Genomic DNA, 72,089 nt, shown 5'->3' on the forward strand with positions numbered 1-72,089 from the left:
CTGGGGAGATGTTTAATTTTCTTTTGCTGTTTTGTATTGCAGGGTCTTACTCACTTGATTAATTTTTAATTGGAGAATCATGCTGAGCTATTTCCAGACTATGAGTTGAAGCAGCTCTGTACTGCTTTTCCAGTGGAATTCTGATTAATGCACTTTCTTTGTGGTCCCTGTAGACCACCAATTTCCTCGTCACCCAATTATGTTTATTCCCTTGAGAGGAAGGCAGGAAGTTGGGGAAAGGTAAACACAGTTGAGCAATGTTGAGATGTGCTGGGTGACAATGTTGAAACCTACTTTGGCATGCCCGTAGGTATGAATTTACCTGAATGTTTCCATGGAATCATTCAATGCAGTTCCGCCTCTTTGTTTTCACAATCACTCGCTTTTATTAGAAAGTCGTTTGCTCTAAAATTGAGCATTTAATCTCATCCAACAACTCTGTTAAAACTTCCTAATATGCATTCCAGTCTAGAAAATGGTTGTTAGAGTCATTTTAGTTAGCTGGTTCTGCTGATTCTTCTACTTAGACTTGTAATTGAAGCCAAGTGACTCCTTTTCCTACAATAGCTCATTGTAACTCAACCAATGATCATTCTTCAGAATGGTCAACAGACCTCTCTTGAAAGTCACCTGGTGGCCTTGCTGTCTCTCCTTGTAAGCCAAATTTTGAGTCTTTGTGTTAAGCTGCACTAAAATATTAGATACAAAAGAAGCATGGCATGTAAGGTCCCAGAAGGATAGAATATTAGTTATCTCTTGCAGTGTAACAAATTACCACAGTTAGTGGCTTAAACGACACCCATTTATTAGCAGAGTTGGGCAGGTCAGAAATATGACAGGGGCTCCTGTGAGTTCTCTGCTTGGGGTCTCACAGGCAGAAATCAAGGGATTTGCCTGTGGGAAAAGGAGATCTCTAATCTAGAGACTCTGGGGAAGAATATACTTCCAAATTCATTTAGGATGTTGACATAATTCAGTTTCTTTCAGCTATGAGACTCAGATTGCCATTTCTTTGCTGGCTGTTGGGTGGGTGTGGGGGGTCTCTCATACCTCTTAGAAGCTGCTCTCTTGTCCTTGTATGCAGCCCCTTCACCTGCAAAACCAGGAGCGGTGCATTAAATTATTTTTCACGCTCACATCTCTGGAACTTCACCCTTTACTACCAGCCAGAGAAGATGCTGCTTTTACAGGCTTGTGCAATGAGGTCAGGAGTGTCCATATAGCCTCTGCCTCTAAAGGTCAATTGATTTGGGGCTTTACATCTTAAAAATCTCTTTATAACAGTACCTAGATTAGCATCTGATTGAATAACTAGGGGACAGGAATCTTGGGAGTCTGAGAGTTCTGCTTAAAACATACAGGGACATTATCTAAAATAAGAAAATTATTATATTTATAAATACATGTAATCTATATTATATATGTAGTTTAGATTATTCAACTTTAATTGGCTAATAACATGGCTGCTATCTTCAGGAAAGTTACTAGTTATGGCAGTATATAACACCATTTGTATATTATATGAAAGCCAGAAATCAGACTATGAGGATGTATGATCTTTTACTGAATTTAAAGGTACATTTCCTCTTGAGTTTTGGATGAAATAGTTCATCTGTACAGGTAGGACTTTCAGGTCATCTAAATCCTCACTCTAATGCTGTAATATACTGAGCTTTTCCCAATAGTTACCTGTTAGGCCTGAGGGCTCCTTATTTCTTAAGTCTATTGCCCAATTTCAAGCATTTATTTATGGACCGTGATAGCTAATGCAAAACCCCTGTCATGATTGGTTTATGTTATGTCTAAACCACGAACATTTAGTGAAAAGTCCTTTTCCTGACCAAATCAACAGGCCACAGAGCACATTGTATCAAAAACTTAAAATTTTTATTAAATGGATACTTTTCTTTCCTTTCATAGTATCTGAGTGGTGAGTGAATGAAATCTGTTTAGGATAATGTACTTAAAATCAGTGAGAGAAAATAGTGTTTACAGTGAGTAGGATCATAAGAACTGGGTCAAAGATAAGCATGTATGGTTGAGCCATGAATTTGCATATCGACAATTGACATTAGGATCAAGAACAAAAGCTGTAGCAAAGTGTGCAAAGAAGAAAGTAGACTCAGGAGAAGTGGGAGGCTAGGAAGGTGCCCAGAGGGATGATGGATAAAGATAGACAATGACTGGAATGAGATGAGCTGTCCAAACAGGCCAGAGTGAGGTTGTGCTTCTATATCTGGGTACACCCTGAAGACTGAGTTTGAAGCAAGGCAGTGAGTCAAACTAGAAAGAATGTAGGAACTAGAAGAACACAGATAGTGGAGATCGTTGGTTCTTAATTTCTAATAAAACCTTTTGTTCTCCTTCCTAAAACACATACAGACACACACACAACCACACACATGCATAGTTCTGAATTATATTCTGGACCACATAGGATTGCCAATCTGTATAGATGTTTAGATCAACAGACACCCAACACGGGCTCTGGAATTTGGATACAGACCCAAAATTGAGACAACGTCTGAAACCTCCTGCAAAACCATAATGGGGCAGCATTCAGCAGGCTCCAAGGTTCTTGATTCTGAAGTTATCCTCTCCTTTCACCAAGAGTCTCCTTATACACTCTGGTCACTCAGAAACCAGTATTACTGTAGGACCCCTGCAAGGTCTAGATGGAGTGAGGCTAAAGAGGATGAACTTGGGATGAACTACGTAAGATAGAAAGAAGGGTGAGTCCTAATATCTAGATTATATTCTCAAGCAGTTCTAATGGATACTTAGACTGGAATTACCTTTTATTTTCCCCTTTGAAGACTTTTGTTCTCTTTACACATTTGTGGCACATTTATGGTGCAATTCTTCAAACTGCATATCTGAGAAAATTGCTAGAAGGCTTTTTAAGCTGGACATTCACACAAGTTTATTTAGTTTATATTCCTGAGTATTTAAATAATTAAGAAGGAGCCTCAAGAAATTGTCAAATGAAACAGGTGCCTAATAATTGATGAAATACGAATGACTTTCAACTGGAAAGACAGAGCAACAGTATATTGAGCCTCCAAGGTAAGATAGTCAAGAGAAAGCACTTAAAAATATATTGTTAAGTTTTGTCTAGGATTATTTGTCAAAAAGTCACTAAAGTTAGACTTTTAAGATGGCTCTTCTCTCTATTTTATCAAATCTGTAGCTGGAAAAACTATGTGGGAGGAGAAGTTTATTGATTATGAGCATCTACACAGCATCCAAAGAGACCTAAGAACTACATAGATACATAGATAACGTTCTATCAAAGGGGACTATTCTGGCCTATATGCATGTTGTGCCAACACTGGGGATTCGGCATGACTTATTCTCTCTGACTGGTCTCACCCTTGGTGGTTTATATTTAGTTTCAGCAAGGAATAATTTGGGGAATTTTAGGCCACTAAGTGTGTCACTGCAGTCATAACTGGACTATATTCTCAGTTTTTTCTCTTTAGGAAGAGACATTGCTCATAACTATGGGCATCCCAAATGCTGGAGACTTCTTCTTAGGTAGTGGATTCATGTACAAGGACAGGTGCAAGGAAGGGGCCCTGGAAATGAGGCTCTGTTGGGGAAATCTATTATAAACAAATGTGTTTGGAAAGATCTAACTACTTTTACTTCTCATGAGTAATAGTTTGTATTGAATGTGACTTAATTGAGTCTAAGTGGTAAATATAATTCATAAATTGTTTCATTGTTATCCTTTATGAACATATACATGTTTATAATCTTAAACCACATATGTCTTCAGAATGCAGTATTCTTACCTACAGTATTTCTTTGATTGTTAGCTCTATGAAGTAGGCAGGAAAGTTGTTGATATTCTTAGCTTTAAACGATGTATAACTGAGGCACAGAGGTATAAAGTTACATGCATTGAAAATGGCAGACCAAGGACTTGAACTTTGTCTCCTTACTGCTGCATATCTGTAGATGCACTTCTGCTTGACCATCCTAAGGAAAGACATTCTGTGATTTGTTTCTACAGAAGCAATGATAAGATTGTGCTTTTTAGTGGTGTCCTTGGCAGCCCAGTGGCAACATTCATGTCAGTAACCTATGCTACTCAAGTTGGGCTTTTATTCAAGTGGAACTTAACTGGTATATTATTATGATCAAAACCATGTTTTATTCAACTTTAGTAGATATGTGGAAGCCAGCTCCAACAAAACACCTAGAACAGTGCCTGGCACTTGTAGACACATAAAAATATTTGTTGAATTGATTGTTCTTAGCATTACATATACGATTGAAACTTTTATAAGGGGGGTTGAGTCAGAAGGGTTTATTCATTTATTCATTACTTCAGCAAATACGTATCAAATGTCATTCTGTCCTTGGCACTGCTCTGGGCTTTAGGAATTAAAGCATGAGGGAACAAGGTCCCTGCTTTCATGAAATTTCTAGTCTAGTATGGAGAGATAGAGATTTAATAAATAAGAAAACATCATGTATGGTGAGTGATCCAAAGAAAATTTAAACAAATAAGGTGATAAAATGACTGAGCTATGGCATGGGCAGGCATTTCAGAAAATTCTTCTCTGAGGAGGTAATGTGTATGCTGAGATTTGAATAATAAAAAGGTGCCTGCTGGGCAAAGATCCAGATGATGAGCTTTCTGGGAGAGGACTCTTGGAAGTTAATAAGCTAGCTATGTTTGAGGGACCCAAGAGAGGACCTGTGAAGTTGGTGTATCTGCACTGAGGGGACAAGGAGAACATGATGAGGATAAAGAGACAGAACCTTAGGAACTGTGATAGAATTTGAAATTTATTGTAATTATACTCAGAAGTTGCTGGAGAGTTTGAAACAGGGTAGTCATAAAATCTGACATATTTTAGATGAATCAGACTCTCAGTGATGAGTGGACTGTAGGGAGCAAGGGAAGAATCAGGATCCAGGTGAGAGATGTTGGCGCTGGGGTAGACAGGGGTGTTGAGAAGTGGTTGGGTTTATACGTATATGCATTGGAGGTAGGACGTGGCTGATCTGATGGGCTAAGGAGGGGGGCGGGAAAAGAGACCAGTCCAGGATGATTCTAGGACTTAGCCTTGAGCAACAGGTGAATGGTAGTGCCAGCTTCTGAGGAACAAGATTTGTGTTGTGTGGGTGACCATGGAGAACAAAAAATTGCTGCCCAAGACCACCTTTGCCACCAAGAAAACTGCCTACAAAGGGAAAAGATGAGAGAGAGGAATGAATGAAACTAGGGTGTAAAAAGATTTGGCTTTCTTTGATTTCTCCCTACTGTGGTATTAGGTCCAGGAGAGTATATTCATAACTCTTTCTTCCTATTTCCTCGCTTAATGAGTGGTAAGATTAAATACTTAAAAATGTGTGTGCCTAGTAACCTCCCCCAAGTGTTTTGAGTGCCTTGGGTTTCAGTGTTATACAAGTGTAAATGGTTCCCCCCAAAGGTCAGGCAGTTTATCTCCTTGAGCGTGATTTATGTTAGCTGCTCTGGTTGTTTATCTCTTCAGCAGCTCTGCGGCCAAGAATAGAAAGAAAATCCTGAGACATCTTATTCTTCATTAGGCGGCAGGGAAAGTGGTTTAAAGCTGCTGTCCAAGTTATTAATTAACCACTTAACTCAGTTCTGTAACAAAATATAAGGAATTCTTTCTTCTCATCTTAAAGGAATATTGAAGAAAACAACCATATGTAAACCAAACAGTATGAGTGGTATAGGTTACTGAAAAATAAGACTTGTCTCCACCTGGCATGGCTTCAGTCACCACAATAATAAATCAGGGCTTTGAGCATCCATTAATATTTGGCTATAACTTAATCAACCTTTTCATTCACTGGGTAAAATAAGCTGTCACCAGGAGACAATACTTGGGTGCCAGCAAATGACTTCTCTAATCTCACCAAGGACTCTAGATGGTCTTTAGATTGGCACTAATAATAGGAGTAATGAGTGAAGTTAGCCAGAATGATTATCTCCCATACACTGATGTGATTTTTTTTTTCCTCTCCACATATTTAACGCTTAAAGACTGCCAAGTACTTTTAAAACTCTAAACTTATGAGACTTTAAACATCTGAGAATCTGAGGCATTGAGGGGATAGAGGAGTTATCTAATGGTGCACCAGAATTAGATTCTGAAGAATGTTAAGTACATAGTGGATGAAAAGGTGGAAATTTATTTCCAAAGACTAATGCCTCCACTTTTCCTATCAGCTTTATTTCCCACCCAGACAGACCAGGGCCTTACTGCATATGCTTTCTAGACCCCTGGTTTCAGAAGAAAAGCCTATTTTTAAGGAATTCATGGTTGATTCAGATTGGTGACAATTTAAGTGTATTCCTCCAGAGGGGATTTGAATTTTTAAGAACACTCGGAGAAGTGCTTCACTTATGGGGGAAAAAGTTAGTCTCTGATAGTGGACTTTTAGTTATGTGGCCTCTGGTTGTACACGTGTTTGAGGCCAGGAGCATCTTCCTCAAGTCACAACCAATCAAAAATTGCCTGCTTTGTCACTGTGAAGACTGGTCCTGGTCCTTCCACTGATTCTCTGAAGCCTAAGAAGCAACAGAGACCAAAATAGGGCTGTTCTCTTTAAAATAAAAGGAGTATTTTCACTTATGTACTCCCTATTAAATATTATTTACATGAACATATTTGAGAAATAGCAAAAACTTTCTTAAGTTCTCCTTTCTGCCATGTTTCCCCCTTTCTGCTGGTACATAAACAAGAAATAGCTGGTTAAATTAAATCCATTAACTGGTTGCATGTGAATGACTGCTTGCCTTAGTATAATGGTTCTTAAACTTGACTGTGGACTGGGGGTCAGAGTCACATGAAGGGCTTGTTGAAACACAGTTGCTGGACCCCATCCGTGGACTTTCTGATTCAGTAGGTCTGGAGTGCGGGCTGAAAGTTTACTGCTAACAAGTTCCTACCTGATATTGATGCTGCTGATCTGAGGACCACATTTTGAGATCTACTGAGTTAACCTTTACTCTCATCTGACACCCCTCACTTGAGTCTCTGTTGGAATAATGGAGAGTGGACATAACAGTGACCAGTACTTTTCATTTAGCACCAAACGAACTTAAGCCTTAAAACTTAATCACCAAATTACTCCCCCCTCTTAATTTTATCAAGGATACCTATTTCACATGACTTAGATTTTTTAAAAAAATTTTTAAACATTTGTTCATTTTTGAGAAACAGAGACAGAGCATGAGTGGGTGAGGGACAGAGAGAGAAGGAGACATAGAATCTGGAGCAGGCTCCAAGCTCTGAGCTGTCCGCACAGAGCCCAACACGGGGCTTGAACTCGCAAGACACGAGGTCATGACCTGAGCTGAGACAAAGAGTTGGACACTTAACTGACTGAACCACCCGGATACCCATCACATGACTTAGTTTTTAAGCATTAAGAATTGTCTACACATAGATAATTCCTTCAACTGGAGGACCTCTCTCAGTTAAATCAGATGCATCTCTGTCTTCTCATGGAATAAGTTTCTCAAATATGCTGGAAATTTGTGTTACCAATCCATTTTTCTCATAAGGTTGGAATTTTTTATGATGTTTATTCCAACAGGTGTAATAGGTTTTGTTGCTAGTGTCAGTGAATATTTTTCTCTTTATTTTGCGGATTGGTTAATGCCAGCATTCAGGAAAGCCAGTCACTTCCATACGTTAATCTTATATTTGGCCATCTGATAAAATTCTCTTGTTCTCATAGTCTTAAAAATATTTCATGAAAACTATGCATTCATCATGACAACTGATAAGCCAAATCCAGAACATCACACATGGGTGTGTATATGCACACAAGTGTGTGTGCGTGTGCACATAAACCACATGAGAGTGCACAGTATGTTGCAGAGCACTTGGAACCCTCAGCAAACATCCAGGGTTTCAGTCCTGCTGGCTCAGCTTCTACAAGCCTTGACATCTATCCCTGCAACAACAGGATCCCTGCCAACTCGGAGCCAGAGTGACATTCCATTTGACTTAAGCCATTCCCCACCCTTCAAATCATCACCTCTTTAAAAACGGCAGTGTTTTCCCCATTTGAGTTTTCAGGAGAGCCGTTCATGCCTTTCAAATTCCACAAGTCAAAAGCCTTTTCTGTCTTCTCTTGTATAGTCTAGTTTAAATCCCTTGGTTAAACCAGATCTCCTTATCAGAGCCTGATTATCTCCAGGGTAGCCAGTACTTGAGAGCTAACTTCTCCGTTACTAGCTTGGAGACACAAAAGCTCCATCCCAGTTTGGGGTAAGGAAAACCTGGCCATGGCTTGGCTATCCTCTTGAAAAGGGGTAAAACTATCTTTTATTCCTATCTAATGTGTCTAGGGGAGTGAGAACAAGACACATTAATTTCTTACAAAGCACCCTAGTCTCATGTTATTTCTGGATTAGTGAGATTATTTCAGAAATAGGTTTGAGATTTTTTTTTTAACTCCTTTTCAACCTCCGTTGCAAGAATTATATAGATTTTGTTTTTCTATTTATAAAGAATTAATACATTTCCCATTGTTTAACAATTTAGCCACTTTTGAAGTTCTCCTTGGTCATGAGATATCATTCCTTAATACAGTTTTGATTTGTAATTTTTGAAAAATATTTTTAGGGGTGCCTGGGTGGCTTAGTTGGCTAAGCCTCTGACTTCAGCTCAGGTCATGATTTCGTGGTTTGTGAGTTTGAGCCCCGCGTCAGGCTCTGTGCTGACAGCTCAGAGCCTGGAGCCTGCTTCAGATTCTGTGTCTCCCTCTCTCTTCCTCTCTGCTCCTCCCCCCACCCCCACGCTGTCTCTCTCTCTCTCTCCCTCTTAAACATTAAAATTAAAAAAAAGAAAAGAAAAATATTTTTACTTTCATTATATGAGATTTAGAAAAGGGTATTTGGGGCAGTCTTTACTCAATTTGGTGTTATACCAGCCTTATAGAATAAGTAAGAATTTTATATCTATTCTACGTCCTGAAACAATTTAAATAAAGCATGCGAAAAAAATCTGCCCTTTAAAGGTTATGTAGAATTCACCCATAAAATGGTCTGGGACTGATACCTTTTTTAAAGAGTAGATTTTTTTTTTTAAAATTAGGTTTTCAGGTTTTTCTATGGCTGTTTATTCAGTTTTACATTGTCGTTAATATTATTGTGATAATTTATGTGTCCCAAACAATTCTTTTTTTCTAGAATTTTAAGTTTAATGGTATAAGTGTTAGATACAACTTTTTGGATTTTACAAATATTATCTGTATCTTTGGCTATTTAAAAAAATTTTTTTTTAAGTTTATTTATTTATTTTAAGAGAGAGAGAGTGCGCGCGTGAGCGTGAGCAGGTAAGGGGCAGAGAGAGAGAGAGGGAGAGAGAGAATCCCAAGCAGGCGCCCCGTTGTCAGTGCAGAGCGCGATGCAGGGCTTGATCTCACAATTGGGAGATCATGACCTGAGCCGAAATTAAGACTTGGACGCTTACCCGACTGAGCCACTCTGGAACCCCTTTGGCTATGTTTTAATTCTTATTTCTGGTGTTATCTCTCTCCCTCTCTATCATCAGAATTACCAGAGGCTTGTGTAGTTTATTGGGCTTTTCAAAGAACTAATTTTATTTTAATTAATCCAGTCTGCCTTTTGGGGTTATTTTCTATTCAGTCTATTTCTGTTTTTATCTTTTTAAATTTCCTCCTAATTTTTTGTTTGGTTTGGTTGTTTTTGTATTATCATGAGGTTGAAAGTTTAATGCATTTATTTTCTGTCTTTCTTGTTTTCTAATAAATGCACTTAGAATGTACATTCCTGCTGAGTATTGCTTTGGCTGCATGCCACAGATGTGAAGTGTAGGACTCTGCTGTTCATTTTATTCGTAATTTTGGATTTTTGCTTTAACCCAAGAATTATTTAGAAAAAAATGGTCTCAAAATGCCTTTATTTTACCCTCACATCTTTTTTTTTTTTCCTTAAGATAGATGAACTCAACTGTGCTCTTTGTCACAGATGGGTCTTAAGTATCATTCAGTATCTCATTGTTTCCATAGCTGGGCAGCTCCCAGATGTTATTAATCTGCCTACTGTATTGTTCCTTTATCAGAGACAGATAATGTCCCAAACCTTTCTGATATACTTGTTTTTAACTATTAGGGATTTTTGAATGGAAGCACCTGAATTCAGCACAAGCATAGAATTATTTCCCTCAAGAATTAACTCATCTTTCTCAGCTTGAAATACTGAACAAATAATGGTCTGCCTTACCCAAATCTTGTGGATATGTTTTCCACCCAAGCAATTTCTGATTTCAAGAAGAGACCCAGGGGTGCCCAGGTGGCTCAGTTGGTTAAGCATCGACTTTGTGTCAGATCATGATCTCGCAGTTTGTGAGTTCGAGCCCCATGTTGGGCTCTGTGCTGACAGCTTAGAGCCTGGAGCCTGCTTAGGATTCTGTCTGTCTCTCTCTCTCTCTCTCTCTGCCCCACCCCCACTTGCACTCCGTTTCTCTCTCTCTCTGTCAAAAATAAATAAAATGTTAACAAAGAAAGAGACCCATTCTCCTGAATCACAATGTTGTGGGAGAAGTAAGCATGCAGAGACCTCATCCTGTAAAGAAAGACCAGTGTTGCTGCCTTATGATGTTTTTACATGATGACGTAGTGGGAACTACATGTAGCAAGTTCCTTTTTGCCTCCCCACATTTGTCATCCAGGGCCTTATTCTTTCTCTTTCCAAGAAGACTGGGTTGTTGTTGTTGTTGTTGTTCTTCTTCTTCTTCTTCTTCTTCTTCTTCTTCTTCTTCTTCTTTTATGCATTTGAAACTTTTATTTATTGATTTTAAAATTTATTTATTTATTATGAGAGAGAAAGTGTGAGTGGGAGAGGGGCAGAGAGAGAGAGGGAGAGAGAGAGACTCTCAAGCAGGCTTCACACTGTAAGTGCAGAGCCCACTGTGGGGCTCGAACTCAGGAACTGGGAGATTCTTGATCTGAGCCAAAGTCAGACACTTAACCCACTGAGCCACCCAGGTGCCCCAGGAGACTGAGTTCTATACTGATGTGACTGAAGTCCCTCTGTGGCCCTTTGTAATAAATGTGCATCCCTTCAGGTTAACTAAGCTCTATGCTCTTGGAGTTAAAAAGAAAATACAATCCCTAAAAAGAAAACAAAATAGTAGCAAAGGGTGTCATTCTCCCATCTTTTAAGACAGGGAGACTTGGGCACCTGCCTGGCTCCTCTGTAACTTCCCAGTCGGCCAAAAGAGTAGGGGGGCAAGGATCTCCACAGGCCAAGATTTCTCTAGAACCCTCAGCTACTGGTTTGCCTCCTTCCTGCTGGCCCCAGGTAAGCCGTAGGTTCATCTCTCCATGTTTGGACTGATGAGAATCACAGCCTGCGCACACCCTCCAAGCCCAAGCCTGGGAGACATTTGGCTGGAAAGTGGTATGGCTTTTGGATAGGAGGTGGGGCCAGCCAACACGAGAGCAGAGACCAGTTAAAAAATTTTTTTTAATGTTTATTTATTTTTGAGAGAGACAGCGACACAGCACGAGCAGGGGAGGAGCAGAGAGAGAGGGAGACACAGAGTCTGGAGCAGGCTCCAGGCTCCATGCTGTTAGCACAGAGCCCATTGTAGGGCTTGAACTCATGAATAGTGAGATCATCACCTGAGCTGAAATCAGGAGTCAGACGCTTAACCGACTGAACCATCCGGACGCCCCTTTATGTGGCTATTCAAACTCTCTTTTGTAAATTGCTACTTTTATATTCTTTCCCATTGTCCTATTGGGTTGTTTATTTTTTCTAATAATTTGTAGAAATATGTATTTGCATATTATATATATATTTTATAATGTACTATTTTATATTGTATGTAAAATTGTGTATATGTATATATATATAATATACGTTATACAATATAAATTTATATATATTCTGGACACTAACCCTCTGCTGTTAAATGCACCCCAACACTCAGTGGTATCTTTTCTTCATTTTGTGGTGTCTTTTGTACAAAAGATTTTAGTGTTAATCTAAGAAGCTTATTTTTTTTTTCTTTTCAAAGAAGGAAATAAAATTGACTGAGGATGTCCTATCTTCCCCACTGCCTCCAATTCCTAAAAAAATGTTGAAAGGGAGAAATTGATGATTCACTTCTCTATGATAATAAATAATAGGTGATGTTAATAGGAAAAAAACCCAGGCTGTTTTAACATTTTTATACTAGAGCTTTAAAAAGCTGCTTAAATGTCAATTTGTGCTAAATGACAGGCTTTAAAGGAGGCCCACAAAATTAACTGTCAGAGTTATAAATCCTAAGAAAAAAACCCAAACCTTAGGTCACATGAATGTCTGCCAGGACTGTGTAATTTTCACTTTAACCGCTTTTTAGTTGACAGGAGTAATCTGTAAATGTCGAAACCTTATTATTTACAGGACAGGGTGGCTGAGTCATCTTGATATTCAAAGCAAAGGGTTTAAGTGTGTTGTGGGTCATCTTAATGCTGTAAAATTAATGGGAAAGACACATCTATAGAAGGAACAGAGTTGAAAACAATGGGTCTAAAACATTACTACTGACTTTTATCTTTTATGAAAGGAAGGTCTCTAGCTGCCATGGTAACTGCTTTTACTTGTGAACTCGTATCACATAAGGACACAGAGTAGACTAGAAAAAATAAAGATGGCAATTTTTGCATTTCAAAACCAAAAGTGAATCCTCTCATCCAAAAACAAAAGTGTCTTTGTGATTATATATCTAATGGCCCCAAATCCTCACCCAAACTGCATATTTAACTCTTGATAAGAGCATACACTGGTTTCTAGTTGACTTATTAATTCTGAGAACTTACTTATGACATTTTTAACAATTTAGTGGCTTTTGGCTATAAACGGCATTTAAAAGAATTTTTTTTCCACATTTATTTTTGAGAGAGAAAGAGAGAGTGAGCATGAGTGGGGCAGGGGTAGAGAGAGGGAGACAGAGGAAGCAGGCTCCATGCTGTGAACACAGAGTCCAATGTGGGGCTCCAACTCACGACCATGAGATCATGACCTGAGCTGAAATCAAGAGTCGGCTGCTTAACCGACTGAGCCACCCCAGTGCCCGCTAAATGGAATTTTTTATATCAATTCATGACATAGGAAAAAACCTCAAAATAATCAACTTGAGCTGGACCCCTCTCATAGGGTCAGTCTTTCATTGGCTCCATTGTTGGGGGAGCCAGCAGACCAGATGTACCTAGGGTTCGACAGCTGTCTCCTGTCTTGTTTTGGGTTGCTGATCTGGCACCTGATTCTGTATGACCTTGATCCTCCTTCCATCTTCTAACTTAATCCAGGCCTTCTTCATCTATGACATCCTTGACTTGTGACTTGGACCCTAGGTAGTGCCATGTAGCCTCACCTGTTTTCCAGATAGTTCTTGTTTCCAACCCTGTCATCACCTCTCAACCAGTTCTTCAACCTGTTTATAAAGATGTTCTTCTCTGACGATAGTTTGTTTAATTAGAAAAGTTGAAGTGCTGATGGGAATGGGGAACAAGCACCCCTTTCTGCTCCTTCATTGTTTCCCATCTCCCTCAGGTCAGCCGTTTCCTCCTCGCTCAAGGCTAGGAGCTCTTTTCCCTCAGACAATCCAGCTCTGGGGGCTTCAGCCTTTAAATCAAAAGCTTCACATTCTCTTCCCAGAGGGAGAGAAATCCAAACATTCTCCAACCCCAAGCTACCTTCTTGGAAGGGAAAAGAAAAATACTTTCTTTTAAGGAGGGACATGACTGAGTAGAATGGGGGTAGGACACCCTAAGCAGGGTCCCTAAATGATACAGAATATATAGTGAGGTTGTTCTCATGATTGTTGCAGTTATCATTGTTGGGTTTTCAGTTTATGCACAAACAACTCATGTTTCCTGTTCCAAATGTACCTGGACTTCCAGGGTAACAATGGTTAAAATGCGTTAAATTCTCTCCAAAGGCTTTATATGCATTACCTCCATTTATCCTCATGGCCACCCTATGATACATGGTCTGTGACACTTAGCATCCCCGTTTTACAGGTAAAGATACTGAAGTCTAGAGACACTAAGTAATTGCCAAGGTTACAAAGGAGGTGATGCTGGAGGCAGTTCAGAAGCCCCTATCAGAAGAGTCCAGAGGCCATGTTCTTACTCCCAGGACAATGCCTTGAAGCTGTACACTGGAACCTAGCTGCATCTGGAACCATTCTGCTCTTCTAGCTAAATCTGGCCTCATGCCAGACTCTTCCTTCTCTAAGGGGAGATTCTCTCAGCTCCCCTCATTCTTGCCTGGTTCATCAGATGAGTCTTTGGAATCTGAACATCTGAATTTGATTTATGGTTTAAGATTTTTTTTTCCCCAAGAGGTTCCCTAGTGCCTGTATAGGTCAGAGAATGGGAACCAGTATTTGCTTGCTAAGCGATTCCAAGTTCTGGCTATGGTCTAATCAGAACCTTTGCTACATGTAGGAATCATGATCCTGAAATGCAGAAGCTTCTCCCTCCCTCCTTCACTCCCTTCCCAGAAGCTATATATATTTCCTCTTGCTCCCTAGGTCTACAATGCAGGAAGGATACTGCCAGGTGAACAGTTACACATGGATTGCATTTTTAGGGTGCAAATATAGATTTGGTTTACTGAATTTATGAACAACCCACCTTTACACTCAAAACAGCTTACCCATGTTTTCATCTTTTTCCTTGTAGAGCTGATACGCAGGAGGCATGCACTGGCCTGGCCATATTGGTTGTTTGCATCCAGCCTCTGTCATGATTAGTTGATGCTGAACTGGTTGTGAAATATTTTGACTATCACTTTGTGTGTGCGTGTGTGCATGCATGTGTGTATCTATTCACAGAATCCATCTCCATTAAGAGAACAAATCCATAAACTCAGAGTCGTACAATTTTAGATTTTAGATTTGCACACTGAATCATGCATAGAGAAACAAATCATTAATGGCTGCATTGGAAACCAGAGAGCTTTTGTGGCTTAGCTGAGAAGAGAGAACTGGTAAGGGATAGAAACAAGCCTATAACCCAGATCTGCCAAGTCTCTGGTTTAAGTGCACTCTGCTGTGTGTTGACAACTTCCATCAGACATCAAAGATTAAATAAAGATAAACTTCTGGGTACATTTGGGAAAATTGTTCTTTACCTTTCAACAGAGTGAATCATTTTCAGTCTAGGCTTCGGTTCTCCTTACTGGCCTTGGTATCTTAACTATTGCTAAAACCAATGAATGTAAATATTTTTCCTTCTTGATTTTTCCTTCTTGATGCCACTTTCCTCATCTTCCAGCTCCTTCTGCCTGGCTTTCTCCCCTTTAACATTCCTAGAATTCCCATTCTGTGAGAGGTATCTTGCTAGGAAAAGGTTTTCCCAGACTTTTTGGGCCATCTTCCTCTACTTGAGTTCTTATGCCTAATTTGTTCCTATCAGAAGACAGTAATTCTTTCTTCTTTTTCCACATTGCCTTCAATCTTAGTTTCATTTGCTTTTTTCCATTATGTATTTGCTTAAGGTCAGCATATATGGTTAAATTTGCTCATTTAACATTTTTTTTTCATCAGTGTACCTTTCCCAAATTTTTGCAGTCTGTCTCTTGCCATTTATTGGTTTTGAAAAAAAATTTCAGGTCTAAAGTTGCAGTTTGTCCCAGATATAACATTAAGTAGTACATTTAAGGAAATATAATAAGATTTCAATACAAAAGTTTCCTCACATATATTTCCTAGTCTGATAATTAAACTGACTTTGTATTTAACAACGGATTCTGGAACGCTTACAGACATTTAATTCTGAATGGGAGATTTTCATCTTGATAAATCTTATGACTTAATTCAATTTTGGCACTTCTCCCATTGATTCTTTTATTTATTATTTTATTTATTATTTATTCTTTTTATTTATTATTTTAATAATGTTTACTTATTTATTTATTTTTGGTTTTCTTTTTTTTTTAATATGAAATTTATTGTCAAATTTGTTTCCATACAACACCCAGTGCTCATCCCGACAGGGGCCCTCCTCAATGCCCATCACCCACGTTCCCCTCCGTCACACTCCCTATCAACCCTCAGTTTATTCTGTTTTTTAAGAGTCTCTTATGGTTTGGCTCTCTCCCTCTCTCTCTTTTTTTTCTTCCCCTCCTACATGGTCTTCTGTTAAGTTTCTCAGGATCCACATAAGAGTGAAAACATATGGTATCTGTCTTTCTCTGTACGACTTGTTTCACTTAGCATAACACTCTCCAGTTCCATCCATGTTGCTACAAAAGGCCATATTTCATTCTTTCTCATTGCCAAGTAGTATTCCATCGGATATATAAATGTTTACTTATTTTTGAGAGACAGAGAGAGACAGAGCAGGAGTGGGGCAGGGTCAGAGAGAGAAGGAGACACAGAATCCGAAGCAGGCTTCAGGCTCTGAGCTGTCAGCACAGAGCCCAACGTGGGGCTTGAGCTCATGAACTGTGAAATTGTGACCTGAGCTGAAGTCAGATGCTTAACCGACTAAGCCACCCAGGTGCCCTTGATTTTTGTATTTTAAAATCACTATCAAAATGTTTACAAGGAATGGCGTTCTTCTTTTCATTTTGGGAAATGGAAAATGAGCACTACTGAGTATATAGCAACATGGGGAAGGGTAGCTTATGGAAGAATCTGTTAGGACTATAAAAAATTTACTAGAAGAATTAATAGAAAGATTGTCATTGAATAAGGTGAAGAAGCCTCTTCTTACCTCAAGGAAGGTGGGATTATGTCAGATTATTTTTTCAGATTTCTTTTTATTGTGAACATAAACAAGTTTTATAACATTGTATGTGCCTTTAAATTTTTAGAACTGTGCTTAAAAAGTATGCTATTTATTCTCTGGCATTTAAACTCTTATAAAATATCTTTGTAAACTCTGAACCACACAAGAGAAGTAGAGGACTACTTCTTGTACTTAAGGATACTTTTTCAGTTGGAGCGCCTGGGTGGCTCAGTAGGTTAAGCGTCGGACTTCGGCTCAGGTCACTATCTCATGGCTTGTGAGTTCAAGCCCTGCTTTGGGCTCTGTGCTGACAGCTCAGGGCCTGGAGATTGCTTCACATTCTGTGTCTCCCTCTCTCTCTGCTCCTCCCCCTCTTGTGGTCTCTCTTTCTCTCTCTCAAAAATAAACAAACATTAAAAAATTTACAAAAAAAGATACTTTCTGCTTATTTAAATTCCTAAAATAAAAATATAAATACATACAAAACCATCTCATCAACAACCTTTACCAAATGTCTGCCAAGTCTAAGATAATATAATGTCAGTTTATATCAAAATTGTTGCCTTCTTCGGCCTCCAAGACAGTAGCAAATGTTGATTATTTGTTGAGAGCAAAGGGATTTTCACATACCATTTCTTATGGGTTGAATTGTGCCTCCACAAAAATATGGTGAAATCCTAAGTGCCTAAAAATGTGACTTTCTTTGCAAGTAGGGTAGTTACAAATATAATTAGCCAAAATGAAGTCATACTGGAGTAGGTGGGCCTTAAGCCAGCATTAGGGATTCCACAGAAGGAGCAGAGGAACACAGGGAGAAGATGGCCATGTAATGATAGAGGCAGAAATTGGAGTGAGGCATCTGTGAACCGAGGATCACCAAGGATTACTAGCAAATATTAGAAGCTTGAAGAGTCAAGGAAGGATTCTCTCCTACAGGTTTCAGAGTAAGGCATGGTCTGACCAACATCTTAATTTTGGAATTCTAGCCTCCACAACTATGAGATGCTAAATCCCTGTTATTTTAAACTACCCAGTTTATGGTCTTTTGTTACGGTAGCCCCTGGAAACTAACATATCATCTCATTTAACCCTCTCAACAAACATATGACTTAGGTATTATTACTCCTATTATAGAGACTAGAAAATCAAACAACTTGCTTAAAATTACATAGCCAGTAAACGAACAAGAGTAGAGCCAAGATTTGAAGCAAGACTGTTTAATAACTATTGTCCTTAACTACCACCCTCAACGTCTCCCACAGATTTAAGAGTTGATATTCCTTCCCACTGCTAGTTACCAAAAGGTTATCAACTGGCCTGCACCTGCTAATTAGATGGAACTGTTCATGCAAATTAACCAAGTACATCATTGCAATGTACAACCCTAACCTTCTAGCTCAAGCAATGGGTTTTCAGTGCAACCAGTTTTTATCTAATTTTCCATGGAAATTCGTTTTTCCCATTAATAATAATCTAAAACATTTTAGAATAATTTATAGAAGTAAAAATCTCAAAGAAAAAACCCTCATGTGGAGATTTTGTTATTTCTAGACACAAATAACTTTATTATGAATAATATACCTAGTTAATTCTGTGTTTTAGAAAACCTTTCTGGCTTTCTGCTAAGTATCCAAACATAATTTGACACATCCTTAGTAAGCTAGTAGAGCCTCTAACTATCTCCCCAAGAAATACTACTTCCTGACACTGCCCTTCCTCCAGACCCAACATTTCTAACATTTTCCTCCTTCTCTAAAGTCCTGTGTTCTCCTCTTGAGTTCTCAAATTCTTGGACATACTTCAAGGCTCAGGTGCCATCTCATGCATTCAGGCTTCTCCAGTCTTCTTAGCCCAGGGATCTATCCTGCCTTGATGCCTGTAGTTGGGTTAAGCTATGTATCTTCAGAAGACATGTCTTTGTCCTAAGGTTGGCACCTGTGAATGTGACCTTATTTGGAAATAGGGTCTTATAGATGTAATTAAGTTAAGGATCTTGAGATGAGATCATCTTAAATTTGGGATAGACCTTAAGCCAATAATAAATATTCTTATAAAAGACAGAAAAAAAAAGATGTCCCAGAGACACACAGATACAGAGGAGAGAAAAGGATGAAAAGGCCATGTGAAAACAATGGCTGAGATTAGAGGGTATCCACATGCCAAAGAATACCAAGGATTTCCAGTAGCCATAAGAAGCTAGAAGAGAGTCATGGAACATGTCCTCCTCCAGAACCTCCAGAAGGAATCAACCCTGCCATCACCTTGATTGCAGATTCTGTCCTCCAGAACTGTGGGAAAATAGATTTCTGTTATTTCAAAACAAAGTGTGTGGGAATTTGTTTCCAAGATTGTCTTTGTGGTAAACAGTCATATTAATAAGAGACAATGCCACTAATTTATTCTGGTATCCTAAGTGTTTTTTTTTTATGATTTAGCACTGCTGTTTATAAGCTATTTATTAGAATTTGTGAATTATAGTTTAAGAATATTAAAGCAGCCCAAGTTGCAAATTGATCTTGACTGCAGGTAATGGTAATGTTATTTTACTTTGTTAATGCTTCAACAAAGAACAGACATATATACTGTGCAGTTTCCTCATTCTAATTAAGATTATTTTAAACTTAAATAATTGAGTAGATGGAATATTTTTATAGATTTTGAAGTCTCAAACTTGAGATATTTTAAAATAGAAAAGCTGAGATGGACAATCTTGGTGAAGAGTGATATATTTCCCACCTTAAAATTTCTTTTTAGCTTTTTGATTATGAAACAGTATATGAAAAATTTCTTGCTGGGAATGGAAACAGTATAGAAGTATATGGAATAATTGAAAAAGTGTAAGTTTCTTTTCATGAGTATGTGCTCTTTATGTATTATAGATACATATCCCCATCTGTTCTTTATTATTATTCTGTGATAGTCTGTCCTTGCTTCCCCCTTTTAAAACTTTCTTCATGGTACCTTTTACCATATGAAGTTTTAAGTTTCAGCGTAGTCCAAAATTTCAGCCTTTTTATTTGTAGTTTCTGGGTTTTGTGTCTTGCTTAAGAAGTCCCTTCCCTTCCTAAGATTTTAAAATTTTTCTCATTTTTTAAATCCCTTTTTGCTTAGATATTTACTATTGGTAGGAAAAGTGATTTAATTCTCCCCCACTTTAAAGTATAGTTAGCTGTCACACCATATTTAGAAGAGTTCATCATTTCTACACGGATTTTAGACATCAGTTTCATTGAGTATTCCATTTCATATATCTGAAGAGTAATTTCTGGACTCTTTAGTCTATTTCCTTGATTTGGTTTTGTATATCTCAGTGCCAGTTCAACTCTGTTTTTATTGTCAAGGATCCATAGTATATTTGAATAAGTGTTAGGATCATTCCTCTCTTATTCTTTTTCCTGTGCAAACATTTTCAATATTACTGGGTACTTTTTCTTCCAGATGAATTTTAGAATCAGCTTGTCAACCTATATACAAAACAAAATTCCTTTTGGGATTTTGAATGAAACTATATTAAATGAAAAGACCAATTTGAAGAAACAATTCAAGAAAAGTTGGAACTCTGTGTTTATTTGAGTATATTTTTATATCCTTTAAGGATATAAACATTGAAAATTTTTGGTAGGTGACATCCTATATATTTTACATTTCTTTTACTATTACAAATGGTAGTTTTTCTACCATATTAAAACAATTGGTTATTACTAGTATGTCACAGTGCCATAGAATTTTATACACCAATTTTATATCTGCCTGTGTTACTAAACCCCTTTAAAAAATCTAACAGTTTATCAATGGGTTTCTCTTGATTTTCTAAGTAAGCAATCATATTCCTTTGCAAAGAATGACAGTTTGACTACTTTTCTATTATTTATCTCATTTATTTAGTTGTCCAATTGTGTTGGACAGGATCTCACGTTCGTGGCTAAATACATAGCCCTGGTGAGGTTGGACATTTCTATCTTGTTAGAGACATCAGTGGAAGTACTTCCAATGTGTTTACATTGAGCATGATTCTTGTTCTCTGTTTTTGGTAAATATTCTGTATGAATTAAAAAAAATCCTATTTCTAGCTTGGTAAGATTTTGTGTTATATTGTTTTTAGTCAATAAGAGGTGTTGAACTTCATCAAATGGTCTTGGGTTGTATAATCTTTAGCTTTTCCTCTTTAATCTGTTCATATAGTGAATCACATCAATAGATTTATTAAGTTATCTTTGCATCCTTGAATAAATTATCCTTTGTCAACATATTAGTATATGGTTGTTACAAGCAACAAAACCAACTCATGCTAGTTAAGTAGAAAAGCAAGTTATTAAAAGCTATCAAGAAACTCCTGGAATCTCTGGAAAGTTAAAAGAATCAGTCTTGTAGGCTACATGGTCCAGAACAAAGTCTCACATTATTTTCAAGAACTGGTCCAGCAAAGACATACTGCAGAAACAACTGACCACTGACACCCTAACTTTTGTTACCTAAGGTGGACAGCAGACATGCCCTTTGGCCCCATCATTTTTGGATGTACTTGGATATAGATTCTACTGCCCAACAAACGGATTCTAAGCAGTCCCTACTTCTTCATGTCACTTGCGTCCAACCAAAAGTCTTCAGTGGTGGTATCTGATGGGCAAAGCTTAGGTCATGTACCTCCTACTTAAACTTAAGGAGAAACTGGGAAAGAAAATACATGGCATGGGCAGCCTCTTTGATGGGAGATTAGGAATTCCCTGAACAACAGAAAGTTTGTCAGATACTGAGTAAGCCAGAAAGATGACTAATGTCCCTGATAGTTCTGATATATTATTGAAAATATAAGTTGCTGGATTCAATTAGATAACATTTTATTTAAAATTTTATGATTATATTTAAAAATGAAATTATAATATTCTATTTTTGAGCTATCCTTATTTTTGATATGAAGCTAGGCTATTCTTATAGAATAATATGGAAAGATTTGCATGCCTTCTATGCTCTGAAAGAATTTGCATTACATAGTAATTACCTGCCCTTTATATCTTTAGTAAAACTTATAAAACCATCTGGGACCAGAGCCTATTTTTGGGCGAGAGCTTGGACAACACTTGCAATTATTTTTATAATTATTGTTATATTTATGCTTTTCTTCTCCTATTTGGTTCAGTCTGATAATGTATATTATATATAACATAATATATAATATAACTTATATAATTTCATCTGTATTTTCAAGTTAATCAGTATTAGAAAGTTTAGTATTCTTTTAGACTTTAAACAATGTCCTCTATAGATATATCTTTTCTCATTATGCATAGTGTTTATTTTTCTTCTTTTATTCTTAGAAAAAGATTCAAAGCTGTTACCTATTTTATGGGACTTTGTAGATTGTGATCATTTGATTTTATTGACCAATTTTAATCCTTTATATTTTTTATTCCATTCTTTTAAATTTAATCTTTTATAAATTCCTTTTTTTCTTTCTCTTGAGGTATTTTATTATTGTTTTTCTACCTTATTGATCTGAGCTATTAACTTATTTACTTTATTTTTTCTTAAAATTATAAACTATATCAAGCAAAGAGGGAAGTGTAGAGATGGATATGCTTATATTCTCCATACAACTTGGACAAATCCTAACATTTTGCCAAATTTGCTTCAGATAATTTAAGGGATACAATATTTCAGGTATTAAGTCTCTTATGAATCCCTCACCAGAAATAACTACTGCCCTAAATTGTAGTAGAAATGCTTTTCTATTTACTACATTTATATGTGCCCACAAGCAGCACAGACTTTATGCTGTTTTTAAAACTTATGTAATTGGATCACACTATATGTGTCCTTTTGGAAATTGCTTTTCCTTTTGCTGAGCAATTATGCTTAAGATTTATCTGTGAAAATACATATAGCCTCAGTTTATAAATTTTAACTACTCTAACTTCTTTTGATGAACGAGTCACAATTTATTTATATAGTATCCTGTTGATGAGTTGGAGGAAAAAAAGCTTTATCCAAGATAATGCTAAGAGGAACAGAAGACTGACTGTGGGAAGAGTTTTATATTGGACTTCAGACATCGCTGCAAGAGTGCAGCCAAAGCTTCAACTAGCATCATGTTTGGAAATTATCATCTTTCCCAATTTTTAAAAAAATGTTTACTTATTTTTGAGAGAGCACCATCAGAGGAGGGGCAAAGAGAGGGGGACAGAGGATCCAAAGCTGACTCTGCTGACAGGCTGACAGCAGTGAGTCCAGTGTGAGGCTGTAACTCACAAACTGCAAGATTTTGACCTAAGCCAAAGCTCAACTGACTGAGCCACCCAGGTGCCCCTCCCATTTCTTTATTAAAAGTTTCTGACTAGGGGTGCCTGGGTGATTCAGTCAGTTAAGCCTCTGACTCCTGATTTCGACTTGGGTCATGATCTGGTGGTGAGATCAAGCCCTGCATCAGGATCTGCACTGAGTGTGAAGCTGAGTGTGGAAACTGCTCTCTTTTCTCAATCTGTCACTCACTCTCTCCCTCTCTTTCTCCCTCTGCCCCTCCCACACTTGCATGCACTCTCATGCATGCTGTCTCTCTCTCAAAAAAAATTTTTTTTAAAGAAGTTTTTGATTATGTTTGTTCAGAAATTTTTTTTGTGGGACCCAAATGGAAACCACTTAGATAATGTGATTAATATATTAAAGTTCATTTTTCATACATTGGTCATAAATTTTTGTAAAGTCTGCTTTTCCCCCCAATTTAAAATTAGGAAAATAGAAATAATTGTAAAAAAAAAAAGTTGGATTTTCTGAGGTTAGAAATAGCATAAAATAATACTGATGAATCTCCTCAAGTTTTGTTCTTTAAGAATATGATGAATATTGGATTTTCATCTACCCTGTGTCTTAGATTTCTCCACCCCCATCTTTCACACTCAACCTTACCTCCTTAACTGAATATGGTACAGCAATAAAATATTGAATAGTTAGATGTTCCCCGTTCTAATTTTTAATGCAGAATATTTTTTACTCTTCTTTAATATAAGAATTGCCTTTTGATGGATTTTTATTCAGGTCAGAAGCCTCAATTAAAAAAAAAGTGCATGGAAGAGAGGTAGTCCTCATCTGTTTTAAGGCATTTGAAACTACAATAAAGCCCTTCAAATTGATGCTTTAGATATTGTTTCACAGAAGCTCCATTCTATAGGGTTGACCTAAGCTAGATGGTTTGTCTGTACCATGGCATCAAATCTCTCATTAAAAACAGCTGCCATGTCTCCAGATCAAAATTGTATCTACTTATCTATCTATCTATCTATCTATCTATCTATCTATCTATTTAAAAATCCCCAAACACCTCTTCATCCCTAAGCATTTTGAATTTGAGAGATATATATATGATTATTAAAAATAGATTATCTTTTTTTACTTTAGGCATGTTATTACAGGGGTAAAAAAAAAAGTGCCAAATATATGTTACTAAAGCTGTGTAAGACTCAGAAAAAATGGTTGACCCATACAGAGTAAGAATGAGCTGTAATATTTTAAGACATATTATTACATTATATTTTAAATTTGAAAACAAAACTTAAAAGAAAACTTTAGGCTCCGAGGAAGAGTATCAAAGAATTGAAAGCAAACCTCTGCCATTCATAAATGTTCCTCATTGGAGATGCCATTGGTGAGGAGTGTAGAGAAGGTGGGATTCTTTTTACTATCTTCCCTTTTGGGAGCAGGGCTAGCTCTGAGAAAATACAAGGAAACTGCCTGAAGTTTCTACTCACTTCTTTGTGACTTAAATCGTAGTATTGAAGTAAATTGCCAGAACATCTTAAGGTATTCACCATTTATTTATTTAGTCAAGAAAAATGTATTAAAATGTTTATGTTAAGCACTGTGCTACCTTCTGGTATATTGGTGAATTGAATAGATATAGTCCCTGACCACAAAGGGACTTCCTGTGTAAGCCTTTAATTTGTTTGGGTGCATCGGTTTTATTTTTTAACCTGTTCTTTCTAATTGAAGTTTTTACTTTCTACTTTACTGTTTTACCTGTTAAAGATCTGAAACATGTCATTTGTCTTCTTCTTAAAGGTCAAAAATGTCCTCTGTCTTTAGTGTCCTTTCAAAGAGGGACCCATCGAGTAGGACCTAGTTAATAGCAGTAAGACAGAGCCAGCTGGGAAGGCCCAGAATGTGAGCTATCCTTGCCCCCTGCCACCAGATTGACACCGGAGGGCGGATGCATGTTGGGGTGCTGAGACTCTCATCTAGTGGGTAAAATACAGCCCTAAGAACAATAGCAAACACTTTCATAGCACTTAAAATGTTCCATGTTGTATAACATCCTACTTGCATTAGCTTGTTTACGCCACACCCCCACGAGGTAGATACAAGTAGTATCTTAATTTCTGTTTTAATTCGGGAACCAACCAGATTCAAATAACATGGGATGTTCTCTTATTAACCTCATTTTAGAGAGAAGAAGCCTGAAGCATGCAGAGTTTAATAACTTGTTCAAGATCACGTGGTTGGAGATTTCATTGTTCAAATTCATGTAGTCTGGCTCTAGAATCTGTGCTTTTAGCCACTGCACTGTACAGACTCTACTTCCTTCCTTCTCCAAATGCATAATCAAAATAAGACTCCTAGTGCCAATGTAGATCTGAATATTTTTACTAGAAAATGTCAAGATCCAAGACAATCTTCTATTGGTTAAAGGAGGGCCTGATTATAGTGCCAGATGCAGAGGGAGAATCTGTGTAGGGATGAGAACCAGACAGGACTGACAAAGCACACTCTGTATATTTCTTTCACTACATTTGGCTATGTTCTATTAAAAGTATTTGCTCATGTATCCTTCTGTCCTGTCAGACCCTAACTTATGTAGTCTTGTGATACACATAAAGTCCCATGCTTCTGTCTCCTCATGGTCTTCTCCCATCTGATTTGGATGTGCTTCCTTGGGAATGACCCCTTCCTCCCTCCAGAAGCTTATATAAAATCCAATCTTATAAAGATAAAGCTTCTTAAAATCCCCAGACAAGCACTGTGTTTTTTCCCCATTTGTTTTCATGTTGACATGGTATCTCTATACTGTAGAGAGATGAAGAATATTGATAAGCATCTTATAGCATGGTAGAGACTGACATAGCTGACATTCACTTTTTTAAAAATATAATTTATTGTCAAGTTGGCTAACATACAGTGCATACAGTGTGATTTTGGTTTTGAGGGTAGATTCCTGTGATTCATTGCTTACATACGACACCCAGTGCTCATTCCAACAAGTGGCCTCCTCAATGCCCATCACCCATTTCCCCCTTCCCTCCCCCCCATCAGCCCTCAGTTTGTTCTCTGTATTTAATAGTCTCTTATGGTTTGCCTCCCTCTCTCTTGGTTTGTAACTATTTTCTCCCCTTCTCTTCCCCCATGGTCTTCTGTTAACTTTCTCAAGATCCACATATCAGTGAAAACATATGATATCTGTCTTTCTTTGACTTATTTCACTTAGCATAATACTCTCCAGTTCCACCCACATTGCTGCAAATGGCAGGATTTCATTCTTTCTTTCTCATTGCCAAGTAATATCTCATTGTATATATAAACCATATCTTCTTTATCCATTCATCAGTTGATGGATACTTAGGCTCTTTCCATAATTTGGCTATTGTTGAAATTGCTGCTATAAACATTGGGGTACAAGTGCCACTATGCATCAGCACTCCTGTATCCCTTGGGTAAATTCCTAGCAGTGCTATTGTTGGGTCATGGGGTAGATCTATTTTTAATTTTCTGAGGAACCTCCACACTGTTTTCCAGAGCGGCTGTACCAGTTTGCATTCCCACCAACAGTGCAAGAGGGTTCCCATTTCTCCACATCCTCGCCACTATCTATTGTTTCCCGAGTTGTTAATTTTAGCCACTCTGACCTGTGTGAGGTGGTATCTCAGTGTGGTTTTGATTTGTATTTCCCTGATGGTAAGTGATGTTGAGCATCGTTTCATGTCTGTTGGTCATCTGGATGTCTTCTTTGGAAAAGTGTCTATTCATGTCTTCTTCCCATTTCTTCACTGGATTATTTGTTTTTCGGGTGTGGAGTTTGGTAAGTTCTTAATAGATTTTGGATACTAACCCTTTATCCGATATATTATTTGCAGATATCTTTCCCATTCCATCAGCTGCCTTTTGGTTTTGTTGATTGTTTCCTTTGCTGTGCAGAAGCTTTTTATCTTGATGATGTCCCAATAGTTCATTTTTGCTTTTAATTCCCTTGCCTTTGGAGACATGTCAAGCAAGAAATTGCTGCGGCTGAGGTCAAAGAGGTTGTTGCCTGCTTTCTCCTCTAAGGTTTTGATGGTTTCCTATCTCATATTTAGGTCTTTCATCCATTTTGGGTTTATTTTTGTGTGTGGTGTAAGAAAGTGGTCTAGTTTCATTCTTCTGCATGTTGCTGTCCAGTTCTCCCAGCAACATTTGCTAAAGAGACTGTCTTTTTTCCATTGGATACTTTTTCTTGCTTTGTCAAAGATTAGTTGGCCATACTTTTGTGGGTTCAATTCCAGGTTGTCTATTCTATTCCATTGGTGTATGTGTCTGTTTTTGTGCCAATACCATACTGTCTTGATGATTACAGCTTTGTAGTGGAGGCTAAAGTCTGGGATTGTGATGCCTCCCACTTTGTTTTTGTTTTTCAATATTACTTTGGCTATTCAGGGTCTTTTGTGGTTCCATACAAATTGTAGGATTGTTTGTTCTAGTTTTGAGAAGAATGCTGGTGCAATTTTGATTGGGATTGTATTGAATGTGTAGATTGCTTTGGGTGGTATTGACATTTTAACAGTATTTATTCTTCCAATCCATGAGCATGGAATGTTTTTCCATTTCTTTGTGTCTTCTTCAATTTTATTCATACGTTTTCTATAGTTTACAGCATACAGATCTTTTACATCTTTGGCTATGTTTATTCCAGGTATTTTATGGTTCTTGGTGCAATTGTAAATGGGATCAATTTCTTGATTTCTCTTTCTCTTGTTTTATTATTGGTGTATAGAAATGCAACCAATTTATGTACATTGATTTTGTATCCTGTGACTTTGCTGAATTCATGTATCAGTTCTAGCAGCTTTTTTGGTGGAGTCTTTCTGGTTTTCCATGTAAAGTATCTGTAGTCTTAACTTAGCTACTTCAATATACATTATCCCCTTGCTGCTTAGTAGTAAAACTGCTAATTTATAGCTGAGCACATGACTGTCCAGAATCAAGACTAAATTGCCCAGCCTCTCTTGCAGTTAGGTATGGCTATATGACTATATTCTAGTCAATGAGATATAAGTGGAAGCATTATGTGCAACCTTCAGGAAGTATCCTCAAAGAGAAGGAGTATGTCCTTCCTTATACTTCTTCCTTCCTGTTAACTGGAATGCAGATAGTTGAAGCTTGAGTGGCCATCGTGGGTCCATGTCTTAAGTATGATAAACTAACAGGATGGGAGGAGATGGGCAATCATGAAAACACCATTTAGCCCTGAATAGTTGTTTGTTTTAACCTCCAGTCTTTATGAGAGAAAAAATAATTGGGATGCCTGGGTGACTCAGTCATTAGAGCTTCCCACTGTTGATATTAGTTCAGGTCATGATCTCGCTGTTATGAGATGGAGAGTTGCATGTGGCTCTGTGCACACTGAGCGCGGAGCCTGCTTAGGATTCTCTCTCTCCCTCTGCCCTTTCCCCACTCAGGTGCATGCGTGCATGCTCCCTCTCTCAAAATAAGTCAATAATAAACATATTAAATTCTAACAAGTTTAAGTCACTGTTATTTTAAATTTATATTTCTCATAGCTAAACCTAACTAATCCTAACTAATACAGTTGTAAGTTAAATCTAGTCTCTACCCCTTATCCTGGTGGCAGTACCTGCCCATGTATTTGCTTTCATTCCCCTTTGTCAACAACCACCATTATATCTTTTTATGAAACTTCTAATAGACTTTAACTACAGTCCATTTACCTACCCTCAAAGCCTCAGAATGGTCATGCCCTGGATTTGGCTGATGTCTTAGAAAGTATAAGGGGATTTTTGAATAGGATAGTAAGGTGCTCTGATTATTAAAGATTTGTTGTTGTTGTCTTGTGACTGGTGGATAGTCTATTTGGAGAAGGAAGAGGTAAGGAGGTGGGGCATCTTTGTCACTTCTTATCTTTTGGATTATTATTTTTTTGTGTGGTCATAGGTTATGTGAAATTGGTATCTTGAGAGTAAGATGATAGCCATGCCCTATCCTTCAGTCTTAATGAGTTTTCTGGTTCATGATCCCTTGATGTCTAGCTTGTGGGCCATCTTCTGAGTCTCTAGTATTGTCCAGAATTTTGATCTCTTAGATTTCTTATTTCCTGTTTTATCTGGTTTCTTCTACAGCAGAGGTCCTGAACCTGGGATTCATGGATCCTTAAGGAATTGGCTGGGGATGGGGGGAGCCTGTGAAAACTTCTTGCATTATATGTGGACTTTTATGGATAAGTGCATGGGCAGATTTCTCTTTTTTTTTTCTAGCCAGAGCCTGCATTTCACTAAATTCTAAAAGGAATTTCTAACTCCGAAAGTCTAAAGATTTTCCATATGTTAAAACTTGACTGAGTCAGATACTTAGTTGCAAACATGGGACATATTATTTGGCATCATAGAGCCTTCCTTTACTGAATTTCTTTTTAAAACAAAAAAATTATTGAAATATAATTAGCATATAACATAATGTTTCAGGTGTTCAACATAATGATTTGATATTTGTATATATTGCAAACTAATCACCATAAGAAGTCTACTTACTATCCATCACCACAGATTTACAATTATTTTTCTTGTGATGGGAACTTTCAAGATCTACTCTCTTAGAAATTTTGAAATATGTAATTCAGTATTATTAACTGTAGTCTCCAAGTTTTACATCACATTCCCAGTACTTATATATTGTATAACTGGAAATTTGTACCTTTTGACCACCTTCACCCTAACTATCTCTGGCAACCACCAATCTGATTTCTCTAGGAGTTCAGTTTTTTGGTTTGGTTATGCTCTTGTATTGCTTTAGACTCCACATATAAGTGAGGTCATATGATGTTTGTCTTGCTCTGACTTATTTTTCTCGGCATAATGCCTTCAAGCTCCTTTCATGCTATCTCAAATGGCAAGATATCCTTTTTTTAATGTATGACTAATATTCCATTTTATGTATACACCACATCTTCTTTATCCATTCATTCATCAAGGATCACTTAGATTGCTATTGTAAATAGGAACATGCAGACACATGGCTATTGTAAATAATACTGCAACAAACATGGAGTGACATAAACTTTTCAAGTTAGTGTTTTTAGTTCTTTTGGAAAAATGCCCAGAAGTGGAATTGATGGATCATATGGTTTAATTTTTAATTTTTTCAAGAACCTTCATGATGTTTTTCATAGTGGCTACACCAATGTACCTTTCCACCAACAGTGCATAAGGATTTCTTTTTCTCCACATCCTTGCCAACACTTGTTATTTCTTATCTTTGATAATAGCCATCCTAACAAGTGTGAGATAATCTCTCTTCATGATTTTGATTGGCATTTCCCTGATAATTAGTGATGTTGAATACCTTTCCTTGGACCCATTGGCCATCTATATGTTCCTTTGGAAAGATGACTTTTTAGATCTTTGGCCTGTTGTTTTTTTTTTAAAAAAAGATTTTACTTTTAAGTAATCTCTGCACCCAATATGGGACTCAAACTCACACATCTGAAATGAAGAGTCACATATTTAACAAACTGAGCCAGTCAACTACCCATTTTAAATTGAATTGTTTTTTTTCTTTTGAATTATGTGAGTTCTTTGTATTATGGATATTAACCTCTTATCAGATTTATGATTTGAAAATATTCTCTTGCATTTGGTGGGTTGCCTTTTCATTTTGTTGATAATATTCTTTGCTGTGCAGAAGCTTTTTAGTTTGATATAGTGCCACTTGCTTATTTTCACTTTTGTTGCCTTTGCTTTTGCTTTAAAATCTGGAAAATCATCAACAAGACCCATGTCAAGGAGCTTTCCTCCTATGTTTTCTTCTAGGAATTTTATGGTTTCAGGTACTACATGCAAATCCATTTTTAATAATTTTTGTGTATGGTGAAAGAAAGTGGTCCAGTTTCATTCTTTTGTATGCACCTGTCCACTTTTCTCAACACCATTTTTTAAAGAGACTATTCTTTCCCCAATGTATATTCTTGACTCCTTTATCATAAATCAAGTGACCATATATTCATGGTCTTACTTCTGGGTTTTCTATTCTGTTCCTTTGATCTTTATGGTTTTTTAAAAACTTTTTTAAATGTTTACTTATTTATTTTGAGAGTTAGGGCATGACAGGGGAGAGGCAGAGAGGGAAAGAGAGAATCCCAAGCAGGCTCACACTGTCAGTGCAGAGCACAATGTGTGGCTCAAATTCACAAACTGTGAAATCATGATCTGAGCTGAAATCAAGAGTCGGATGCTTAATCAACTGAGCCACCCAGGCACCCCTAGGTGTCTGTTTTTAATGCGAATAACATACTGTATTGATTACTATAGCTTTGCAATATAGTTTCTGTTAAGTTTTTATTCAAATTCTAGTTAGTTAGCATTTGGTGTAATATTAGTTTCAGGTGTACAATATAGTGATTCAATATTTCCATGCATCACCCAGTGTGTACAACAAGTTCACTCCTTAATCCCTGTCACCTATTTAAACCACATCCCCACCCAGTTTTGTAATATTATTTGAAATCAGAAAATGTAATAGCTTCAGATTTGTTCTTCTTTCTTAAGATTGCTTTGGCCTGATGACTTCTGTAATTATCAAGTCTCTCTCTCTCTCTTTTCAAAATCTTTTTTAATATTTTAATTTATTTTTTTTTAAATTTTTCAACGTTTTTTATTTATTTTTGAGACAGAGAGAGACAGAGCATGAACGGGGGAGGGGCAGAGAGAGAGGGAGACACAGAATCGGAAGCAGGCTCCAGGCTCCGAGCCATCAGCCCAGAGCCTGACGCGGGGCTCGAACTCACGGACCGTGAGATCGTGACCTGGCTGAAGTCGGACGCTTAACCGACTGCGCCACCCAGGCGCCCCTTTAATTTATTTTTGAGAGAGAGAGAGAGAGAGAGAGAGAGAGAGAGAGAGAGAGAGAATAAGTGGGTGAGGGGCAGAGAGAGAGGGAGACACAGAATCAGAAGCAGGTTCCAGACTCTGAGCTCTCAGCACAGAGCCCTACATGGGGCTCGAACTTGTGAACTGTGAGATCATGACCTGAACTTAACTGACTGAGCCACCCAGGTGCCCCAAGTTTCTCTTATTTTTACTGCACAAAATTCAACCACAATTTGTGCCCCATATCTAGTTTACCTATAATTGTATCTTATTTGTCACAACCCAATTTTATAATATGTTAATTTTTAACTTCTTGTGTATATATTATTTTTGAAAAATATATGATAAAAATAATAACTATAACTTGAAGAATTCATCATTAATTTCTTGTGACAGATTCTTATGTTGTGCTAAGGGCTGCAATAACCACCTATGCCCAACATTAAACATAACTTCCCCACCTATCTTTAGAAGTACTTAAAGCCATTGTGACCCAAGATGATATCAGTCTGTAAGTATTTGTGGTCTACATAACAGGTGGAGGATTGTGAAGTTTAGGATTGAGGGAGATGATAGAAAAGAATTAGGGAAAGAGCCTGGGAAGATGACATCTATTTTGAAGGAGAAAGTGATTATTTCTTGTGAAACAGAAGATAAAAAGGATAGAAGTAAAGATAAAGATATTTTAATGTGGATAGAATGTGAGAAGGAATAGGCAAGTGATGGCTCAGTACTTTCAGTAAAGGGAGAAATAAGAGGGGAATTTTAAGTTATCTTCATGAAAAGGGAGGGATAAGGTTAGTTCTGATATGAAGAGCTCCAGTGGGGTGAGAGGAGTGAATAAAAGACTAACAAAAAAGTAGGGAAATAGGTCATTTCAACAGTTCAACAAATTTCTCTGAGTACTACTATGTTACAATACTGTGTAGGCACAGGGTCAGAGAAGATATAATCCCTTTCCTTGTGGTTGTCCCTCTAAATGGGAAAGCCACCACCAGGGCCCTGTTGAAAGGATATGAACATTAAACATTAGCATAATCACACGATGATCTTTAGCAATGCTTGCTGGACTCTGCAGGACAGGAGGTGGATTGGGGGCTGTGAAGATTCAGATTTACTAACAACCTGATAAGAATATTCAAGGCACCACTGGTGAACATGATGTCCACACTAGGAAAAGAGGTATGTAAGGTAAGGGAAAGCACTGCTCCTGTAGGGAGGGAGTACTGTGGGCATCAGGAAAGGCAGTGCCAACTTTAAGGGAGCCCTCAAGTGATCCTTCAAGTGATAAGAGGCCTCCCAGTTAAGTCCTATTGGTGGGTCACTGAGACAGTGAGGAGGGACATGGATGAGTAAAAAGTGTTATAAAGATGTAATAAGGGCTTATGCATGTCATAATATGATTAAACAAATAGGAAGTATACAGGAGTTATGAGGAGTTGGATCCCCACAAATCTAAGAAAGACCAAGTCATATAAGGTCCAGCTCATCCAGGAAAGTCTCGAAGTACAGGGATTCTGATCCTGAAATCATCTCCGTTTACCTTGGTTTATCTTTTTGAGACACTTAGTTGCTTCTGAGAGGACTTGCTATGAAGATTCCTTTCCTTTTTTTAGCTCTTCTTTTCTTTGGCCTGTTATCTGCCTCAGGTAAGACTTTAGCAATAATTAGGGAAAAGCTAATACAAATGAGAAGGCTCAATGTAATGACACAACAACCATTCTTTGGTAATGGTACATTGTAGGTGCTCAAGAATGTTTTGAATGAATGAATCATTGTTTCTTTATGAATGACCTTGGAAATAGAAAAGAATTTGGAGAATTCCAGGGTTCCCTTTCTATGTCATACTAAATTTCACATCTCAGCAATGAAATAGAATCTTAGATTATTTCCAAGAAAAAGAATTTATAGATTTATCTGTTTTGCCAAATGATTTTACAAAATGATTTTGAAACCTTGAACTCAGGTTCTAACTCCCAGAACACCATGTACATTTTATTTCCACTGTCATGTTTCTCTACCTATTATGAGGAAAGTACAAATAGTATCTGTTTTGTAGAGTTTTATTGTGAGACTTAACTGTGTTAATCTATGTTAAGAGCTTTGAAGAAGTACGTGACAAATAGTAAGTGCTCAAGAAACATTATTATCATCATCATGACAGTTTTTACCTCTTCTTTATTCCCTTTGGTAATTTTTTCCATTGAGTTCAGAATATCCTGAATCAAGATGAGCCCAGATAGAACTGTGCAGTTGTTTATCTTTAGAACTCCAGGTGCCCATGAAGTGATAAAGGGCTAATGGGGTTAAGAATGGAAAGGAAGGAATAGAGGAGAGAGACAGAGAGAGAGAGACAGAGAGAGAGAGAGAGAGAAAATATATATATATACATACACGTACATACATATATATATATATTCATCAGGAAGATGAAAACATTAATGACGTGGAGGTGAGAAGAAGGAGGAAGATGGCAACAATGATGGTGCTAGGGGGTTAGGCTGAGTCATTTAGAAAATTTTGTTGCCATTAATAGAAATGCGACTGCAAGAAAATGAAGCTGGTTTGGGAATGAAGCCAGTTAATATGATTTTAGAAATGGTTGCTTTGAAGTGACAGTAAAACCTCCAAGTGGAAATAATCTACTAGACAGACAAGCGGAGATAGGAAACCAGGAGAAAGCTTGTGACTGAAGATAAACATTGTGGGATCTTCCACAGAAATATGACAGCTGAAGTTATGTGAATAGATTACTACGCTGAGGATAATTCTTTCCTTTCTCTTTCTCGCAGGCATGTTGTGCTCTGAGCACGGTGATGATAAGTGCTGTGTGTTAGTGGAGGACAAAGGCAACACAGAAAACTACCATTCTCTTTTCTTCTCTATTCCTTCTCTCTCCTTTTCACTCTTCTCTCCACCTTACTGTCTCTCAATAGATATTTTTCCCATTCCTGAATATATAAGGTAGTTTACAAGTTGAATACAATATATTTTTTAAGCTAAATAATTAGAAGATTCAGACAAAGGAAAAGCAGTGGAGAAAAAAGTAATTTGGAATACTGATGGTATTGTGTTCCAAAATGATCCCTGGGTGAGTGAGGTAGCTGACAGTGGAGAATAGAGGAAGTCATTGATGTGGATTTCAGTTTGGAACATCCTGAGAAACTGCACCTACACGTTAGGTACCTGCTTGTCCTTACCTGCTTGGAATGGTAGGACATCCATCATGTCCTTCCAGCGTGGCATGATCTTCTAGAAAGTACAGTTCTGGTCCTTGTCCTAGGATTATCCAGTAATGCCAGCCTTATTTAATCCAAAGGAAGTTCAGTCAGTCTTTTACTCCAAGTCAGGAGTGACTGAATTCCCTGTCACTTCCTTCTAAAATGCGTTTTTTAAAAATCCTGATTAAAAGCTATTTTGTTCCCATGGGCCATTGCCACTGATTCCACAAGTCTTCATATTTGCACTCTCTTCTAGAACTTTGTGAATATATCCACAAGTAAATATAGTCCCTGTTTTTGCTTATTTGTTTATCTTTCTGCTTAATTTTAGGAACTGAAGATGATTATATGGTCACTAGCTTCCTGGACTGTAAAAATCAAACATTGTGTAGTTCTCCAAATGAAAATGGAAACTGTTCTGATGTTAACAAGGAGGTTGGAATATGTGTCTTGCGTTTTAGAAAAAATGCAAAGCAACCAACCATAAAGAAATAGAACATTAGGAAGACAGGACAATCAACACCCTTGTCTTATCAGAAAATAAAGTCTGTTTTCTCTCGTCTCTCTTTTCTTCTCTAGTGACACATTTATTTCTTGACAGTTTAGACAAAAGTTTATTATCAAGGAATTACAATGAAAGCCAACATTTCTTTTCATCCAGACCAGTCAGAGAATACAGATGAAGAAAACAAAAGAAGACCTGTTCTTTCTGGGTTGGGGTGCGAGTTTGGGGGAGTGTGATGTGTGAGAGAAGATCTGAAGGGGCATTCCTGGTATGTGTGTGTAAGGTGTGGAAAGGGCAGGTGGAATACAGGTTATCATGTTTTACTGCATATTGTGAATGGAGTCTTCGTTCTTTGTTTTGCAGATTTTGGTGAGGTCTTAATTTGCTTTTCAATAATTATTTTTGGCTCACAATCTTTGTAACAGGTTAGTGTTTGTATCATAACTTGTGGTTTCTTTACCTGACCATAGAAGCCACATCCACAATCTGGGTCTGGTGAGACAAGAAAGGAGCCTTTGAGCCTGGGACTCCTTTCCTTCTGCTGGAGCCTTGGATGCCCATGCTTTCTGAAGCAACTATAATTCCCTGCACAGCATGGCTGTAGGCGGGCAAGGCTGTTCTCCCCAAGTACCTTGGTCCACCAAGATGCACGGATTCCTCTGTACAACTTCCCTCTGAAACTGCCCTCTTGGCTTTTTAGGAAAACCCAACTTGATGGAACATTTCTAATTTGGGTAGATCAGACTGCCTACCCATGCAGAAGTATTTGCATTTTAAATAGGTAGCTTAGTGGTAGTAGGTGAATTTCAGACTGTATAACTAAAAGGGAAGAATTTCAGGCAAATATGGGCCTTCCAATTAGGGCTCTGGCCGGAAACAAAAGTGACATTCAAAGAGGTTCCCAAAGGTATGAGTGGGCAAGGTGATCAGACAGGGCGGGGTCAGGGAAAGCAATGTGGGGAAGAAGACTTTCATTGACAAGTCTCCCCTGAAGGGGTGGAGGGAGTTTCTAGCAAGGAAAAAAATAGAAAGTGGAACAACACAGCTTTGTCTTTTATTATTAATAGAATGGGGGCAGCAGTAAGGCTTATATCTGGCAATATTGGCATGGATGTGCTTCAAGTAAAGAGCTTTTGTTTGCTTGTTTTAGAATTCAGGTTGCGCCTGCAGAGCCTGCCCTTTGGGGTCTCCATGGCCTCCCAGAGGGGCGCTGTCCCCCACCCTGGCTTCTGCCCCTCCCCAGGTGAGCTGGTCCCTTTGTGATGCTGATGTAAGTGCCCAGGAGGGCTCTTATGACTCCCTCACACCCCCACTGCCACTTGCCTCGGGCAGATGTCCCTGTCAGATATGAGTCACCTGTTCCTGTCTAGCAGGCCCGAGGCAGTGGGCGAGGCAGTCCTTGCTCTGCCAGCATTGGGGCCCTGGTCAGCCAGCACACGCTCCTGACTAAGGTAACCCATGAATACCGGACCCCAGGGGCTGCAGAGTCGAGCTCCCAGTGAAGTGAGGGATGCAGGCTGGGCCAGCTAGGTGGTTCCAGTCCCCGAAAAGCCCTTCCTGCCCTGTAGATCATGGTTATAACCCTAGATGCTGTTTCCAATGTCATGTCTGCTTTAGAAATGGTACGTTAAAAACATGTAAAAATGTACTGTTCATGCTTTTTCACCTCTGTAAATGTATCGTTTTCTGTTTCCCTACTTGTTCTCCCACCCCCATCCCCACCCCTCCAAGTGTCTAGAGATGGTTGCACTAATTTTCCAAATGGCCTCCCAACCTCAGACTTGCTCTCAAATTCCTTCTTGATTGTCCGACCAGATGTGTGTGTGTGTGTGTGTGTGTGTGTGTGTGTGTGTGTGTGAGAGAGAGAGAGAGAGAGAGAGAGAGAGAGAGAGAGAGAGAAGAGAGAGGGAGAAGAGGGAGGGGGAGGGGATTCTATGGCTTATCTATTTCGTAGGGGGCAGGGAGCTGAATTTTATATGCCCAGATTCATGTGTTTACTGGTATGTATACTCAGAGAGGACTCCTGGGTATGTGCTGTACTTATGGTCTCTGGGAAATGAGTGCCAGAGAGTCCCATGAGCCTTGCTTTTGCTTTGGCAAGCCAGAGTGCACCAAGATCTCAGCCTCTCAGTCAGCAAGGCTGACAAATTAGAAAGGACGGGTCACTATTCTTGTGGCTGTTTTGTAAACTGCATACAGTTGTAAGTGGTACGCTGCTCACCAACCACCCCACCATCACCCATAAAACAAACAGTAACAACAGCAAGCAATGGCAAAAACAGGTGGGGCACCTGTGTAGCTCGGTGGGTAAAACCTCTGACTCTTTTCCGCTCAGGTTATGATCTCACAGTTCAGTTTATGAGTTCAAGCCCCATGTTGGTCTAGGCACTGACAGTGCAGAGCCTGCTTGGGATTCTCTCTCTCTCCCTCTGCCTCTCTCCCTCTCTCTCAAAATAAATAAATAAACGTTAAAAAAACCCCAGCCATGCAAAATGACAGTAATTCATATTTTTACTACTTAATGTGAGATAGGTAGTATTTACCACTTGTGTACCAATGAAGAAACTAAGGCAGCTGAGAGGTTGAAGAATCTTCCTGGGATCATGTGGGTTTTGAGGGGTGATGTCAGTATTCAAATCCAAGCAGAAGTCTGTACCCACTCCCCAAAGAAAGCAACTAGAAGCAAATGTGTAACTTGAACGTAGAAACTTGAAGCAACATATAGTGACTAGAACAAGTTCAAAACAGGCCAAGCCAATCACCTTGATTGAGTGAAGATTGGAGGGTCTCAGTTTCTACACAAAGAGTTATATTGACCTTTTAAGTAGAGTATTAGTGAGCTGGCGACAGTAACAGGATCCACAGGTAACAGAGGAAGAACCAGTTTTAAAACATGGTCCATGTAAAACATTCTTTTCAGTCTATACTATCCCAAAAGGACTCAATTAAAAGTATAAATACAAGAGACTGCAATCTCCTTTAAGAAAAATAATTTATGTACTACAACCAGAAAGATGTCCATTGGAATAAACCTTGATCTAGTCACATTAAGATTAGACAGCGAACCCTGAAGGCTTTGAAGTTAAGCACAGTATATTCAGGAGTGTGATGCATTAATCTTGGGGTAACCAGAAAATCGAGTACACATCAGCAAATTTATATGTGAATTTATACTGATTGATTGGCAAAGAAATATCTTAGGCTTTGCTTACACATTTTCTAAGCAGTATTAAAAATATTTAATAAGATGATTGTGAAGTTCCAAGCTAAATTTGGACACACCAGTCTTGAGTTTCCGTCCCACTGAGCAGCATCCTGGTAGTGGCTGCTGGAGGACAGATTCTTAGAGGTGCTCTGCCTGAACCAACCAGCTGAGCAGCCTTGGGACCTTAACATAGCCGGGAAAGCAGATACCGGAACCTGCACTTAAAAGAAACTGGGAAAAACAAATATCATGTTTTGATTTCAATTTAATTCAGCAGGTTTGTTGGGTATTTATGATGTTTGCGACATAGTCCCAGTTTAAATACATTTCTGCATTTGGGAGTCTCTTGGGTGCATTTATGTAGCAACACCATTTAGGCTTCATAATGTGAATTATTTCAAACAGTTGCCTGAGACAGTGGGATGACATTTTTATCAACCAAGTTGACCAAGATCGTAGTGTTGGTGAGGGGAGAGGAAAGTCAGTATATCTGAAAAGCTGTCAGTCTGAATCAAGAGGCTTCAAATGCTCTTTAACTTAATAATCGCACTTCTAGTTTTATACAGGGAGTAAATAGAAGTGTGGCCGGAGATTGGGTTAGAAGTGTATTTATTGCAGCTTTTTACACTTTAGTTGCTCTCTTGTCATGGCTGAGTTGTCTGAGTTCGTCATTCTTCCAATTCTCCTCTTTCCCAAGTCCCCTTCACCTTGCCCATAATTTCTATTACCTTCTCTTTGTAGAAGCCTACAAATTTCCTTCTCTTCTCACAGAGCAGCCACTGACTAACATGTTTACTTGGGTGTCTCAAAGACATTTCAAATTCAGTAGCCCAAATGGAATTCATGTTTTTCTACTTGGTGCTCTTCCAGTTTTCCTATGGGGAAATCATGTCATTACTAAAGAGACTTCAGTGACTTTTCATTGCTCTTAAAATAAGGCTCTCCTATGTAATTATAAGGATGAAAATAAAATTCTAAAAATTAATATGTCCAAACCAATAAACTCCCCCTTTCCTTCCAATTTTAGGAAGGACTGGACATTCTAAACCAAGTAGAAATATACCAGATATCCAACCCTGACATTCCTTAGGTTCAGCTGGTAATTTCTGACTATCTTGTCAAAGAGTCTTCTTAGGGGTAGTAATAAGATGGTCTTTGAAAATAGAATTGAATTTCTGGAATGAAAAGTACAAAGTATATATTATGATTTTCATTATTGAGTTTTGTTGATTATTATTATCCTAACTATCTTAAGAACTATTTCCTAAGAACTAAGAGCTGTTATGGGTACAAAATAGGGTTTTTTGGTTTGTAATTCAGAAAAACCAGTGAGACTGGATCACAAACAGATGTGTTATTTGTAGGCCTTCCTTAAATGACTTATGCAGCATCATTCTACTGGGTTCACCTTTACAAAGAATAAAACAAAACAGAATTCAAAGTCATAGACAGAAAGCCAAACCTATCCACCCGGCTCAAGGAGTGTACAATGGAATGAGAGTGATAAGCATACAAACTCTGTAACGTTGAGAGCACCGTTCTCCAGGGCAGGGTTTCTCATGTGAGGTTGCATGTTACACTGTTCTGGGGAGCTTATAAAAGTTTGAATACCCTGGCTGTACATTGGAATCTCTGGGGCTATGACCCAGGATGAGCACTTTTGAAAGCTCACAGACAATTTCCTCGAGGAGTCAGGTTGGAGAATTAAGTATGGATGTATCACCTTGTTAATGAATTTCATTCTTTTAAACCTTGAAAAAAGCCTTTTAAATATGAGTCTGAATTTAAAACAAATGCAAATTTTAATGTGGGGATTACAGAGGCAGATTTAGAGTTCTTTTAATACTGTTTCACTGTCTGACAAAGGGGAGAGTTAGGAACCAAGATGGTGTGACTTTTAGGCAAGAAAGCAAAGTGTAAAACGATTCTTAGTTCATTGTAATACTTCAAAACTCCATCTCTTAGGGGAAAAGAAAGAAACATCTGAGCACACAAACTTGTTTCATGGCTGTTTCTGGAAACGTGCTCACCGGCATCCTCGTAACCCAAGTGTGAAAAGAAATCACATCAAGTCCTGTTGTATTTCTTGTGTTGGCATTCCCAGTGTTGATTTTAGAAGCACTCACCTTTTTGAGGGCCTCCGGATGATTTTCATTCATTCACATGTTCAGGTCAGAATAACTCTTCTGATTAACTTATTTTCTTCCTCCTGAAGATACTAAAGAGATAGAACAAAAACTACACCAAGTGCTTGAATGTATATTTTAAGAACTGTTTCTGAGTATCTTCTATGATGAAACCCTCCATTTTGCCAACCAGAACTTGCTTAGGATCTTAGTGGTATTGCTCCTCAGAAAGCCACCCTCCTTGTTCAGAGCTCAATAGCAGAGATGGGGTTTTTCGACTTCTGAGATATGATTGATATTCAAAAGCTCATTGGAATAGACCATAACAAAGCAAAGATCAGTCCCAAGGCATTTTCCAGTTAAAGCTCTCCCAGTCCTCTGAACCATCTTAACTTCACCTAACCATCTTAACAAATCATCTTCTAAGTCATTAATTACTAAAAATTAACTGGAGATTTTGAATTCCTCTTTTCTACTAATTACTGTAAATTTTGTTGATCTCATTGTGTTTCTAGGGAAGAATAGCAAACCCATCTAAATTTATTAGGCAGTACATATTTAGAGGATATCTTTAAAGTGTACTGAAGTTGTGCTTTCAATCAGAGATTGAAAGAGATTCAATATGCTTTACAAATAATTGGTTTCCAAGTATTGTTCCAAGTGTGTTGGTGGCAATGATATCTTATAGAAATATTATAAAACAATAAAAATGGTAAGTCTCATGCTTAAATAGAAAAGATTATTTGCAAAAATTATTTTGGACACTATTACCAAAACCATCTTGGGCCTAACCACCACATGAAGAAACACTGCTTGTTGAATTGCCAGTCAGATTTAAATCTGGATTTCTGTTCCTAACAGTGATAAGGGATATTTTTCAGAGATCATGATTGCTTTTCATGATACCTAAAAAGGCTAAGCAGTCAGATTTCCATACATTTTTTTATGCCTTGTTTCTAAATTTATCATGAATTTTCCTAACCATTTTCTGAATCAGTTTGTATTTTTAGTTTAGACTACAAGTTCACTGTGGGCAATTAAAATGTACAAATACCTTCTTCACATATCAGCATTTTCTCAAGATTCATATGACCTCTAAACACATAATCCATGATTTAATGAATTACTATAAAATTTTCTATTTTTATCAAGTAATATTTGGATATAGTGTTTAAGTAAAATACTACTATAAGATTTTTAAAGAACAAAGAGTAGCCTTTAGATATATCTCATCCCTACCCTGATTCCTGTTTCTAGTCTTTCTATTTAATGATTTCTCCTGGAATTTACCTGTATATTTCTCAATAACATGCTTATATTGCTATTTTTTTATGTTTCTTTTATAGACATTACATATTGGCTTTCTACCCTGGGAGATGATGATTTAGCTCTCTTAAATCATCTCTTTCAGACACAGACAACCTCTGTCTCTCTGTCTCTGTCTCTCTCTCTCTCACATACTCAGTCTCCCAGCTGCATGTACTCTGCATGTAATGCCCCGTCTCAGTCCTCCCGATGTAATTATTTCACAGTTTTTGGTTAAGTCCCTATTTAGTATTTGCATCATTAGGACACAGTTATGATTCACAGATGTCCCATGCATAGTGTACGATTATTACATTTCCTTTCTTGTAGGGCTTGTTGTTTCTCCTGGCATTAATATACTTCAGTGTTTTTGTTTGCTTGGTTAGCTATTTTTTTTTTTTACTGAACTTAGTATATGGCAGACACTGTGCTAAACACTTTACAATGCAGCAGCATTTTATCTCTTGCACGTCTCCTGTGAGGTAGGTATTTTTATCATCCCCATCTTACAAATGAGGAAACTGAGTCATAGAGAGGTGGAATAACTTGTTCACCTTGAAATGTGAACACAGGCATCCTGACCCCCTTAACCACAGCAGAATTACAGAAAGGTGGCCAAAGCTTTCTAGTAGAGGCTTGAGATAAGAATAGTGTTATCAGTGAAAATGAGAGAACTGGGGACATGATTCAGACTGAATTTTTCTTGGCAAATGGAGAAGAAGAAAATATTAGAGTGATGTACATCAGGATATAAAGATATCTGTCCTCTAGACATTTACATATGTGATTGGGGTAGAAACCTGTGCTGTGCATAGAGATTGGAGAATCCTTAACAGGAAAAAGGTAGGTTAATAGATAAGAAAGTATAATTTTTTCCATGCAAGCGCACATGCAGAAAGAAGTGGTAAATACACAGTTAAAGATGGGAGAAAAGAAGAGAAACCAAAAATCAACAACAGTCATGGGGCGCCTGGGTGGCTCAGTCGGTTGAGCGGCCGACTTCAGCTCAGGTCACGATCTCGCGGTCCGGAAGTTCGAGCCCGTGTCGGGCTCTGGGCTGATGGCTCAGAGCCTGGAGCCTGCTTCCGATTCTGTGTCTCCCTCTCTCTCTGCCCCTCCCCCGTTCATGCTCTGTCTCTCTCTGTCTCAAAAATAAATAAAACGTTAAAAAAAATCAACAACAGTGATAAAGGTGGGAGGAGAATCAGAGGAAGGCTAAGACCCACTTGCCCAAAGGATGAACACAAAATAAAGATGGTTAAGTCTTTCAGAGAAATGGGAGAGAGTGATGAATGAGGAAAAACAGATTTGGGAAGTAGGTGGTAATTGACGACCTCCACAAACTATTATAAATATTAGGTATAAATATCAGTAAATATTCCTACACTTCATTTTGTATTATTTGTTTTTAAATTTTATTTTGTTTCATTTCTGCTATGTTTTTGTTTGTTTTGGGTAGACAGAAAGGGTGAATTGTTGCTTTCTGGGCCAAGCCCCCAAAATCTTGCCCAGAACTTCTGTACCAGCAAAGTCAGAGAACCACAGAATGTCAACAATGAGAAGGATCTCAGGAATTTATCCTGGCTCATTTCATCTTATCTGGGAGGGCTGGGGAGGAAATTGAGGCACAGAGTGTTTGAGTGACTCCCAGCAGGGAGGCTCCAAGTTGGGCCTGGAGGTTTGAGTTGAATATAGGTCTCTATTTTTTGTCTCACTGTGGGTTTGGAACAACAGATAGAGTCAACTAAAAGCATTACACTGTCTTCTGACTTCGATAGACTCCATAGACTTCCATAGATTCCATAGACTTCCATAGACTTGTTGCACAAGCGCCACATCATGGAGTGAGACCAAATGAAGAGGTTTGTTTGTTTTTAATCCTCCATGAATACAATGAGCTGTGCCTGGTTTGTTTGGTTTTAATCCTCCATGAGTACAATGAGCTGTGCCTGGTTTGTTTGGTTCAGTGCTTTGGGTGTTTCAATGCCTCTGTTAGATATAATAAGAGCATATTTAGAATCATTAGTGTCAGAAAGAAATACATCTTCCTTCTGGAAATAGAGATCTATTTAAAGACTTTAAAATTGTGACACATAACTTGCAGCATTGAACAATATTGAAAATAACAGTGGTTGAGATTTTAAGAATGAGTTTTTGTATAATTTGGGGTGGTTTAGCCCATTACCATAGAGACCCATTGCTGGAGGTAGCCTTGTGATTTTTCTACCTGTACTGCTCCTGTAGGAAGTGTGTGTCACTGTTTCAAGAAGGAACTGTAAGCTAGTTTGTAATACAAAAGAATGTGACTGCAATTTCCAGCTACTGAGCTCCTGGACTAGCGAGGCTGGGGCTGCACTGCGCAGGGGTCTGTGTAAGTGTCATCACAGAACTGCAAGCTTGCTTCAGCTTGTGTGTCTTTGGACTGGTCTGTTCTCAGTGGCATTGGAGAGACTGATGCAACTTAAACCTGATGTCATGGATGACATTAGAAAAGGGTCAGAAAGAATATCTGGGTTTTTAAATGTTTATTTATCTTAGAGAGAATTTGTGTGTGTGTGTGTGTGTATGTGTGTGTGTGTGTGTGTGTGTGTGTGAGAGAGAGAGAGAGAGAGAGAGAGAGAGTAGAGGAAGGGCAGAGAGAGGAGACAGAATCCCAAGCAGGCTCTGAGCTGTCATCGCATAGCCCGACATGGGACTTGATCTCACAAACTTCAAGATTATGACCTAAGCCGAAATCAAGAGTCAGTCGCTTAACCAAGGTAGACACCCAGGCGCCCCAAAAAATATGTTTTGTAGTTGAAACTAAGCCTAAAGTTTGCTACTTAAGCACGCACGCACACACACACACGCACACACACACGCACACACACACACTGAAACAATACCAAATCCAAAAAAACCTTAAGTACTTTGACACCATTTTTATCTTTCTGTTCTATGTGAGACATTTTCATCTGGCAGTCGCTTTCTAAAACCTGAATTTCCACAAGAAAGCCATACAGCAATTAAACGCTGCAAAATTGCCTCCATACCAAAGGTAAACCTGGGGGGCTATTGCTTAGAATTTTCAAAAACGTGCACATTGTGGCACTCTAATGTGCTGGTTTTTATCACAACACATTTATTTGAAGGTGACTGACAGCCAATATGTTTGCAGCAGCTGTACAGGACATCATGTAAAATACATGAAATACTCTAGGTCAGAAACAATGCACTGCTGGGTTCGCATCAGGCAGTACGATAAACCATTTTTCTGAATATTTTATGCTGCCTCATGTTTTTTTGTTAAGTAAATATTTTTCAGCTTGTAGAGGGCATATGCACTGTGTGTTGAGAATTTGGAAAATGAAGAAAGGTACAAATCCTACCAACCATAGCATCATCTGTGTTTCCTAAAGTGATGACATCACTCTCAAATATGTAAATGAGAGACTTTTGTTAAGAACAGAATTTTTCTTTTGTTTTACATCAGATATGTATCTAATATCATAAGCTTAAGGAGAAATTAGCCCTTTTCACTGTTCTCCACTGTCATTTTACTTACATTGATATTATTACTACTAACAATAAACTCTTTTGCTAAGCCCTTAGCATCTGTCAGGCAAAGTGCTAAACACTGCATATGAATTATCTCCCTTAGTCCTCACGAGAAACCTAGGAGACTAGCACTACGGGTTAGTGGAAGCACAGAGTGATAAATAAAATGCCTAAGGGCACACAGCTGGTAGTGAGGGAACTAGGATTCAAATTCACTCCTCTGAAATCCTTATACTACCTTAAGGTGAAAGGAGCAGAGGGAGGGAACTAACTGCTTTACTGAGTTTCTCCATTATGTAAGGCACTGTGCTGCTTCTTTCCCTGTGGATCCCATTCAGTCCTCACAGCCTCAGAAGGCAAATAATATTATTGTCATTTACAAATGTGGAAACTAAGGCTGAGGGGGATTAAACACTTTATTAGAAGTCACACAGCTGATCAGTGATGGAGCTAGGAAATGACTCAGCTTTCTGTTTCCAAAGCTGTTATTTCTAGCCAGCCACACAAGAAAACTATTTTCATGGTTCTTCTTCCCACATGAATTTTGAAGATAGAAACTGTTGACTTGTTTAATAAACTCATACACGATAACACACAAACTGGATTTGAAGACTCTCTAGCCCCACAGATTCATGCTGACTCAGACTTTGATGTCCAGCTTGGAGAATTCCACCAGATTCAACATCAGGCCCAAAGATTTTATTGAATGCACAGTCTAATGTCTTGGTATTTTAATGTTTAATCTCAATTTTATATGAATTGGGAAGATAGATTGGACACTCCAGCCTAGAATAGCATCTTTAAACTGTGTAGGAGGAATTCAAGCATATTGCTGAGGTTTTCGCAGTCAAAAATGTTCTCTCATTTATGAATTAAATAGCAAATGAAAGATAAACAAGTTTGTCATATTATGTAGATTATATTTTTGTCTATTAAATAATTTTTTAAGGAAACTATAAATAGTAGAGGAAAGTGATAGGAGAAACCTGGGTTAAGAGTGGTATCACAGTTTTTCCATTCAGCAGGTATCTATTGAATATACTTTTCTAGGTGCTGGAGATACAGCAGTGAGAAAAATAAAATCCCTGTGCTCAAGATTACTTTCTAGTGGCATAATACAGACAGTAAGCATGAGACAAATTGATGTTGGTGGTTACTAGTAATCATAAAATGAAATTTAAAAGGCAAAATAAGTTGTTTTCCACTCAGATTAAAGAAAAGGATTGAGAAGGTATAATAAAAATGGTGGGGTTTTTTGTTTTTTTGTTTTTTTGTTTTAATAGAGAGAGTACAAGTGGGGGAAGAGCAGAGAGAGAGGGAGAGAGAAAATCCTTAGTAGGCTCGGCTCTGTGAGTGCTGAGCCTGACTCAGGGCTTGATCTCACAAGTCATGAGATCATGACCTGAGCCAAGACCAAGAGTCAGATGCTTAACCCACTGAGCCACCCAGGCACCCTGAAAATGGTACTCCTATACTGTGCAAGTGGGATGATGAATAATGCCACCTTCTTAAGGAACAATGTGGCAGTAAAAATCAAGACCCATAAAAAGATGCATACTTTTATGCATTTTAACTAGCAAGCCAATTTATTGAATTTACCTTACAAAGCTAAACTAAAATAAGGGGGAAAATCTGGTTGAGGAAGATGTGCATTGCAGTATTCTCTATAATGACAAACATTGGAAGAAAAAAATACCTAGCAATAATATCATGCTAGGTAAATTAGGGTAGACCTACTTGTTAGAAGATTGTGTGACTAGTGGAAATGATAGGGAAAGGAAACACAGAAATTCCTTACATAGAATACAAAGTGAAAATATGAAATAGAGTGTAGGCTGTTATACCCTATACATTTATGTAGAGAAAAGCAAAAGAGGACATATAAAATAGTTTGTAACTTATTTAAGGATAATAAGATTACATATTTCCCCTCTATTTTTCAAATCTTCTGCAATGTTGTTATAATGCTTTAACAATAAAATTCTTAATTTATAGTGTATAAATGATATTCTTATTTCCAGAATAGCTCTAGTGTTGGCTGTAAATATGAAACTTTCTTCCACACACCAATATTTTCAAGAATAGCATATTCTCATGCAGTATGCATCATTTCCCTCTGAATTGGGCTGTATTTTCAACCTGTTTCCTTTATGAAATTAAGTTTCCACAAGAGACCTTATGGTCACTGTACATAAGCAGTAATTAACAAAAAGGCATTATTTTGAAATATCAAGTGCTTCCTATACTAAGATGTTTTTCTACATTTATAACTCATAAACAATCAGCTTGATTAAAGCACTGCAATCTTAAAAGTGCATTAAATTAAATTAAATTTAATTTAATTTAATTTAACTTTATTTTATTTATTTTTACCACTTAGTAAAACCATGTTATGTGTGCCAAAAGAGATGCACTTAAATCCAAGTTGTTCATCCCTTGGAGGATGAATGAAGATTTCACTTTATTTCTATCATTCACTTCCTAGATCTCCTAAAACCTGACTTGGAGAGAAATCTGCCTCTTGGGTTAACCAGAGAGTGGTGTAAATAACTTGAGCTCTAACCCTGATGCTATATCCAATTTCACACAAGATCCCACATTCCTGAGCCTTTCTCCTCAAGTCTGCATCTCTTCCTCTGTTCCTCATCTTGATTCATCTTTCAGGAATTTACCTAAAAGAAACACCTCAGAACTATTTCAGACACCCCTTTCCTTCATCCAGAGACTATCACCTTCTGTCAACTAAATCTCTAAAATGCTTCTTAAGTTGATTCCTTCTTTATTTCTACACCTGGACTGTTGTATTAGCTTTTGACAGTCTTCTACCAAACTTATCTTTCCCAAATGGTACTTAGAACTGTTTTTACTCTCAGGGGCACCTGAGTGGCTCAGTCGGTTAAGTGTCTGACTCTTGATCTGGGCTCAGGTCATGATCCCAGGGTCATGGGATTGAGCCCCACGTTGAGCTCTGTGCTGAGCATGGAGTCTGCTTAAGATTACCTCTCTCTCTCTCTCTCTCTCTCTCTCTCTCTCTCACACACACACACACACACACACACACTTAGGCTCTCTCTCTCTAAAACAAAAAATGAAAAATTTTTCTTTCATATAAAAAAATTTTGGTGGCTTTTTACTGCCCACAAAAGATCCAGATTTCTTTCAATTTGAAAAATTAAGAGCTAGTAACTGGTCACCCACCTTTAATTCTCCTAGCTTTATTAACTTAGACTTTATGCACTTCACATCTGATTCAGACACAGCAAACTATTTTAATTTCCTCAGTCTGGAAAGCCTTTGTTTGAAAATCTTCTCTGTAGCATGTTGTAAACATTTGGTTGTTAACTGCTTACATCTGTCTCCCTCACTAGAGTGTCAGTCACTCAGGACAGAGGCCATGTCTTGTTCATCACTGTGTACCAAGCACATAACAGAAGGTAAGGACTCAGGATACATTAGTTGAGTGAATGAATGATTTAGTAAATTCTCTACATAGGGTAGAGTGCAGATAAAGCTGACATGATGCTCCAAAGAGATGAGTTTTGGTTTTCATAGGTGGGAGACTTTAGGAGGAGAAAAACTGGGAGGGGCGCTATCTTCAGATCTGGCCCAGATTTGAGCTAGAAGCAAGTATTGAGCTCTGATAAGTATTCTAAAGTTAGTGAGGGGGAAGCCAAATTGGGAGCATGGTCAGGGCTGCACTTGAGGTCAGGAACTAGAAACCAAAGATATGAATTGAATCAAGAATAAAATTGAATATAATTAGAGGAAAACAGATTCTGTGTTATCTTTCCTAAAGCTTCCCATAGATAGCTCTCTTGTAGCAGATGGGCCAAAGTTATATTTTTTGCTAAGATCCCAAGTTAGAAAGAATCTGTGTAGGTAGAGTAGAACCCAATATTTTGACAGGCGGCTGAGTTGAGAGCAGATCTGATTTCCACTCCTGAGTACTAAGCAGCTTAACCAATGCATGTGTGCACCAACAGTTAGAAGTGGACAAAAGACATTCCAGTTAGGAGAAAGAGAATGGAAGAAACAGGCTCAGAGATGAGGAATTTCTAATACTTCCTTGTGGTGGAAAAATTGGATATGAGGAAGCAGTAGAGAAATGATCAGGGACTCTAGGAGGCTTTAGTTTGTTGTTCATGCATCTCAATGGAAGCCAAAGATAGAAAAAATGTTATCTTGGAAAGATCTGTGGGTGTAGCTTTTGTCTTATGGAATGAGCCCCCATTGAAATCCATGGGAGACACAAAAAATTTTTGAGAAAATTATTTCAGCAGAAACACTTCCATTTAGGTGGAAAGAGAGAGTACAAAATGAAAGGAGGCTGTTAGACTCCCAACATTCTCCTGTCAGCAAGTAGACTGATAAAGCTACTTGGCTGTAAACATTTGCTATCCTTTATGACAAAGGAAAGATGATTCAAAGGGCAGAACCAAGATCCCAGATGACTGGACCATGGAGAATTGTTGAAACTAAATAAAGGAACTCCCAACTTTTGTCTAGCTAGACTGATTTTTGAACTGCTATCGACTAGTAACTCTTTTTTTTACCTCCCATTTCCCCCTTTTTATGAATGGGAATGTCTAGAGCTGTTTTCCTACACCTGTCCCACCATGGCATGTTGGGTGTGTTGGGACAGATAACTTTAGTTTCACAGATGTACCTATGGAGAAGAATTGTTTCTCAGGAGCTGTACTTGATAGGTTGTACCCAGGAGCCTAATCTGTACCTGGACCTGATTTAGATGATGAGAGTTTGGACTTTGTGTTCGTACTTTAATGCATTGAGCCTCTTGGGAATCTTAGGAAGAGGAAAATGTATTTTGCGTGTGGAAGAGATATGAATCTCTGATGGCCAGAGGCTAGACTGTGGCAAATGGACTCTAAGGTGGTCCCCATGATCCCCATTTCCTGGTGTTATTACCTTTTCTTGCAGGACCTACGACTTGATTCTAACCATTAGAATAGGGTAAAACAATGGAATGTCACTATAATGACTGTGTTACATTTTACTAGATTCTGTCTTGCCAGTAGATTTTCTCTCTCTGTCTCTTCACTTGCTCTTTTTGAACAAGTAAGTCTCTGTGAATCATGTAGCTGCAAGGAAGTGAATGCTTCCAACAACCACATGAGCAGGGAAGTGGATCTTTCCCTAGTTGAACCTCAGCCCGGGCCAGGATCTTTGTATTGCAGTAATTAGTTATTCAGCAATAGATACCTAACATTTTAGCCTAGGAGGCAAAAATCCTGACAAGCTTCACTTTCTTCCCCAGGGAATACAAACAGTTAACGTATTAAGTTTTGAGGGGGAAACGATTGTATTTTATCTTACTAAGCTTTGTCAAAGTCTTCTCAAACATTTTATTAGTTTTCTATTCAAAGAAGTAAAGAGTTATTAAAGCCTATTTTCCACTCAGATTAATCATCTGCTTTCTTCTCTAGCCCTTCTCTATCTGCCCATCTTCACTTCCAGTGCAAACTATGTCCAAAGCCACCTCTTCTGGTCTGGTTTCAGGTAGTAGGCCCTTTACTGCCATCAATTGCTTTTAGATTACTCCAGTGGCCCATTTTCATTTTAACAGCTTTTTCTCACTTCATAAATGTGTGAGAATTTCAGCATGTCCTGTGGTGACTTTGACTGAATTATAACCATTTATGAACATGTTATGTAAATGAATATTAATCAGAATATTGTATGCATTTATTATCCATTTTGTCCTTGACAATAAAATGTACAGAGAGACTATGGAAAAATATTCTTGACATTCTCTATATTGATTTAGGGCAAGTGAGAGAAGCAAAGCTATTTCTTTGGACATTCTGAACCCAACAGTTGACAAATTTTAAAAGTAAAATAAATGACTTACAATGATTCCTATGATTCTTTTCCTTAGCATCTCTGCTTGCTATTTTTTAGATATTGTTATTACTTCTTCCTTTTTTATGTGTGTCTGTGACACCGTGTATCTCCCTGACTAGTTTTTAAGTCAGTGGAAATGGTGCACCTTGGGATACAAGAACGAGATTTAGGGAGATCTGAGTAAGTTAAAAATTATTATAATCAATAACATGATACTATACATTGACTTCATAAACTTTGCCTTTAAAAACTTCACTTGAAATGGATTGACAAAGTGTCATATTAACATTATTAATAATTTGTCACCAATGTTTGCATTTTTCTAAAAAGATAAGCAGAGCTAATGAATGTAAGGAATGTAAACACTTGGAGAAAGTCACTGTTAAGTCTGTAGCTTGAGAAGCCTGAAAGGTACTGTTCCACTTCTCTCATTTTGCAGATGAGGAACCTCAGATCCAGGGAACTGATTCATTAATCTGGGCTCCAGGGCTATCAGATTGTAAAGGACACCAACACTGAGAGGCATCATTTGCATGATCTAAGTTTAGACCATGTGAATGGTGCCCCTGAGTTTCCAGGGCACAACCTGCATGACTACAAATTAGTACAGCCCTCTTAGTTGATGTAACTCGTGGGACAAAAATGATGATCTGTGAGATCCCGGAGTGGGGCTCCTTCACCTATGCTCCACTAGCCTTCCTGGTGTCTTTTTCTGTTTGTTTTGACTCTGTTTTTAAAAAGCCTAATGATTAACCACTTTTCTCATGATGTTTATGTTTTTCAGGATGTGTGCTATGTTAGGGCTTTCCTGTGGAATTCATGCAAAGAAAGGAAAAGAGCCTTTTATTATTTGAACTATGGCCTTGGGTTAAATCCTTCTCACATTTGTACCTTAATATTCAAAGAAGCCATCATCAGGTCTCTTACAGATGAAAATAAGGAGTTTGATGAGAATGAAGATCATGGAAAGGCAAATATAGTTTTCAAAAAGCTTTTGAAATTATGAATTGTAAATTAATACATGTTCTTTCTGTTATCTAAAGGTTTTTTTTAAGTTTATTTATTTATTGTGTGTGTGTGTGTGTGTGTGTGTGTGTGTGTGTATGTGTGTGTGTGAGAGAGAGAGAGTGCCAGTGGATGAGCAGGAGAGGGGCAGAGAGAAAGAGAAAGAGGGAGGGAGGGAGAGAATCCTAAGCAGGCTCCATACTGTCAGCACAGGGCCCAATACGGGGCTTGAACTCATGAACTGTGAGATCATGACCTGAGCTGAAATCAAGAGTTGGGCACTTAACCAACTGAGCTACATAGGCACCCCCTGTTATCTAAAGTTTTAAACCTAATATGAAATGTGAGGTGAAAATTAGTAATTATAAATTTGGGGTGAGAAATTTAGAAATCATTCCCTCATGATAGCAATAGCCTAGACAAAAATGATAAAACAGAAAAAGACCTTGAGTACATGATTGATGTAAAGGTGTATCACATAAACTCTCAAAGTATAATACTCTAACATGCCTTTTCAATTTTAAGTATTTGGAAAATGTCTAAAGGAAACATTAATTTTTATACCTGTTACATCAGTGTCACATGAATGGCACCTGACCATTAATTAAGCATGAAATGAGTTGCATATAGTCTTGTTTTTGCCACAAACCCACTTTGCAGGATATGAAACTATCTTTTGGTGGAAAATGCAATTCCTGACCAATCAGATGTAATCCTGTGGGATTCTCCTGAGCTCTCTTGAAACGACTTAGAAAGCTTAGACTTCTAGATCTTTAGTTTCAGTCTAATCTATTGCCACACAGTTCTTGCACCTGTGTTATTAGGTAGGCAGTCCAACCTCATCTGATCTTTGCCACACAACTTTATGTAGGGTTACTCAATCTCAGCACCACTGGCATTTTGAACCAGTTAAGTTCAGATTTGGTGAGATATAATTGACATAACACTGTATAAGTTCAAGATACACATTGTAATTATTTGATATATGTATATATTGCAAAATTATTACCATGTGAAGGTTAGTTAACACATCTATCACCTCACAGAGTTGCAGTTTTGTGTGTGTGGTGAGAACTTTAAAAATCTTTCTCTTATCAAAAAAAAATCTTTTCCCTTATCAACTTTCAAACATACAGTACACTATTGTTAACTATAGCCACCATCCTATACCTCACATCCCCAGAGTTAATCCATCTTATAATTGGAAGTTGTACCTTTTGACCACCTTCAGCCATTTCCCCCACCCTGATCCCCCATGCCTGGCAACCACCAACTGTCCTCTGTCTCTGTGAGTTCAGTTGAGATCATACAAAATTTATCTTACCCTGACTTATTTCGATTAGTATAATGCTCTCAGGGTTCATTTATGTTGCAAATTGCAGAATTTCCTTCTTTTTCATGGCCAAGTAATATTCCTGTGTGTGTGTGTGTGTGTGTGTGTGTGTGTGTGTGTGTGTTTCTTTATCTATTTTTCTGTTGATAGACATTTAGGTTGATTCCATGTCTTAGCTATTGTAAATAATGCCGCCATGAACATGGGGGTGTAGGTATCTCTTCAAGATAGTGATTGGGTTTCATTTGGATGTATACCCAGAAGTGGGTTTGCTGGATCATATGGTAGTTCTATTTTTAGTTTTTTGAGGAAGCTCCATACTGTTTTCCATAATGTCTGTACTAATTTACATTCTTACTAACAGTATACAGGGTTCCTTTTCCTTCACATCCTCACCAGTCCTTTTTATCTCTTCTCTTTTTTGATTTTAGTCATTCTAACAGGTTTAAGGTGATGTCACATTGTCGCTCTGATTTGCATTTCTCCAATGGTTAATAGAGTTGAGCACCTTTTCATGTACTTATTGGCCATTAGAATATCTTTTTTTTTTTTTTAATTTTACAGTGAGTGAGCAAGGGAGGGGGCAAAAGAAAGAGACAGAGAGAAAATCCTAAGTAGCCTCCACGCTCAGCACGGAGCCCATCATGGGCTCCTACAACCTGAGCTGAATCAAGAGTTGGATGCTTAACCAACTGAGCCATCCAGGTGCCCATAGAATTTCCTTTTTGAGAAAATGTCTCTTCAGGTCCTTTACCCATGATGATGGTGATGGTGATTTTGCTATTGGCTTGTATGAGTTACTTTTGGATTTTAACCTTTTCTCAGATATGTGGTTTACAAATATTTTCTCCCATTTTTAGGTTGCCTTTTCATTTTGTTGATTGTTTCTTTTTCTGTGCAGAAGTTTTTTAGTTCGATGCAGTTCCCTTGTTTATATTTGCTTTGTTGCTTATGCTTTGTGTGTCATATCCATAAAATCATTGCCAGGACTAATTTCAAAGAAAATTTCCCCTGTGCTTTTCATAAGAGTTTTATGGTTTCAGGTCTTGGTTAAGTCTGTATCACGTGGAGCTTTCATGTCCATGAAGGATGTTGAACAGCATCCCTGGACTCAACTCAGAAGATGCTAGTAGTTCCCTCTCTTTCACTTGCAAGAACCAAAAGTGTCTCCAGACATCACCAACTATTCTTTAGTGGGCCAAACTGTGCCCACTTGAGAATCGCTGCTTTTTTCCTTTGTTTGCATTCATATAAAGTTTTTGAAAAATGATGTCAGCAAAACCAATCTTGTCTCCTCTTGTTTGGGATTTGCAGACCCTGTTATGCTTCTCCAACCTTGTCAAGCTCCGGATGTATGGATACCCTATTCTTTTACCTTTTGCACACTGGCCAGTCCTTGCCTGATGTCATCTCACTCTTGTAATAACTTGCCAAAAAGTGGCATGGAGCTGCAAATGCGTAGTGATATCCTGGCTGTTTTTAGCTGCTTCCCTTGGAGCTGTAGGCATGATAGGCATATGATTAATCTTCCAAATTATCACAGGAGACACTGTCACCAAAAGTTTTGTTGCAGCATAGCAAGAGTCACCACATTTTGTGTCCAATCTTCTTGCCACCACAGTGTCCTAATGTTGTTAGGATAACATTCCACTTCTGAGTACTAGTCTTTGTTACAGGTTTGAATGACAAGAAAAAAAAAAGAGATTTTGGAAAGAAGAAACAGTAATGGAAAGATGCAAGAGTAGAAATATGCTTGGTCTATTTGAGTACCAAAATAAAGCCAGTGTGAATGGAACTTACTGGAAAAGGGCTGGAACAATCTGAGACGAAATCATAGAGCGAGGCGAAGGCCAGGCTTGTGGGCTTCTAGCCAGGGTAAAAAGTAAGGATTTGTCCCAGGAGCAATGAGAAGCCATTGGAATATGTTAAGCAGAGAAAGAGAAAAAGTTGGGTCATTCTGGGTACCGTGGGAGAAGTGGACTATAGGGAAATGAGCAGGAGAGGGACTCTGATAAGAAGTTCACACGACATATGATAGTTGATTAGATATGAACTCTAGTCAAAGAGATAGAATAAAATGGATGGGTAAAAGAGAATTTAAAAACAAAGCTAGAAGGAATCCTTGATAAATTGAATATTGGGTGTAATCAAGAGAAATCAAGGATAATTCCTGGACTTTGGCTTATGTAACTGGGGGAAGAGTGGTTTAATTTGTTCAGTTGAAAAGGACTAAGTGATAAAAGCAAGAGTTCTATTTTTTTGTTTTGTCAAATTAAGTTTGAGATGCCATTACTGAACCATGTGGTCATATTAAGTGGCTAATTTGCTATATGATTCAACATTTCCTGAAATATATAAAGAATAGAAATTTTGACTTGAGAGTCATCAGCTTTTGAGGATATCGATAGCCATGGTCCTGAGTAATGGAGAATGAAGAGAAAGGAGCTTAGCATAGGCTCTGGGGCTTAACAATATTTAGCATGTGAGAACAGTAAGAGGGAAAGTAAACGCAACTGACATGGGGCAGAGAAAGGGGTAGAAAGACCCAGAGAACCTGGTTGTTAGGGATGAGAGGTGAATCTTAGGTATACTGCTGATTTCCAGTCCTCTTGCCAGTAGCAGTTTTGGATATACCCTTCCAGGAGGTGTAAGCAGGTGGTTAATACAAGAGGATTCATATTCCTTAAAGGTACTCAAATCCAAACAGGAAGATATAATACTGTTTTGCAAACTGCTTTGTTAACAGTTTGTCTTAAAGATCTTTCCATATCAACACACACACATTGACCTTTTCCATGACTTTATAGTATTTGAAATTTATCTTCAAAGTCTAACCAACTCTCCAAATTTCAGATGTCTCATACAAGAAGGTTCTATTTCTTTGTCTGTTTCTCTCTCTCTCTCTCTCTCTCTCTCTCTCTCTATTAGTATTATAAAGAATAAGAAGCCACCTCAACATGAAACATTCTAATTTGAATTAAGGAGTACTTGGAGCGTCAGATTTGACCTTAACTTTGAGATTTAATAATTGCCAGAATGGAAAGTTATAGGATACCACCAACAACGTTCACATTTCTAGAAGAAAGAAATGTGGAAAAACAAGAGAAAATGTCCCTTGTGTAGGTTTTGCACACTCTAAAGTAATAGAATTAAATGAATACCCTCTGACAACGCAGTGGAGTGGAGAGTTATTAAAACCATCCAGTCATAACCCCTGGCCGCTAAAATCCTGGCTTCAATTAATAAAGCAGCTTACTTTGCTTTTATTGAGTTATTAGTAGAAAAATTCAACCTGGTATTGTTTGAAAAAATTAGTAACCATGAGTGTAAAACATTTCTGCTGTATATTTCTGAACAATTAGGTTTCTTACTGCAACGAAGCAATGAGCCTGATAAAAAGACTAATAGTTGGATGCTTACATTACCATCAAATTATTCAGATTCATTTGTTAGATTGCTTGTAATTGTAAAACAGCTTTTTGTACCGTGGAAATAGAGTTTGTATAATAATAAGTATACAATTAGTCACCATAAACAAACTCATAACTTAAAACAGTAATGACTTTTGAGATAAAAATTTCTTACATCTTTGTTCACTAAGTGATCATTGCATTTAGGCATCATTAATGAAGTGTTAGCAATTCACATAATACAGTTGAGGTGTCATTTTCTTTCTTTAATAGGTTTGTAAAATATGCCAACTAATAAGCATTTTGTGGGTGTTACAGACTTCAACAGTCCTGAAGAGGCTGATTCCTGTGGCAAGTAAGTGCTGTAACAGATGAGAAGAATTTAAGCTACTCCAAAAAAATTCATTCTTATAATGAAATAGGCTTAATTAATTTTTTTTTTTCAATCTTTTGGGATAAACATGCACCCACACCAAGATCTGAGAGCCTGGGGAGGAAAGGAGACTCAGGCCTGGAAAGCTATATCCAGTCTGTGTTCTTTTAACTTGAAATTATGTTCCAAAACCACACAAAGGTCACTCTGTAACTTGGGGTCTATTTTTTTTTTTTTTTTCCTGGGAGGGCTCTTTCTTATCTGATTCACAGGTTCTGTAGCCTCAGGACTTTCCCTTATTCTCATTTTTCTCCCATCTGGTCAAGCCTGTGTGTGTTGTCAAGATTTGTTATCCTTAAAACATTGTTCCTTACATTCTCTTTGCTTTTCTTCTGCTGACAGAAGAGTCTGTGTGATTCTTTCAGCCTGGGCTGAGTCTCTCTTCTCTGATGGTAGGGAAGAAGGATTCATCCTGGGATGTTTTCATTTTTCTCACGGATTGCCACACTACCGTCCTGGTAACCTCAAAGTACGGTTAATAGTTTGCTTTGGTTTCGTTTTTCAGAATTTTGTCTCCTTTCTTCAACAGTTTCCTTCTTCTGTTCTACAGCATGTTGGTTCCTGGCTTTTTCTCTTTTCACTTTGTTCTAGATTGTTCTGGTTTAAGATAATATTTCTCAAAATGTAAGGTCTGAGTTTGGGATTCTTTCCTTTTAACAGTGCTGACTGTTTGTTATTTGCTACTTTTGTTGTTTTGTCACCTTGGCTTGGGGCATGGGCTTCTTAAATTCTGCACCAAACTGCCACTTAGTAGCACATAAGCCCCCAAGGGCAGGATCTCATTTTATAATCCACTATCAGCCTGGTTCAAGATTATTTTGGAATGAAGAATGAGTCTTTCACAATAGTTTTAAGGGTATATTGAATGACAGACAGGTTATAACAGGTATCATCCAGCTCTGGAAACTATTCATTTGAGCGGTGTGGACCTACTAGGTTTAAAGCATCAGTGTATGTGTGTGTGTGCGTGTTTCCATCACAACCTTCAGCTCCTTGTCCAGGTAGACAGTCCTTCTTTCCAGTCCATGGTCTCTCCTGCCCTTCTCACTCCCCACACAAGGCTACTTCTGGACATCTGCAAATCTCAGCCCTGAGAATTGCAGCGGATGAATTTCATTTTAGGCACTTGGACTGATTCAAATGAATGCTACGTGCTAAATATTAAATACTTATATACAGTTCCTCTCTAGAAGATACAGAAGAGGTTTTTCCTCAATCATTTAATAATTTTTCTCAGCATGAACAGTTGCTTGTGCATTGACTAAACAAGGAAGTACATGGCCTGCCTGCTGTACACCTGGCCTTGAGTACCAAGCACAGTCATGACTCGGATAATCCCTGCCCTCACAGAGCCTGTGATCTAGTGAGAGAAGAAAGTAAATACAAATTTTATACATTTGCAACCTGGTTTCATGGATTGGATGAAAACCATTCATGTAGATACATCCTGCAGGATCCAGTCATTATTGATAATAGAGATGAAAGTTCAGAGAAGTCTTTCCATGTTATTACCTTGCAGATTGGAGAAATAGATTGGTGATTGTATTTTTAAAGCAAAATGGTATTGAAATTTTGCCTGAAATTCAAATGAAAATTTTGCATCAAATTTCTGGGCTTTAAGGAGAAAAAAAATATTTGGCAATCCAAGTTATCTTTACTTTTTTAAAAAAAAATTTGTTTATTTCTGAGAGAGAGAGAGAGAGAGGAGAGAATGGGCAGGGGAGGAGCAGAGAGAGAGGGAGACACAAAATCCAAAGTAGGGTCCAGGGTCTGAGCTGTCAGCACAGAGCCCTATGTGGGGCTTGAACCCACAAACCTTGAGATCATGACCTGAGCTGAAGTCTGATGCTTAACCAGACTGAGCCACCCAGGCACCCCTAAGTTACCTTTACTTAAAATAAGAAAGAAGCTTTTCATATTCCATCAGTATAGTACTTAAAGATTCACACCCAACTATTCAAATGCAAAACTCTCATTGAATCCAACAGCTTTCTCTTCTGTTTTTAGCTACTAGTTTATTTTTCCCTTGCTCTTTGAAAAAAAATGCTGCATGCAAATTGCTAGGTACGTTTGGAAAGGTGCAGGCATAAATGGTACTGTCTGGAATTGTTAAAATGCATTCTACCTAAATAGCTGTACCATGGAAGAACATTAACTGGTATTATATTTACTGAATCAGGAAAACTTGCTGTGTTTATCTTAACCTAATATCTTTTCATGATTGTATTTTCAATGTTTTGTCAAGATTTTTGCAAAAGAAAATAAAATTCTGCATTGTTTTTTTCCCCCCAGTAAGCATGGGTTCTAATTTATTAAGATCTATTTATTATACATTCTTGAAAGAGCTAAGTGAATCCATGTATGTATCCTTTAACTTTATGGAATAAGAAATAAAAAAAGAATAGGAATGCCAAGATTTGAGCATCTTTTAGATTTTCTTCTCTATTTTTCCTATTGATCCCAACTATTTTAAAGCAGAATTTTTTCATAGTTCCAAGGAAATGCCTAAAGCAATGCCATGTTCTTATTCTAGATGACAAAATAAGATGGATAGTTTCACAGTTTCTTTTACAAAATAAAACTCTTCCCATTAAGGCTCATTACAGCATTAAATGTGTGACCAATATCATTCATAACCTTGGAGAATTTGAAGTTAATTGAACCTACATTGAAAGAAACAATATTTGAAAAATACATACATCAAAAAATAAAAAGTACAAATTTTCCAAAAAAAAAATTTCAACGTTTTTTATTTATTTTTGGGACAGAGAGAGACAGAGCACGAACGGGGGAGGGGCAGAGAGAGAGGGAGACACAGAATCGGAAACAGGCTCCAGGCTCCGAGCCATCGGCCCAGAGCCTGACGCGGGGCTCGAACTCAGGGACCGCGAGATCGTGACCTGGCTGAAGTCGGACGCTTAACCGACTGCGCCACCCAGGCGCCCCCCCCCCCAAAAAAATTTCAATTTACACATTTCAAATAGGAGATATAGGGCTATGTACTGTGTTCCTTTCTGCCCTACCTCAGACCTAAATTCTATGATCACTAACTGACCTTTTCAAATGAAGTGGAGAATCTGCCTCAGGCTTCACTGGGGGCAAGAGCAATGACTAGTCTTGGCACTAGAATGTGCAGTGGCCACAGATGTAGAGACAGGCCTGGCTGAAATTCTGGCTCAGACTTTCTATTCTTCATCTTGCAAAGCCTGCTCATATTGACATGGGAAAGAACTTGCATCAGTCCCATGAATCCTGGCCAGAAACTCGAGGACTTTGACCTTGGTGGTTTCGTTGTGGGCCCTTAGGCCCCAGAGGAATTCAAATTGTGTAGGATCACTATAGAAACACCTGTTGTTATTCCTGGTACTTTTCCTTCATGACATCTTCAGTGATGAGCTTCCTGGGCTCCCTAAAGACAAAGTGCTTCCTTCCAGAATACATCTATATCAAATTAAAAACTTCCTAGATTTTCTTCAGTGGCACAGTTGCCCTTCACAAAGATCATACCCAGGATAAGTACCAGGATGCTGGGCTTGGGCATGCCCTGTTCACCATTAGGAACCGCATCATATATGAGGCCCAGTTTGATGAGGAGGTCATAGGAGAAGTTGATGGGATCCACTTTCTTCACAGCAAGGCCAAAGCTCACCTCCATGTGCTCAGAGGCTCCCGGGAGGATCTCGGTGAAGCAGTCTTCATACTCTTTGATGATAATCTTCAATGTATCTGCCTTTGTCATTGGTTCTTTCATTTGATACCTGGGTATCATTCTCATCTATGGTGCATTCTTGGAGGCTGGCCCAGACTGTGAAGCGCTATCTTAGTTCTTCTTGGTTATTGGATCCCACACCTGATTTGCTTGATGAGGTGGCTGTGGTGGCATTGGAAGATGAGCAGAAAGTCTGAGGATTCTCAGGAGTCCTAGTTACACTAATATCAGGAGCTTCCTGCAAATTGTGAAGCTTTCGAGGATGGGAAGAACGACTGGTCTCCTCCAGAGCCATGGAGACCTGTGCATCCTGCAGGCCCTGGTCTCACTTCATGTCTGAGTGGGTAGATCATGTAAGCATTGTGGATTCTTCTGGGGTAGAGGTATGTCACTTGTGGATGGCAGTGGGCAGGAGTGTGGACGGGAAGGTGGGCAATGAGGAATCACTGCCAAATGTTGGTAATGGTGCAGAGAAATGATCCACCCATAAACTGCTGGTGGTGATGTAAAATGGTATGGCAACTGCTTTTTTATTATCAGTCATATCCGTGAAGAAGATGTCTTCTTGAGACTGAGTCAATGTAGCTTGAATTTCTGGAATCTGACAGATGTAAATTTTCTTAGGGATATGAAAATATCCTAGAAGGCTCAGTTCTGTCATGTACAAGATGAACTTAGACTTCTTCAACTTTGAGGCATTCAAGAGCATAAAAGATAGATCTCTGGCTTATTAGAAAAGGATAGAAGTCAGGAACAGCCACGTGGAAGAGATGCATAGGGTGACGCAGGGGGAAAGGGCATGGAGCTTACATGCCCTCTCCAGGTGTGCCACACTCCCAAATCCCCACATGTTCCCCAGCCTGGAAATTGTGCATTATTATTTTTAAAACAAGCATTTTTCATTCCACTTCTGTTCCTTTCCATTTGCTAATCCAATTTTTTTATGATAAAGAAGGTACTTATGCATCCTTAAACTGGTGGTCTTCTTTGCTCTTGGTGGCCTGCTTAGAACCAGTCTCTGTACCTATTCTATACACACACACACACACACACACACACACACACACACATATACATATATACATATATATATATACACACACACACATACACACACACACATAAATACATATGTATATACATACACACACACATATATATGTGTATATATATGAAAGCATATGCATTTTATTTTATTGTTTTAACTTGGTTTTTTTTTTAAATATAATTTATTATCAAATTGGCTAACATTCAGGGTGTAAAGCATGCTCTTGGGTTTTGGGGTAGATTCCCATGGTTCATTGCTTAAATACAACACCCAGTGTTCATCCCAACAAGTGCTCTCATCAATGTCCATCACCTATTTCCCCCTCTCCCCCACCACCCATCAACCATCAGTTTGTTCTCTGTATTTAAGAGTCTCTTATGGTTTGCCTCCCTCCCTCCCTCTGTGTAACTATTTTTCCCTTCCCTTCCCCCATGGTCTTCTGTTAAGTTTCTCAAGGTCCACATATGAGTGAAAACATATATATGTCTTTCTCTGACTGACTTATTTCACTTGGCATAATACCTTCCAGTTCCCTCCACATTGATGCAAATGGCAGGATTTCATTCTTTCTCATGGTCAAGTAGTATTCCATTGTATATATAAACCACATCTTCTTTATCCATTCATCAGCTAATGGACATTTAGGCTCTTTGGATAATTTGGCTATTGTTGAAAGTACTGTTGTAAACATTGGGGTACATGTTCTGTAGTCATATTTTTAGATGTTTGATCTTGAACCTAAAGAAATTAGAAAACAGAAGCATGTCAAAACAGTGCTTCTCATCACCTTCCTTCTTCCAGTGTCACTAGAGAGGTTCAAAGCATGTTCTATTTGTACCTGTTAGCCCATCAATGCTTTCTCTGAGAGATGAGAAGCAATAATTCAAGGTCATCTACATGTTACCAACAAACACTCTGGATCTGCTTAAATCCTGTGAGGAGAGAGGGCTGCATGGAATGCTACCTAATGGGGTTTTGGAGTGATGGAGGTCCAGAGCCAATGGCTAAGAAAGAATTCCTGAGACATATTTGGTCCAAAAAAGGTGACTTTATTAAAGCACTGGAACAGGACCTGTGGGCAGAAAGAGCTGCACTGGGGTTGTGAAGAGTGACTGGTTATATACTATGGAAGGAGATAAATTCAAGTTTCTTAAAGAGATTTCCATGTGCTAAAGAAGACTCCCAGATTTCTGGAGGTCTAGCTATTGTCAAGCTAAAATTTTCCCTCTAGCAAAGCATTATCATTAAGACAGTAGGGAGTTCCTGGAGATTAGGCCATGGATGAGATACTTGTAAACTGATGGAGACCATCAGTTTAACCATTTGTTTTCTGTCCTTTCCTTTGTTCTTGGGCAGCCAGGAGTGCCTGAGGAATTTCACACAGATCCCACCTGGGAGTGAGGGGATGGTTTGCTAGCTTGTGCTTTGCCCTCGGTTTGCCTTATGGTCCCTCATCACTACCTACACCTATGTCAGGTCCTGTAGATCTTTGCAGAACTACAAACCCATGGAAGGCTGCCCTGCACATATTTCTCTCAGCCCCATATCTGGGTATCAGGAAAAAGGAGCAAGTTAGACAAACTCAAACTTCCAGTCGCCAGCCCAGGATTCTGCTCCTGACATTGGTACCAAGGGAACTGGTTCCTTCCTTAATTTGTCAAGTCATTATACCACAGCTAGCTTTAGTTGCAGGGGATAAAAGGGCAGGTAAAACCAGATGCAGTCCCTCCTCTCATGTGGCTTACAGTCTAGTAGAAAAGAATTGAAATCAAATAATTACAAAAATAATTGTATACTTACAGCCTGATTGAGTACAGTGATATGAGGGTGAGGAGCTAAAGAGTTTATCCTGGTTGCTGGAGCAGGTAAGCCTTCCCTGAGCAATAATGTCTATGCTAAGTTAATTTGGGAATGGGGCATTGTAATGTGGAGGAAGGATGATCTTGGGAAGGAGGAGAGCATATATAAAGGTACTGTGGTTAGAGGGAGCAAGATGATTGAGGATCTGAGAGAAAACAGCATGGTTGGAGTGTAGAGGGTCAGACAGGGATGGTGTGATGTGAACCTAGAGATGCAGACAGGGGCCAGACCATATCAAGGTCTTGGAATTTAGGGTTTTATTACGAGAGCAATGGGAGGTCATGAAAGGATTTAAGCAAGGGGCTGGTGTGGAGAAAGCACCTTGGAATGGGGTAACATGCCTCAAAGACTCTAGATTCTCTGTGAGTTTAGCCTCCATAAATATTCTAACCTTTTTCTTTCTTTTTCATATTATCGATGTGCAATGTTAATGAACAAATACCAACCTAGTGAAGTTAAAGACCTATTTGGATTTATTCACCAATTCATGAATCAGGCAACATTCCATTTAACAAACAGAAGGGTGCTCCCAGAAGCACCTAAAAATGGAAGTCTTCTATAGGCAGAAATGGGGCAGGACAAGAAAGTTACTAACAAAAGAAAAGACAGAATTGTTTCAGGCAAGGTCACCTTCCCTTAGGGGAAAGGGTAGGAGGTCTTATCAAGCAGATTATCTCCCAAATGCTGATCAGGAAATTCCACACTGATTGGTTTCAAATTCCACTCCTGGGACAGGCTGAAACTGCAATTAAGTTAGGTATGAAGGTGGGGTTTAGCGAGTGACTCCATTTTGGGGCTGTTTCTGCTTAACAATAGTCAAATCTATTTTTATTTTCAAATAAATGATGATGAATCTTTAAATATATAAAGATAAATAATTGCCAACGGGAGACCAAAAAGGTACTATTACTGAGAAAACAGAAAAATTATTGAATTATTTCTCTAATGAAAATTTCTACTATACTATTTGCCTTGATCATTCTGAAATTTTGTCCCTTTTAAGATGACAGATTGTATTCTTTTAGTGCCTACTCTATAAAACACTAATTTGTTTTTATCATGTTTGAACTACTTTTATACTCAAGGAGTGCCCCAATCTCTTTCATGTTCAGACAATCCAAATCCTTACTTACTTACTTACTTACTTACTTACTTACTTATTTATTATTTTTAGTATTACCTCCTCCCAGCCTTTATACATCTGGATCAGAAATGCCAGTTTCTTTGAGGATATTACTCTGCAAGTCCATTCATCCCTACTTAGTCAAGTCTTCAAAGAAATGGAATAACATAGCCAAATATTTACTTACTCACACTTCTCTTACATCTGTCTTTTTTTTTTTTTAATTTAAATCCAAGTTAGTTAACATATAGTGTAATAATGATTTCAGGAATAGAATTTAGTGACTCATCACTTACATTTAACACCCAGTGCTGAGTTTAACAAGTGCCCTCCTTAATGTCCATCACCCATTTAGCCCATACCCCCATCCAGCACCCTGCCAGCAACCCTGAGTTTGTTCTTTGTATTTAAGAGTCTCTTATGGTTTGTCTCCCTCTCTGTTTTTATCTTAATTTTGCTTCCCTTCTGCTATATTCTTCTGTTTTGTTTCTTAAATTCCACATTTGAGTGAAATCACATATTTGTCTTTCTCTGACTTATTTCGCTTAGCATAATACACTTTAGTTCCATCCACATTGTTGTAAATGGCAAGATTTCATTCTTTTTAGTGGCTGAGTAATATTCCAGTGTGTGTGTGTGTGTGTGTGTGTGTGTGTGTGTGTGTGTGTGTATACATACACCATATCTTCTTTATCCATTCATCAGTTGATGGACATTTGGGCTCTTTCCATACTTTGCTATTGTTGACAGTGCTGCTGTAAACATTGGGGTGCATGTGCCCCTTCAAATCAGCACACGTGTATCCTTTGGATAAATACCTAGTGGTGCTATTGTCAGGTCATAGGGTAGTTCTATTTTTAACTTTTTAAGGAATCTCCATACTGTTTTCCAGAGTGGCTGCACCAGTTTGCATTGCCACCAGCAGTGCAAAAGGGTCCCTTATTCTCCACATCCTCACCAACATCTGTTGTTGCCTGAGTTGTTAATTTTAGCCATTCTGACAGGTGTGAGGTGGTATCTCATTGTGGTTTTGACTTGTATTTCCCTGATAATGACTGATGTTGAGCATCTTTTCTGTGTTTGTTAGCCATCTGAATGTCTTCTTTGGAAAAGTGCCTATGTCTTTTACCCATTTCTCTACTGGATTTTTTTTGGGGGGAGTGTTGAGTTTGATAAGTTCTTTATAGATTTTGGATACTAAACCCTTTATCTGATATGTCATTTGCAAATATCTTCTCCCATTCCATCAGTTGCCTTTTAGTTTTGCTGATTGTCAAAGATTAGTTAGCCATATATTTGTGTGTCCATTTCTGGGTTCTCTTTTCTGTTCCATTGATCTAAGTGTCTGTTTTTGTGCCAGTACCATACTGTCTTGTTTATAGCTTTGTAATACATATTGAAGTCCAGAATTGTGGTGCTTCCAGCTTTGGTTTTCTTTTTCAGGATTGTTTTGGCTATTTGGGGTCTTTTCTGGTTCCATACAGATTTTAGAATTGTTTGTTTTAGCTCTGTGAAGAATGCTGGTGTTATTTTGATAGATAGGGATTGCATTGAATATGTAGATTCCTTTGGGTAGTATCGACATTTTGACAATAGTTCTTCTAATCTAAGAGTTTGGAATGTTTTTCCATTTTTTTGTGTCTTCGATTTCTTTCATAAGCTTTCTATAGTTTTCAGTGTTTAGATTTTTCACCTCTTTAGTTAGGTTTATTCCTGGTATTTTATGGTTTTTGGTGCAATTGTAAATGGGATCAATTCCTTGTTTTCTCTTTCATTTGCTTCATTATTGGTGTATGGAAAGCCAACTGATTTCTGTATATTGATTTTATATACTGTGACTTGGCTGAATTCTTGTATCTGTTCTAGGAGTTTTTTTGGTGGAATCTTTTAGGTTATCCACATAGAGTAACATACCATCCACGAAGAGTATAAGTTTGACTTCTTCCTTGTACATTTTGGTGCCTTTTATTTCTTTTTGTTGTATGATTGCTGAGGCTAAGACTTTCAACCCTATGTTAAATAGCAGTGGACAGTGGTAAGAGTGGACATCCCTGGTGTGTTCCTGACCTTAGGGGGAAAGCTCTCAGTTTTTCCCCATTGAGGATATTAGCTATGGGTCTTCATATATGAGATATTGAGGTATGTTGAGGTATGTTCCTTCTATCCTTACTTTCTTGAGGGTTTTTATCAAGAAAGGGTGCTGTATTTTGTCAAATTCCTTTTCTACATCTGTTGAGAGGATCATGTGGTTCTGATCTTTTCTTTTATTAATGTGATATATCATATTGATTGATTTGTGGATGTTGAACAAGGTCTGCATCCCAGGAATAAATCCCACTTGATTGTGGTGAATGATTCTTTTAATATGTTGTTGGATCCGGTTTGCTAGTATCTTGTTTAGAATTTTTTCATCCAGGGGTGCCTGGGTGGCTCAGTCGGTTGAGTGTCCGACTTCAGCTCAGGTCATGATCTCGCAGTCTGTGAGTTCAAGCCCCACATCGGGCTTTGTGCTGACAGCTTGGAGCTCGGAGCCTGGAGCCTGCTTCAGATTCTGTGTCTCTCCCTCTCTCTCTCCATCCCTCCCCCACTCATGCTCTGTCTCTCTCTGTCAAAAATAAATAAACATTAAAAAAAATTTTTTTTTAAGAATTTTTTTCATCCATGTTCATCAGGGAAATTGGTCTGTAGTTCTTTTTAGTGAGATCTTTGTCTGATTTTGGAATCAAGGTAATGCTGGCTTCATAGAATGGTTCTTTCATTTCTGTTTTTTGGAACAGCTTCAAAAAGAATGGGTGTTAACTCTTCTTTAAATGTTTGGTAGCACTCCCCTGGAAAGCCATCCGGCCCTGGACTCTTGTCTTTTTGGGAGATTTTTGTTTACTGATTCAATTTCTTTACTGGTTATGTGTCTGTTCAAATTTTCCATTTCTTTTCTACTTCTATTTCTTTCTGATTCATTTTTGGTATTTTATATGTTTCTAGGAATTTGTCCATTTCTTCCAGATTGCCCAATTTGTTGGCATATAATTGCTCATAATAGTCTTTTACTATTATTAGTATTTCTGCAGTGTTGGCTGTGATCTCTCCTCTTTCATTCATAATTTTAGTTGGGTCCTTTCCTTTTTCGTTTTGTTCAGTCTGACTAGGGGTTTATCAGTTTTGTTAATTCTTTCAAAGAACCAGTTCCCGGTTTTTTTGATCTGTTCTACTATTTTTTGTTTTGTTTTGTTTTCTGATATCATTGATTTCTGCTCTAATTTTTATTATTTCCCTTCATCTGCTGGTTTTGGGCTTTATTTACTGTTCTTTTTCCAGCTCTCTTAGGTGTAAGATTAGGTTGTGTATTTGAGACCTTTCTTCCTTCTTTAGGAAAGCCTGGATTGCTGTTTACTTCCCTCTTATGACCACATTTGTGGCATTCCAGAGGTTCCGGGCTGTTGTGTTTTCATTTTTATTGACTTCTATGTACTTTTTAATTTCTTGGTTAACCCATTCATTCTTTAGTAGGATGTTCTTTAACCTCCAAGTATTCATAGTCTTTCCAGATTTTTTCTTGTGGTTGATTTCGAGTTTCATAACATTGTGGTCTGAAAATATGCAAGGTGTGATCTCGACCTTTTTGTACTTGTTGAAAGCTGATTTGTGACCCAGTATGTGATCTATTCTGGAGAATGTCCCATGTACACTCGAGGAGAATGTGTATTCTTTTGCTGTAGGATAAAATGTTCTGAATATATCTGTTAAGTCCATCTGGCCCAGTATGTCATTCAAAGCCATTGTTTCCTTGTTGATTTGCTGTTTAGATGATCTGCCCATTGTTTTAAGTGGGGTGTTAAAGTTCCCTATTATTATGGTATTATGATCAATGAGTTTCTTTATGTTTGTGATTAATTGATTTATATATTTGGTTTCTCTTCATTGGGAGCATAAATATTCATAATTTTTAGATCTCCTTGGTGGATAGATCCCTTAATTATGATATAATGCCCTTTTTCATCTCTTGTTACAGTCTTTATTTTAGAATCTAGTTTGTTTGATATAAGTGTGGTTACTCCACCTTTCTTTTGATGACCATTAGCATGATAGATGATTCTCCATCCCCTTACTTTCAATCCGCAGGTGTCTTTAGGTAAAAAATGAGTCTCTTGTAGGCTCTTAAAAACTGAGAATAAACTGAGGGTTGATGGGGATGGGAGGGAGGGGAGGATGGGTGATGGGCATTGAGGAGGGCACCTGTTGGGATGAGCACTGGGTGTTGTATGGAAACCAATTTGACAATAAATTTCATATTAATAAAAAAAATCCAAAATAAATAAATAAATAAAACAATAGGTTATGCCACAGTGTTGACTTTTAGATAGTCCATACAATTTTTCTTGTTACACAATATGATTTTCTGACAAGTCGAACAAGTGGTATTTTTATTGCAGAGGAGTCCTCTAAAAATAAATCTTTCATATTTGGTTAAATAAAATAAAATAAAATGACTCTTGTAAGCAGCATATAGATGGGTCTTGTTTTCTTATCCATTCTTATACCCCATGTCTTTTGATTGGAACATTTAGTCAATTTACATTTAGAGTGAGTACTGAAATATATGAATTTGGTGCCATTATGTTAACTGTAGAGTTTCTGGTGATGTTCTCTGGTCCTTTCTAGTCTTTATTGCTTTTGGTCTTTTTTGTTTTGTTCATCTTTACTATACTCAAAGAGTCCCCCTTAAAATTTCCTGCAGAGCTGGTTTAGTGGTCTTAAACTCCTTCAGTTTTTGTTGTTGTTGTTGTTGTTGGCTTTGTTTTGTTTTGTTTGGTCTGGGAAACTCTCTTCTATTTTGAATGACACCCTTGCTTGATAAAAAATTCTTAGCTGCATATTTTTACAATTCAGCATGTTGAATATAAACTGCCACTCCTTTCTGGTCTGCCGAATTTCTGTGGATAGATCTGCTGTGAACCTGATCTCTCTTCCTTTATAGGTTAAGGACTTTTTTTCCCCTTGCTGCTTTCATAATTCTTTCCTTGTTTGTGTATTTTGTGAATTTGACTTTGATATGCCTTGCTGATGGTAGGTTTTTGTTGAATCTAATGGAAGTTCTCTGCTTCTTGGGTTGTGATGTTCTTCCCCAGAATAGGAAAGTTTTCCAGTTTAATTGCTCACATAAACCTTCTGCCCATTTTTCTCTCTCTTCATCTTCTGGGACTCCTATGTTTTGGATGTTCTTCCTTTTTAATAAGTCACTGAGCTCTCAAAGTCTTATACCATGATCTTTTGTCTTTGTTTCCCTCTTTTGTTTTGCTTCATTATTCTTTATAATTTTATCTTTTATATTGCTGATTCACTGCTCTGCTTTGTCTGTCCTTGCCATTGTGGCATCCATTTGAGATTACACCTCAGTTATAGCATTTTTAATTTCAACCTGATTAGAGTTTATTTCTTTGATCTCCACAGAAAGGTGTTTTCTATGTTTTTTTAAAACCCAGTTAGTATTCTTATTATTGTGGTTCTAAATTCTAGTTCAGACATTTAGTATATCAGTGTTGATTATGTCCCTGTCTGTCATATCTTCCTGTTCTTTCTTTTGGGGTGAATTCCTTCATTTTGTCATTTTGGATGCAGCAAAAAAAAAAAAAAAAATGATAAAATTAAAAAATTTAAAACAAAACAAAAAATAAATAAAGGAAGCTAGATACTAGGTGTGTTTCAGTCTTCTTGTTGAAAGAAGCTTGATACAATAGAGAAAAATGGAAAGGAAAGAAAAAGTAAGAAAAAATTGAAAAATTAAACAATAAAATTGAATAAAATAAAAGAAATGAAATAGAGTAAAAAATTTTTAAAAATAAAAGATAAAGTAAAAAAACAAAAACAAATTTTTCTTTTTCTGTATCCAAGAAAAAGAGAGAAGAGAAAGAAAGAAAAAAGAAAACAATGTAAGCAAGAATAGAAGCAAAGAAAACAAACAAGTAAGTGAACCCAACAGAATAAAACCCAAATGAAGTTACATCCAGTTTTCCCTCATGAAACTATGAAACACTCTATAGTCTGTACACTAAGCAGGTGGAGTGATTTGTGCTTGTCTTCTGGGGGATGTGCTTGGAGGGCGCAGTTTGGTGGGACTTGGTGTAACAGCTCCATTCTCCACTAGCTTAGCTTACTGGGGTGGACCCCTGTGTGTGGGGATGGGGGAGAGGTAGGTAGAAATGGCTTTGCCCAGCTCCCTAGTCTCTGGCACAGGAAGTTTGCACTCTTATTGACCTGCTATCAAGCACCCCTCCTTTGTCTTAGGCTTCTGTCCACTCCCTGCCTCTACCCTACCCGTGTCTAAGCTGTTTGTCTGACAGGAATCACCTCCCTCCACAGTTTTATCTCAGATGGCTTGTGTTACAAAACCCCACACTTCAGAAGCCCCTGCAGCTTGGACCCATGCTGACTTTCTGAGGGTTGGTCTCACTGAGCAGTGGCTGGGTGCCTGCTTGCCACAGAAAATATTGATGTAATAGTGCAGTGGCAGAGGTTCAAAGAATAAGGCAAATCACAAAACA

The 72,089-nt window shown here is 38.0% G+C and overlaps 2 long non-coding RNA genes and 1 pseudogene across 2 annotated transcripts; 2 read left to right on the plus strand and 1 right to left on the minus strand.

Annotated features, from left to right (window-relative positions):
- Positions 1-33,076: 33,076 nt before the first annotated feature.
- Positions 33,077-35,651, plus strand: LOC125930068 (uncharacterized). Its single transcript, XR_007460054.1, has 2 exons — positions 33,077-33,517; positions 35,421-35,651. It is a non-coding gene; the product is annotated as an uncharacterized LOC125930068 (long non-coding RNA).
- A 1,008-nt stretch (positions 35,652-36,659) lies between these two features.
- On the plus strand, positions 36,660-52,623 carry LOC125930069 (uncharacterized). The gene is made up of 3 exons (XR_007460055.1): positions 36,660-37,216; positions 49,136-49,201; positions 52,414-52,623. It is a non-coding gene; the product is annotated as an uncharacterized LOC125930069 (long non-coding RNA).
- Positions 52,624-60,995: 8,372 nt separating this feature from the next.
- The window catches only part of LOC125930452 (melanoma-associated antigen B16-like), a 14,955-nt pseudogene continuing 3,861 nt past the window's right edge, over positions 60,996-72,089 (minus strand).

This window comes from Panthera uncia, chromosome A2 (assembly GCF_023721935.1).
Source record: "Panthera uncia isolate 11264 chromosome A2, Puncia_PCG_1.0, whole genome shotgun sequence".
NCBI classification, from domain to species: domain Eukaryota; kingdom Metazoa; phylum Chordata; class Mammalia; order Carnivora; family Felidae; genus Panthera; species Panthera uncia.